The sequence below is a fragment of the Erythrolamprus reginae genome, chromosome 2, assembly GCF_031021105.1.
Source record: "Erythrolamprus reginae isolate rEryReg1 chromosome 2, rEryReg1.hap1, whole genome shotgun sequence".
Taxonomy (NCBI): Eukaryota; Metazoa; Chordata; class Lepidosauria; order Squamata; family Dipsadidae; genus Erythrolamprus; species Erythrolamprus reginae.
The window spans coordinates 335,763,630-335,816,564 of record NC_091951.1 but is presented as its reverse complement, the minus strand read 5'-3'; the positions used below and the strand labels follow the sequence as shown (position 1 = coordinate 335,816,564).

The window sequence follows — 52,935 nt, the reverse complement described above, 5'->3', positions numbered from 1 at the left end:
TGTAATTCTTTCTGTTGAAGCTCTAGCAAAAACCTTCCATCAACCTCGGACTATCTCTTCTGTTTCTGCTGGTATTAACCACACTTGGCCATTTGAATATATAGAATAGAATAGAATAGAATAGAATTCTTTATTGTCAAAGTGCGATTGGACACACAAGGAATTTGTCTTGGTGCATATGCTCTTAGTAGATAAAAGAAAATATAGATTTGTCAAGAATCATGATTGTCATAGGGGTCAAATAAGTAATGAAGAAACAATATTAATAAAAATCTTAGGATACAAGCAACAAGTTACAGTCATATAGTCCTATGACTGTGGGAGGAAAAGGGTGATAGGAATGATGAGAAAAAAACTAGTAGAAATAGAAGGGCAGACTTAGTAAAAAGTCTGACAGTGTTGAGGGAATTATTTGTTTAGCAGAGTGATGGCGTTCAGGAAAAAAACTGTTCTTGTGTCGAGTTGTCTTGGTGTGCAGTGCTCTGTAGCGACGTTTTGTAGGGTAGGAGTTGAAACAATTTGTGTCCAGGATGCGAGGGGTCAGTAAATATTTTTACAGCCCTCTTTTTGACTCGTGCAGTATACAGGTCCTCAATGGAAGGCAGGTTGGCAGCAATTGTTTTTTCTGCAGTTCTGATCATCCTCTGAAGTCTGTGTCGGTCTTGTTGGGTTGCAGAACCAAACCAGACAGTTCTAGAGGTTCAAGTGACAGACTTTAATTTAAGCTCAAAAGAACTCAGTTGCACACAACTATCCAAGAATATCCTGATAGAACAACATTTTCCATAAATTGACTCTCAGAGGGAACACATGTACACAAAGCTGTGATGGAAACACCATCAAAAGGGCAAACAACAAGCGACTTGATCTCTGGAACGAATGGCAGCAGGTGGCTCAAGAAAAAATGGAGCAAACAAGTCAATCCCGGCGCAGAAATAGGTTTTTCATGCTGGTACAATTTCCATTGTGCTGCTTGTGTATCCAAAAAGCACTGAGCGTTTCTAATTATCTTGTGGAGATTAGGTTGTCTTGCTACTCCCAAAGTGAGTGGTTACAATGCGGTCCTTAAGTACCATTTGCCACACATCCAAAAGGCAGAAGGACCTAGAGGTAAACATGAAGAGTGGACAAATGGTGACCCACCTCCTCAAACTTCTCCTGTTTTCTTTTCTGATTTCAACTTCTCTTGCAATAAATATATCTCATGAATGTTGGGAAGACGTCACTGAATTCCTGTCTGACCTGAATGCAGAAAAACCCAAACCATATGCCATCAAAAGTAAGTAAAACTGATAATAGGTTTACATTGTTTATCCACTACCTAGAGAACAAAAGTGTTTCAGTACCTTGCAATTAATTTTAAGGTTGGAGTAGTTTAGAGTCAGGGTCCTCAAACTTGGCAACTTTAAGACTTGTGGACTTCAACTCCCAGAATTCTCCAGCCAACAGTGAGTTTGTCCTACTTTTGCCCTATTTTAGTTCAAAATATTTATTTATTTATTTGATTTGATTTGATTTGATTTCATTTGATTTGATTTGTATGCCGCCCCTCTCCAAAGACTCGGGGCGGCTAACAACAATGAAAAGACAATGAAAACAAATCTAATATTAAAAATAATTTAAAAAAACCCAATTTAAAGAACTACTCATACATACAAGCATACCATGTATAAATTCTATTTCCCCCATGCCTGACAACAGAGGTGGGTTTTAGGGAGCTTGCGAAAGGCAAGGAGGGTGGGGGCAACTCTGATATCTGGGGGGAGCTGGTTCCAGAGGGTCGGGGCTGCTACAGAGAAGGCTCTTCTCCAGGGTCCCACCAAACCACATTGCTTAGTCGATGGGACCCGGAAAAGGCCAACTCTGTGGGACCTAACCGGTTGCTGGGATTCGTGCGGCAGAAGGCGGCCCCGGAGATATTCTGGTCCAATGCCATGAAGGGCTTTATAGGTCATAACCAACACTTTGAATTGTGACCGGAAATTGATCGGCACCCAATGCAGACTGCGGAGTCTTGGTGTAACATGGGAATATCTTGGGAAGCCCATGATTGCTTGTTAATATGGTGTTAGAAACATCAATATGGCTGAACAATGCACTTTTTGAATTTTTATTCCAAAAGGTGGAAACATATCCCTAAATTAAGACTTAGGCATTTATGAAGCACCAAACTTCAAACCATGTTTACTGTTCAAAGTTGAAAAGGTAGCGCAATCAAAGATTTAGTCATTTGATTGTAAATTTGTACATATTTGCTGAACGTTTATGAGAGGGTCCAATTGAAAGGTGCTTTTTCAAAAGGCAACTGGACTTTGGTTTCTTTGAAGATGTTTTGCTTTTCATCCAAGAAGCTTCTTCAGTTCAGAACTTCTTTTGAAAAGAGGACTGTGAAAATATTTACTGACCCATCGCATCCTGGACATAAACTGTTTCAACTCCTACCCTCAAAACGTCGCTACAGAGCACTGCACACCAAGACAACTCGACATAAGAACAGTTTTTTCCTCAATGCCATCACTCTACTAAACAAATAATTCCCTCAACACTGTCAAACCTTTTACTAAGTCTGCACTTTTATTTCTACTAGTTTTTTCTCGTCATTCCTATCACCCATTTCCTCCCACTTAGGACTGTATGACTGTAACCTGTTGCTTGTACCCTAAGATTTGTATTAATATTGATTGTTTCTTCATTGCTTATTTGACCCTATGACAGTCATCAAGTGTTGTACCACATGATGCTTGACAAATCTATATTTTCTTTTATGTACACTGAGAGCATATGCACCAAGACACTGAGAGCATATGCACCAAGACAAATTCACACTTGGCCAATAAAGAATTCTATTCTATTCTATTCTATTCTATTCTAGTTGGCCTTCTCCGGGTCCCGTCAACTAAACAATGTCGTTTGGCAGGACCCAGGGGAAGAGCCTTCTCTGTGGCGGCCCCAACCCTTTGGAACCAACTCCCCCCAGATATCAGAGTTGCCCCCACCCTCCTTGCCTTTCATAAGCTCCTTAAAACCCACCTCTGTCATCAGGCATGGGGGAATTGAGACTTTTCCTTCCCCCTAGGCTTATAAAATTTATGCAAGGTATGTCAGTATGGATGATTGGTTTCTTAAATTGGGGTTTTTAAAAATTAACTTAAATATTAGATTTGTTCACATTGTATTATTATTGTTGTTAGCCGCCCCGAGTCTATGGAGAGGGGCAGCATACAAATCTGATTAATAAATAAATAATAAAATAAATATTCTATTCTATTCTATGGAAAACAAAGTCCAGTTGCCATTTGAAAAAAGCGCCTTTTTTAATGCAAAACTGAAGAAGCTTTTGGATTAGAAGTGAAACATCTTCAAGGAAAAACAAAGTTCAAGATGTTGAAAAAGCATGTTGGGACAACCATGACCTGGATAACTGAGAATCTCCGTAGAGAAGAGGGCCCCAGTATTCCCCTATTTCTGCTTGGTAATGGCCTTCTATTTCAGTTTATTTGGAAGAACAAGGAACCACTGAACCTTTTCTGCTCAAGTCAGTTTGAGGGTGGAGATGTCCTATAATTCAGCCTCTTTGCTTTGATATCACAGTGTATGACTCAGTTGGGAAATACAGCAGCAACATCCTAAATGGAAATGTGGACAGGTTGGGATCTTACACTGAATGCATTTCTGTGGAGGCTTCTTCCGGGAAATTCCGTGGACAATATTGCAAGCTCCAATTGCAACAAGTGAGTCTGGGCTGAATATATAATCAAAATGATGCTACATTGATGATGCTAGTGCAAACCCTCCACCATTCTGGAAACACAGAGACCAGTTCATTGTTTACAGGGCGATGTGCTGGATCTAAGTACCCGGTTGGCCATATCTGGCCACCAGCCCTTGAGTTTGCTCCAGGTGTGTGTGTGTGTGTTTGACACTCCCACTATTACCGGTCTGCTGCGCGCATAGAATAGAATAGATTTATTGGATTTATATGCCGCCCCTCTCCGCAGACTCGGGGCGGCTCACAACAATGGTAAACAATACATAGTAACAAATCTAATATTTAGCAATCTAAATTACAGTTTTAAGTTAAAAAATGCAAAAGAAACCCCAATACAGTGGTACCTCATCTTACGAACGCCTCTTCTAATGAACCTTTCGAGATACGAACCTGGTGTTTAAGATTTTTTTGCCTCTTCTTCCGAACTATTTTCACCTTACGAACCCAAGCTGCTGCTGCTGGTATGAAGGGATTTATTTTTTTCCCCTTTTTTGAAGAAAGAAAAGGGAGGGGCGGCTTGGAGGGGGAAAGACTGCATTTAAAAAAGTAGGAGAACAGCGTGCTTGCAGGCACTGAAAGGGTGTCTTTTGAAGAAAGAAAGGGGAGGGGCGCCCCCTTGCCTTTCTTCCTACCCACTCACCCTTTAGCCTAGCCTTGCTTCTTCCAACCACCCCCTTTAGCTGCTCCTCCCTGCCCTCTGTTCGCCTCTCTTCTAAAGTTTGGGATTTTCCTGAAGGATTTGCACGCATTATTTGCTTTTACATTGATTCCTATGGGAAACATTGTTTCGTCTTACGAACTTTTCACCTTACGAACCTCCTCCTGGAACCAATTAAGTTCGTATCATGAGATACCACTGTATATATATAAAAAACAAGCAAATAGAATAGAATGGAATAGAATAGAATAGAATTTTATTGGCCAAGTGTGATTGGACACACAAGGAATTTGTCTTGGTGCAAATGCTCTCAACATACATAAAAGAAAAAGATACATTTGTCAAGAATCATCTGGTACAACACTTAATGATTGTCAGAGCTCTATGGCTTTGGCGAGCATACGCACCTGAGTGAGATTTTACACAGGAAGCAAAATCTCGCAAGGGGACGCGCGTGCGATAGATTTCCATGATTTTTTTTGCTTCTGTGCATGCAGAAAAGCAAAAAATCGCTGAACTCTCTCACACATGTGCGTTCCCTCACAAAATTTTGGAACGGAGACATGGAGCTATGCCCACAGGTGAATTTTCGCTACAGGTATAATGGCATCAACCATAGGAACCGCTACTGCTTTGCTCTAACTAGAGCCATTTTTAATCTCCAAAATGTATTTATTTATTTATTTGTTTATTAAGCAGATTTGTATGGCGCCCCTCTCCGCAGACTCGGGGCGGCTCACAGTAATAATAGTACAATGTAAACAAATCTAATATTTAAGTTTAAGTTAATTTAAAACCCCAATTTAGAAACCAATCATACATACTAGCATACCATACATAAATTTTATAAGCCTAGGAGGAGGGAAAGTATCAATTCCCCCATGCCTGACGACAGAGGTGGGTTTTAAGGAGCTTACGAAAGGCTAGGAGGGTGGGGGCAACTCTGATATCTGGGGGGAGTTGGTTCCAAAGGGTCGGGGCCGCAACAGAGAAGGCTCTTCCCCTGGGTCCCGCCAAATGACATCGTTTAGTTGACGGGACCCGGAGAAGGCCAACTCTGTGGCTCCTTTGACAGACCTATAAACATTGGATTTCTCATTGGGCCCCGTTGAAGTCAACACATTTTGAGTAGATTTAGAGATAGATTTAATTGGATTTGTATGCCGCCCCTCTCCGAGGACTCGGGGCGGCTCACAGCATGTACAGAAAACAGGAAACAATAATAACAATCCAATTTATACCTTAAAAAACAATATTAAAATTCTAATTAAAAACTATCCATATCATTCATTCAATAGTCAAACTAAAGCATTAATCGGTCATGGGGGAAGATCTAAGGAACCCCAGGCCTATCGGCAAAGATGAGCTTTTAAACTTTTTCGGAAGATGAGGAGGGTGGGGGCAGTACGAATCTCCAGGGGGAGCTGATTCCAGAGGGCCGGGCCCCCCAAAGAGAAGGCTCTTCCGCTAGGTCCCGCCAGCCGACATTGTTTGGTCGATGGGACCCTAAGGAGACCAACTCTGTGGGACTTCACCGGTCGCTGGGATTCGTGTGGCAGAAGGCGGTCTCGGAGATAGAGTATCCAATTAATTTGCCTGTTTTTGCCAGATCATTCAATAACAGTGTCAAAACTATTATTCTCCTAGGGCAGAATTGACTACTATAATGGAATCTGTGTTCCTGATTCCTGCCATGAAGAAGAAATTACAGCATTAGCCATGTTAGGTAAATGGATTATTTTTATTTTGGTCCTTAGTTTATATAAATCTTTCAGTTGAGAAAATAATTCTTGAAGGACTATTCTGTTCTCATTTTCTACACATACATGGATGGTAGCCTACTACAGGTAGTCCTCGACTTACAACAGTTCACTTAGTGACCGATCGTAGTTGCAACGGCACTGAAAAAAGTGACTTGTGATCATTTTTCACACTTATGACCATTGCAGTATCCCAGTGGTCATGTGATTTACATTGGGATGTTTGACAACTGATTCACATTTATGACAGCTGTAGTGTCCTGGGGTCATGTGATCATCTTTTTTACAAATTCTTTTAACAAATGTATCAAGAAAAGTCGTAAAATGGGGCAAAATTCACTTAACAAATTTCTCATTTAGCAACATAGATTTTGGTCATAAGTTGAGGACTACTATACTAACCTACTACTATTAACTGTTCTTGCAAGCGTGCAAAGCTTCAGTTCTAGGTATATTTACTAAATAAAAAATTAAATTAATCCATTCAATCTCTAATTCTCTCCTCCTTTCCTAACTTTTGAATCGTATTTATTATTGCTGAAAAAAGACCAGCAAAAACGATAGTAAGTCATTGGAAAAAATACGAATTTCTTTATTTGCTCTTACTGCAGATTTTATTTATTCTGAAATATATACCCTATCATTTTATTACTAACTGATAGATTATTTACAATTAAGAGACTTTTCACATTTGGCATTGTGTAATAAACGCTGTGCCCTATACAAACACAGTACAGCACATTAAACATTGCAGATTAAATCAATTATACGTCCCAGGAAAACTTGCTAACTTGTTGAAAAAATAAAAATAAAATATTACATCAACGGCTTTTCATTTTGATCCTTCCATTCTCCCAATATAGCATTACCTCTTTTATCCAAGCCCCTATCTTTTCACCAACTGATTATAGTTCATCTCTAAACACTTAATAATTTATTAAAACACAGAATGTTCATTACTGTGGTGTATCATGTTAACCATGTTTAATTCATTAATGAAATGTAAATGTAAATTCAATGCTGTGCCTTACTTCACTAATTTGTTTCTCTGGGCCTTACCAGAATACGGTAGTTGGGATATTTACCACAGGAAAGGCAAATGTAGTTCTCTTAAAGAGTTTAGTGTAGGAATTGAACTTATTGATAACCCTCAATCTGTCAAAGACCTTGGAGTACTTATATCCAATGACCTAAGTCCTAGAGCCCACTGCAACAACATTGCCAAAAAGGCTTTAAGAGTTGTTAACCTAATCCTTCGCAGCTTCTTCTCTGGTAATTTTGAACTGCTAACAAGAGCTTACAAAACATTTGTCAGACCAATCCTAGAATACAGCTCGCCTGTATGGAACCCACATTGCATATCTGACATCAACACAATTGAGAGAGTCCAGAAATATTTCACAAGAAGAGTCCTTCATTCCTCTTCTCACAACAAAATACCTTACTCCACCAGACTTGAAATTCTTTGGTTAGACAACTTACAACTCCGCCGTCTCTGTTCTGACTTAATTATAGTTCATAAAATTATATACCAAAATGTCCTACCTGTTAACGACTACTTTACCTTCAACGAGTCTACGGAAAGGGGCGGCATACAAATCTAATAAAACAAATAAATAAATAACCACAACACACGAGCACGAAATTGATTTAAACTAAATGTCAACCGCTCCAAACTTGACTGCAAAAAATACGACTTCAGCAACAGAGTAATCAACGCCTGGAATGCACTACCCGATTCTGTGGTTTCTACCCCTAACCCCAAAACCTTTAACCTTAGACTATCTACAATTGACCTCTCCCCCTTTCTAAGAGGTCTGTAAGGGGCGTGCATAAGCGCACCATTGTGCCTACCGTCCCTGTCCTATTGTCTACTTTTTATCATTACTTATCTAATGTTTTATATGTACAAATTATCACCCTATAATTGTTTGACAAATAAATAAATAAAAATAAAATAAAGTAATTCCCCCCTCCCCGGCCAAACCTCTGGAACTTGGGAGAAATAAATTAGATCTTCTTCTGCCAAAACTTATAAGAGTGCCAAAGCAATTCTGAATATTTTTCATTTTTAAGGGAAGAGCTGCATACCTGCTGCAATAAAGCTTTTTAAATGACCTGGGGGGCAGAGAATAGATGGGAGGCGGGGGCGGTCAGACGTAGTATTTACCGGTTTTCCCAACTACTCAAAATTTCCGCTAACAATTCTCTGAACTACTCAAAATTTCCACTACCAGTTCTCTGAAGTACTCAAAATTTCTACTATCGGTTCTCCCAGCTACTCAAACCTTCCGCTAACGATTCTGAGGACTACTCAAAATTTCCACTACCGGTTCTCTGAACTACTCAAAATTTCTGCTAGCAATTCTCTGAACTACTCAAAATTTCCACTACCAGTTCTCTGAACTACTCAAAATTTCCACTAACAATTCTCTGAACTACTCAAAATTTCTGCTAGCAATTCTCTGAATTATTCAAAATTTCTACTACCGGTTCTCCCAACTACTCAAACTTTCCGCTAACGATTCTGAGGACTACTCAAAATTTCCACTACCAGTTCTCTGAACTACAGTACTCAAAATTTCCACTACCGGTTCTCTGAACTACTCAAAATTTCCACTACCGGTTCTCTGAACTACTCAAAATTTCCACTAACAATTCTCTGAACTACTCAAAATTTCCACTAACAATTCTCTGAACTACCCAAAATTTCCACTACCGGTTCTCTGAACTACTCAAAATTTCCACTACCGGTTCTCTGAACTACTCAAAATTTCCACTACCGGTTCTCTGAACTACTCAAAATTTCCACTACCGGTTCTCTGAACTACTCAAAATTTCCACTACCGGTTCTCTGACCTACTCAAAATTTCCACTACCAGTTCTCTGAACTACTCAAAATTTCCTCTACCAGTTCTCTGAACTACCCAAAATTTCCACTACCAGTTCTCTGAACTACCCAAAATTTCCACTACCAGTTCTCTGAACTACCCAAAATTTCCACTATCAGTTCTCTGAACTACTCAAAATTTCTGCTAGCAATTCTCTGAACTACTCAAAATTTCTACTATCGGTTCTCCCAACTACTCAAACTTTCCGCTAACTGTTCTGAGGACTATTCAAAATTTCCACTACCGGTTCTCTGAACTACTCAAAATTTCCACTACGGGTTCTCCCAACTACTCAAAATTTCCATTACCAGTTCACCAAACTACTCAAAATTTCCACTATAGGTTCTCCAGAACTGGTCAGAACCTACTGAAACCCATCTCTGATCCACATATAAGGAAGGGGTGGGTCGAATAATTGCCATCTGGATTATTTTTTTTAACATACACACATATACTCAATAGATGCTCCTAGGTTGGGAGTTTGTGAGAACTGAAGCACAACAGACCTAGAGGGCACCAGGCTATCTCTCTTTTTCCTTTCCCTGAAACAAATAATTAAAAACAGGAGAAAAAAGTGAGTGGGTTTAAAAAAAAAAAAAAGACACATGAGTTTTCCACTTTTCAAATAGAAATGCAATAAAAACTCTCTCTAGGAGACACAAGTACTCTTTGTACCCCAAGAAAGCAAATGTTTCTATGTCTGTCCTTTCAGAAGCAATGAAAATGTTTAAGTACAACATGCTCTCCTCTCCTGATCTGACATTATTACTGTTGTTCTTTCTTGACAGATGTATTTAAATTCAAGTCCACCTCCTTCCTTTTGCCTCTCCCGTCCCTTTTTGCTCTCAACGCAACCATTTCATTTAACACGGTGGCCAGATGTGCCAAAGACCTTTCTACCATTGATGCATTCACAGGCGTCTGCTTGTAAGTACTGGGCATCCAGATGTAAATACAGTGGTACCTGTACTTACGAACTTAATTCCTTCCGTGACCAGGTTCTTAAGTAGAAAAGTTCATAAGAAGAAGAAAAAATTCCCATAGGAATCAATGTAAAAGTAATGTGTGCGATTGGGGAAACCTCAGGGAGGATGGAAGCCCAGTTTCCTCCCAGAAGATTCCTAGAGAGGCCGCACGAAGGCTTCTCTTTGCTTTTTCCGACCCTGTTTTCTCCCTGAGAAAGGGGGGGGGGGAGAGACGCTCTAGCCCCTCCTTCCTTTTCTCCTCCAGGAGCGGTTACAGTTTCGGAGGCTGAGGTTCGTAAGTGGAAAATGGTTCGTTGAGAAGAGGTAAAAAAATCTTTAACACCCGGTTCATATCTAGAAAAGTTCGTAAGTGTTCTGGTTTCTGGTAGAAGTTTAGTAATTACAAATAACTCTCATTAAATGCATCATTTAATGAATAAAGCAACTCCGTTTATTTCTCTGCTCTCCTGTATTTTCAACACATTCCAGACATCACTCGGTCCGTTATCTCTCTCTTAGCCGCATTTCTCACATTCCTTTTCCTGCTTCACTGAGACAATATTTATTTCCTAGCTACATAGCTTTAAAAAGGACAGCAGCACTGACTAAATACAGTACAAAATACTTGGCTTACTTTAGCGTGGCGAAAACACCTCCATATTTCTTTTAATCAACGTTGAAACTCCACCCTTCTTCTCCACTAGCCTCCTGATGTGCCAAATACCTCGCTACAATATTTAACCCATTCCTCTCCTTAATATCTTCTTCCAGACCTTTGCTCTCTATGTTTCTGAATTCTTCTGAATTTAGGATTAACCCAGCGCGCGTCTGATTCTCCCTCGCTAGATCCTGAATTCATAGCCCCATCCTGTGGCTGGCCTCCCACCTGTTCTACTACCTGTAACCCCGTCCCCCCCCCCACTACTTCATAAACACTATCTGAATCTGAGTCCTCAATATCTTCATCATCCTCCAACTGATCAAGAGTATGTACAACAGTAAGTAGAGGTGTTCTTAGGTAGAGGTACCACTGTATATATCAAAAAGGATATTTCAAGCATTGTCTCAAAGCATCAAGACTTAATGCAGTAATGAACCTCTGTTTTCCCTAGATTTATTAGTGTTTTATTCATCATTCTGCCGGTTGCTGGAACGATTTACAGTGCTGATCTCTGGAGGAAAGCTGAGAACAACAAACAGCCTTCCGATGCAAATTATGGCAGCACATCTTCCATGCAAAAACTTACTAGTATATCAGAAACAGACAAGACACAGACTGACGAATCCGTATCAGGGATATCGCCAGTGGTAGATGGTTCCAAACAAAGTAAGTGTCTTAATATGTTGTTAAAAATTATGTATATTCAGGAACCAGGTGCATAAAACATTTTATGTAAATTCCAAAAAGGTAGTCCTAGGGGTCTGCCTGATAAGCTGGCCACGCAACAAGGTATGACTTGCGGACATAACCGAACCTGAAATTTTTCTTGCTAAAATTGTTTCTATGCAAGGAGGCAAATTGCTGGGAGAGACACACAGATTTTTATTTTCTGCTAAACTGGATACAAGGAGTTAAGTAAATAACTATAAATGTCTGTAGAATGTTCAAATTATTAGACCTATTTTTTAAAGACTGCTTTATTATTGCTCCAGACAATTTAACAAAATGAAGAAGCTTTTTTCAAATAAATGGGTGATCTCGAGAGGCCCAGTGCTATTGTATCTTCTTTTAAATAATTGAGAATAATGTAATGTATACTGTACTTCCAGAAAGCCACATCCATTTTAACAGCTCTGTACATAGTCTGAAATGTAACCGGTTTTTTGTTTTAGTATTAAGATAAAACAGCCGAGTTAAATCCTGACTTAGTCATGTTTGAGGTTGATCTATTTAAATAATTGGGAGGAGTTAGTGTGACTACATTTGAGATAACTTTCTGGCATTAATATACTGACTGCCATAATGTACATTTTCTTCCAATGCTTTGCTATTTCTGTGGGTCAGGCACACATGCACAGAAATACACAGCAAACTCTGTATATCATCTGCACTGTTTGCTGTTTGGCATATTGCTGGGAGGCAGAAGCCTTTCTTCCTTGTTTTCCTCCTCCAAAACTAAGGTGCATCTTATACTCCCAAAAATATAGTAAGCGTAGTATATAAGATTATCTGCCACAATGTCCTACCTGTCAATGACTACTTCAACTTCAACCCCAACAATTCATGAGCACACCATAGATACAAACTTAAGATAAACCGCTCCAAACTCAATGGCAGGAAATACGACTTCAGCAACAGAGAGGTCAATGCCTGGAATCCACTACTCTGTGGTTTCTTCCCTGAACCCCCAAAACTTAACCCTTAGACTGTCTACTGTCGGCCTCACCCCATTCCTAAGAAGTCTCTAAGGGGTGTGAATAAGTGCCCCACTGTGCCTACCATCCCTGTCCTAATGTTCCCATTTATTAGTATCCATTTCATGTATCCATAAACATGTTTATACTTATACCGGTATCTATTATCCATGTATAACATATGCTTGACAAAAGATAGATAGGTAGGTAGGTAGGTAGGTAGGTAGGTAGATAGATAGATAGATAGATAGATAGATAGATAGATAGATAGATAAGCTAATTGTCTCCATGTCATGAGTAGCTGCCTTTTTTATACTTTGAAATAAAAATGATAAAATGTCCAGTATAATTTAAGGCCATAAATCTTCCAACTTTATGGATTGTGCCCTCCGAGTTGATTCTCTATCTTGTTTCCTACTTCCCTACTCAAGGTCATTGACCTTCAAGCCTTAAGCTTTAGGACATAATACAGTATATGACAATAGTACCGGTAGTAGTAGTAATAGTAGTAGTAGTCTGGCCATATACTCCATATGTTGATAATTTCCTAGCTGGATTACTGCAGCATGTTACACATATTATTGCCCTTAGAGACAATGCTGTAGTTTCAGTTGATGCAAGATTCGGTTGTCAAAATTTTTCTGGAATAGCTGTCTTTCTTATTCCAACTTCAGTAAAATAATGTTGATTGCATATTTGTGTCTAGGATCAATTTAAGATGTATTTATTGATCTTACTCCCTTACAATCAAACTTATCTTTAAAGGTCTTAGTGGGATGGGAACATCATATTTGAAAGACCCAGTCTGCAAAATAGCTTTTTGTGTGTGTGCCTAAAAGTTACTTTTCCTTAAGGAAAGTTCATTGTTAGGGATTTGGGGGAATTGAAATTCACCCCCTTTAAAGTTGTCAAGGTTGAAAAACATTGATCTATTTGAAGCACCTGAGGACGTTCTCCCAAAGTATAATTTTGTTCTGAATTTTGATACTTTTTTGATATTTGCACTGGCATGTTTTAAGTTTACCCATGTTTTCATTTATTGCTGAGGAATGAATATAACCTGTGCTACAATTAATATTTTGTGTTTTGGTATTTTAGATACCTTGGATTGCATTATGAAGTGTTTTTCCCTGCAAAAAAATCTTCCAGCTATTTGGATGACCCAATCTTCTCAAGATGTCTCTTTGGCTCTAAATGGTCTTAGATCATTAAGTCTTTTGTGGATAATTTCTGGACATACAAGCCAAATGACAGCATGGCAGAATTTAGGTACGAACTGGAACACCAAAACAAATCTAATTCTCATTTAAAGGAAATTCCCAATGAGTCCCAGTGACCGACTAGGTCACACAGAGTTGGCCTCCTCCGGGTCCTGTCGACTAAACAATACCGTCTGGTGGGACCCAGGGGAAGAGCCTTCTCTGTGGCGGCCCCGGCATTCTGGAATTAACTCCCGCCGGAGATTCGAATTGCCCCCACCCTCCCCGTCTTCCGCAAGATGTTAAAGACCCACTTATGTTGCTAGACACGGGGGACTGATTCCCCACCCCCCCTTTTGCTGATTATACCACTTGAGAATGGTATGATTGTGTAGTATTGACTGTTTTTTAATATTAAGGGATTTTAACTTCAGTTTTACTAATATTTATTTATTTATTTATTATTTAGATTTGTATGCCCGCCCCTCTCCGCAGACTCGTACCACTGTTTATTGTATTTTATTATTGTTGTGAGCCTCCCCGAGTCCTTGAAGAGGGGCAGCATACAAATCTAATAAATATAATATATAAATATAAATATAATATATAAAATTCGGTCTCCCTGTAGTAATAAGCAAATTTTTAATAGCCGAGGGCCATTCATAAATATTCAAGGAAGATGAGGGCTATGAAGTGCCTGTGATACATCACGTACAGGTGAAGCTGGGCTTGGGACCAGCAATGGGTTGCTCCCGATTCGGCCTGGTTCTGCAAACTGGTAGCGGTAGAGGCAGGAGGCTCCATCCACACCAGTGAAGGGCTGCAAAAAATTTTACTACTACATTGTGAGCGAGGCTTATTTTGTGGGTGTGGCTCGCTGGCCATGTGACCAGTTGGGAGTGGTTTAATGACTATGTGCCGGGAGGGGTGGCTTAAAGATCATGTGACTGGCTTTAAAGGTGGTCAACTTGACGTCAGTCACGTCAAGGATTAGGGTTAGGGTGCCTGGCCTCTCCTCGCCTCAAAGAGATACAATTTCCCTATCTATTTACTATTACTGAACATCCAAAATATACTATTTAATTCTATGTATGTATGCCATATGGGCCCATACATACATACATACCTATTTATTTATTTGTTTGTTTGTTTGTTTAATTTGACTTCTGGATACATACATACCTATTTATTTATTTAATTTGACTTCTATTGGTACATACATACATGCATACATACTTGTTTGTTTGTTTGTTTGTTTGTTTGTTCGTTCCTTCATTCATTCATTCTTCTATGCCGCCCAATCCCCGAAGGAATCAGGGCGGCTTACAACAATATAAAATTACAATATAGAATTACAAATAACAATGATAAAGAAGTCAAGAAATGTAAAACCTTAATTAAAACTCATAACAGCGACTCAACAACACACATTCATATCATTCACGCAGAGTCATATTACACACAGGCACACAAAAATATACATTATGTACTATATAAACTATAAACACACACACACATTCACATGCGCAGCTCTTCTAAAATTATATACATTCAATCTGATTTACTGTGATAGGAAAAACATACCAGAGCCCAAAAGGGGGGAAAAGGACAGGGAAAAAAAATAAAAAATTTCTACCAGTTCTGCATACCTGACCAAACTTTTTCTACTGGTTTTGCGTACCTGGCCGTACCCGAAAGAGCCCATCGCTGGCCCACACACTCGACATGCTTCTGTGTATGCACAATAGTGTTGCATTCAAACACGAGTGCAAACCAGGTTTTAGAACCCATTACTGCTTGGGACATTGCTGCTTTAAGACCTATAGTGTGGTTTCCATCTGATTCTCAGCTAAAATGGCAGAAAATGTCCAAAGATACTTCACCAGAAGAGCCCTTCACTCCTCCACTCGAAATAGAATACCCTATGAGACTAGACTTTCAATCCTGGGCCTAGAAAGTTTAGAACTAAGACGCCTTAAACAAGATCTAAGTATTGCCCACAAGATCATATGCTGCAACGTCCTGCCTGTGGGCGACTACTTCAGCTTCAGCCACAACAACACAAGAGCACACAACAGATTAAAACTTAATATTAACCGCTCCAAACTTGACTGCAAAAAATATGACTTCAGTAACCGAGTTGTCGAAGCGTGGAACTAATTACCGGACTCCATAGTGTCATCCCCAAACCCCCAACACTTTACCCTTAGATTATCTACAGTTGACCTATCCAGATTCCTAAGAGGTCAGTAAGGGGCGAGTGCAAGTGCACAAGAGTGCCTTCCGTCCCCTGTCCTATTGCTCTCCTATATCTCCTATACCTTTCTTCTATTCCTATATCTCTTCTTCTATTCTTTCATTGATATGTTCTATTAATATACTTTCTTTTCTATTATTTCTTAGATATATTTTACTATGAGTATCTCTTCTATAACCTTCATCATGTATTTTACTATGTCTATATAGATATATACCCACTAAAACCCTAATTGTGTATTGGACAAAATAAATAAATAAAATAAAAATAAATAAAACCCATGTCCCTGGTATCTAACACTCTTGACCACAAAAAGAGATTTGCAGACTACATGGGTCTTGGAATTACAGTTTGCTCAGCTGTGTTTATATACTTACATTAAACCAATTGCTGTTTTGAGGAGTGCTAGGTATTTTCTGAACTTGGTGGCTTTCTTACATACGTTTCATTATCAAAATTAAGTAACATCATCAGTGCTAGTGATGAGAGCACTAAGTACCCCTCACCAGCAGTGGGTTGTCTCGCAATTCAGCCTGGTTCTGCAAACTGGTAGCGGCAGTGCCAGGAGGCCACACTTGGAATACTGCATTCAGTTTTGGTCACCACAATGCAAAAAGGATGTTGAAACTGTAAAAAAACTGCAGAAAAGAGTGACAAAGATGATTATGGGAATAGAGGCTAAAACATATGAAGAACAATTGGTTAGGTTGCACAGAGTTGGCCTTCTCCATGTCCCGTCGGCCAAGCAATGCCAGCTGGCAGAACCCAGGGGAAGAGCCTTCTCTGTAGTGGCCCCGGTCCTCTGGAATCAATCTCACCAGAGATTCGTACTGCCCCCCACCCTCCTCAACTTCCGAAAGGCATTGAAAATACACCTATACCAGCAGGCCTGGGGCCGTTGAGCGATAGTTCTCCGCTCCAGCCACTAGTATGAATGAGTGATGACTTTATGATGTTTATACTGGGCCTTAATTTTTTTAGTTTAGTTTAGTTTAATTGGATTTGTATGCCGCCCCTCTCCGAGGACTCAGGATGGTTCACAGCATATATAAAAGACATAATAATACAATTGATCCAATTAATATAATTAAAAATCTTTTTAAAATTCTAACTTTAAAACATTCGTTAACATTCACTCAATAAATCACACAAACACTCGTTGGTCAGGCCTCGTGTCAAAGATTAGTTTTAAACTCTTTCGGAAGGCAAGGAGGGTGGGGGCAATGAGAATCTCCAGGGGGAGCTGATTCCAGAGGGCCGGGGCCCCCACAGAGAAGGCTCTTTCCTTAGGCTCTGCCAGCCGGCATTGTTTGGTTGATGGGACCCCGAGGAGACCAACTCTGTGGGACCTCACCGGACGCTGGGATTTATTTGTTTTTATTCTATGTATTGGGGTATTTTAACTTTGCAATTGTTTTTATTGTTGTAAGCCCGAGTCTGATAGGAGAAAGGCGGCCTATAAATTCGAAAAATAAAATAAAATAAATAAAGTAAAATAAATTAAAATACAGTAATACCTCATGATACGAACTTAATTGGTGCAAGGAGGAGGTTCGTAAGACGAAAGGTTCGTAAGACGAAACGTTGTTTCCCATAGGAAACAATGTAAAGTCAATTAATCCGTGCAACCAAAAACCCCCCCCGCAAAAAAACAGCTTTCGGCGACTGCTGGGAAGTCGCGCGGCTGTTTTAAAAGGTGACAGCCGGCCTGGGGGGCTTCCCAGCACCCCCCCGAACCCGGGTTCGGGGTTCGGGGGGGTGCTGGCAAGCCCCCCAGGCCGGCTGCGACCTTTTAAAACACCCGCGCCGCTTCCCAGCTGTCTCCTGAAGCCGAACGCTAAAGCCGAACTTCCGCGTTCGGCTTCGGGAGACAGCTGCGAAGCGGCGCGGGTGTTTTAAAAGGTCGCAGCCGGCCTGGGGGGCTTCCCAGCAACCTCCCGAATCGAACCCGGGGTTCAGCAAAATTTTGCCTCTTCTTACGAACTTTGTTCGAGTTACGAACCGGCGTTCGGGAGGCTTCTGGGAAGCCCCGCCGCCCGGCTGTCACCTTTTAAAACAGCCGCGCGGCTTCCCAGCAGTCTCCGAACGCCGGTTCGTAACTCGAAAAAAGTTCGTAAGAAGAGGCAAAATTTTTCTGAACCCCGGGTTCGTATCACGAGTTGTTCGTAAGACGAGGGGTTTGTATCTTGAGGTACCACTGTATATCTTTTTTAAATATATTCCTAAAAAGAGTTATATCAGAATTTCTTAATACAGCTGAACCACACCTCTGTCTTTTTAGAAAAGGGCAGAATCCAATGATTTATTTGGCTATGTGGAAGGAGTTATTCCAGAAGTAGGCCAAGTTGGCTCTTCTATGACATGTGGACTTCAACTCCCAGAATTCCTGAGCTAGCATGATTGGCTCAGGAATTCTGGGAGTTGAAGTCCACACATCATAGAAGAGCCAGCTTGGCCTACCCCTGGCCTATTCTAATGCAGCCACCATTTCCATGTCCTCTTAAAACCTGCTCCAGGCAAAAGAAAAAAAGAAAGAAAGGACAAGAAGAAGAACAAAATGTTCTAAAGTGGTATTATATGAGACAATTTCAGCTCAGGTGACAGGGATGACAATTTGTGCTTGGGATTTTATAAACAGCAATAAACAGGCGGTTCTGGAATTTCTCTCTTTAAGCGGTTCATTGGATTTATAACTAAAATATAAATCTTTTATGAACAGACATGCCTATGAAAAAGAGGAACGGCTTGCCTCCAAAAGTTGCAGGTGCTCCATCACTGGACGTTTTTAAGAAGAGGTTGTACAATTTGTCTGAAATGGTGTTAGGGCAGAGGTAGGCAAAGTTGGCTCTTCTATGACATGTGGACTTCAACTCCCAGAATTCCTGAGCCAATCATGCTAGCTTAGGAATTCTGGGAGTTGAAGTCCACATGTCATAGAAGAGCCAACTTTGCCTACCCCTGGTGTAAGGGCAGTGATGGTGGAGATTTTTTGGCTCAGGTGCCAAAAGGAAGCTACAGAGACAGAATCCATCCATCAATGAGCCGGGGTGGCGCAGCAGGTAGAGTGCTGTACTGCAGGCCACTGAAGCTGACTGTAGATCTGTAGGTCAGTGGTTCAAATCTCATCACCGGCTCAAGGTTGACTCAGCCTTCCATCCTTCCGAGGTGGGTAAAACGAGGACCCAGATTGTGGGGACAATAGGCTGGCTCTGTTAAAAAGTGCTATTGCTAACATGTTGTGAGCCGCCCTGAGTCTGAGGAGAAGGGTGGCATAAAAATCGAACAAATAAATAAATAAAATAATAAATTTGGACTCTTTTCCAAACAGGCATAGCTGCTTTAAAGATAGATAACATTTGAGATTTTAAAAAATGCTTAAAATAAATAGTATTTTTTTTTAAAAAAAAATGATTACACCTGATGTTGTGAAGATTGTTATGATTAGATCTATAGGTCCCTGTATGTTTAAAAATAAAACGGTTTGATAAACATCTCTCCCCAAATCCTTACCTGTACTGTATTTTTATGTGTTGCTACAGATAATACACTGGAGTGGAAGGCTAAAGTACTAAAAAACCCTATCTACATATATTCTCGAAGCGGTCCATTTTATTTAGGTGTTGACACATTTTTCATCCTTAGGTAAGTCAAATATTAGGAGCAATTTCCACTGTTTCACATACTTACGCCTACCTATTTATGACACATTTCAGTTTCCTATATAAATGTGTGTGTTTCAGTATCCTAGTAACTCATCACAAGATAACTTGCATTGTCTACAAAGAATGACATATCAGTACCAATGGTTCCACTGATTAAATACAGATTAATTATGAATTTGTAGAATGGGGGTGGGGGGATTTCTTTATCAAATTTCCAAAAGGGCTATTTATTTATTTATTTTTATTTATTTAAACACCTATACTTACAAACTTTTCTAGATAAGAAGTGGGTGTTCAAGATTTTTTTGCCTCTTCTCAAGAACCATTTTCCACTTACAAACCCGAGCCTCCCAAACTGTAACCGGAAAAGGCAGGGAGAAGCCTCCGTGGGGCCTCTCTAGGAATCTCCCGGGAGGAAACAGGGCCAGAAAAGGCAGGGAGAAGCCTCTGTAGGGCCTCTCTAGGAATCTCCTGGGAGGAAACAGGGCTTGAAAAGGTGGGGAGAAGCCTCCATGGGGCCTCTCTAGGAATCTCCTGGGAGGAAACAGGGCCGGAAAAGGCGGGGAGAAGCCTCCATGGGGCCTCTCTAGGAATCTCCTGGGAGGAAACAGGGCTGGAAAAGGTGGGGAGAAGCCTCCATGGGGCCTCTCTAGGAATCTCCTGGGAGGAAACAGGGTCGGAAAAGGCAGGGAGAAGCCTCCATGGGGCCTCTCTAGGAATCTCCCAGGAGGAAACAGGGCTGGAAAAGGCGGGGAGAAGCCTCCATGGGACCTCTCTAGGAATCTCCTGGGAGAAAACAGGGCCTCTATCCTCCCTGTGGTTTCCCCAATCGCACGCATTATTTGCTTTTACATTGATTCCTATGGGAAAAATTGCTTCTTCTTACAAATTTTTCTACTTAAGAACCTGGTCACAGAATGAATTAAGTTCGTAAGTAGAGGTACCATTGTATATGAATGACTTAAATTGTCCATCTATTTAATCTGCTTATGCAGTTTCATTATTTAAAATATCAGTTCATTAACTACTGAAATCAGTTAAGTCTCTGCATATCATTTGACCAGGAGTATCCAAAGGATGTTTTTTTTTTTAAAAAAATATCTAAATGTCAGATACAATGATACAAATGAATACTTATAATGTGCATTGCATAACGTTCACACAAATTTGCCATCAACTGCACTATAAGGGCCACCATTTTTACATTTCAATTAGACTGTGTACTGTCTAATTTCAACAAAGATCTGTTTTAAGATTGCCAGTAATATTTATCAGAGGGATATCAAATAATATTAAAAGAAAATCTTCTAAACCTACTCTTATTTATTGGCATTGAATAAATTTGGGAGAAATAAAAATGTGAGGACGCTCATGCAAAACTACGTCCATTTTCGTCGATTTCTTTGCTTCCACAGAAGCAAAAAAATTGCCAAAAATGGGCAAAATCTCTCGCCCGCCAGCATCTTCACATGAGATTTAGCTTCCTGCACATGCGTGTTTTTCCAACTGGGACTGCACACTGCACCACCATGCAGCAGCCCACTACTGGTCTGCCCCCACATTGAGAGTGTATGAATTGAAGGTAGGATTGGGGAGATGTTTAAGCAATGCAAAGTCATACGGTAAACGAGATTGTCAATCATCTATGTCCCAAAGGTGCTTTTTAAGAACATAAGAACATAAGAAGAGCCATGCTGAATTGAGTCCAGCATTCTGTGTTACACAGTGTCCCACCAATTGTCCATGGGGATCTTGAGCAGAAAGAGAAGGCAAAACTCTCCCTTTCCCTTGACCCCCAACAAATGGCACACAAGGGAATCCTGCCTGCCTCAACCAACATAGAGGCAGCACATAGACATCCGTTTCAATAACCACCAATACATTTGGCATCCATGAAACATAGAAACATAGAAGTCTGACGGCAGAAAAAGACCTCATGATCCATCTAGTCTGCCCTTATACTATTTTCTGTATTTTATCTTAGGATGGATATATGTTTATCCCAGGCATGTTTAAATTCAGTTACTGTGGATTTATCTACCACGTCTGCTGGAAGTTTGTTCCAAGAATCTACTACTCTTTCAGTAAAATAATATTTTCTCATGTTGCTTTTGATCTTTCCCCCAACTAACTTCAGATTGTGTACCCTTGTTCTTGTGTTCACTTTCCTATTAAAAACACTTCCCTCCTGGACCTTATTTAACCCTTTAACATATTTAAATGTTTCGATCATGTCCCCCTTTTTCCTTCTGTCCTCCAGACTGTACAGATTGAGTTCATTGAGTTCATTCATGAATCTGTCTAATCCTGCCTTGAAGCTATCACGGCTGACAGTTGTCACAACCTCTTCTGGAAGTGAATTCCATAAACCAATGACCCTCTGGGTGAAGAAATATTTCCCTTTATTTGTCCTCGCTTTCTTACCTATGAGCTTTAGGGAGGGGCCCCTTGTCCTAATATTGTGTGATAGACAAAAGAATTTTTCTCTATCCACCTTTTCTATCCCATGCATGATTTTATACACTTCGATCAAGCCACCCCTTAAATGCCATCTTTCAAGGCTGAAGAGACCAAACCGTTGCAACCTGGTTTCATAAGGGAGATGCTCCATTCCCTTGATCATTCTTTTCTAAAAGACAACTGAACTTTCTTGGGTTTTTTTTCCTTTGAAAACAAATTGCTTCTCACCCAAGAAATGTCTTCAGTTCTACCAAAGCTTCTTAAATGTGAAGTGAAATGTTTTCAAAGGAAAAACCAAGGAAGTCCAGTTGTCTTTTGGAAAAAGCAACTTTGGGACAAACCATAGTAGCATGACATCATTTCCCAATTATTAGGCAGCAAATGTTCTTGATATAGGACAGAGAACATCACCTTTTAATGAAGTTAGAAACTGGCATTATGAAGTTAGAATATTTGTTTTTTAGCAAAGTGGTTTTTTCTGATAGCACATAATTAATTTTTTGTTGTTTTCATCAACTATACAGCTATTCCGAAAATAAGACCCTGTCTTATATTTTTTTGAACCCTGAAATAGGTGCTTGGCCTTATTGTCATGTACTCAAAAGCCCAATTGGGCTTATTATTAAGGGATTTTCTTATTTTTTGGGAGTTGGGTGGGAAACAAGGTATATAAAAAAGTATTAGGAAAAAACAAGCTTTGAAAAATAAAGTGGTAAATTTAATATGATTTCCTTTCCTTCTAGTGGTTTATTAAGCTCCTGGTCATTTCTGAAGATGGTAAATTGCTCAGGAAAAGAGATTGGCTTTTCCATCGCTTTGAAGTACTTATGGAATCGATTTCTCCGGTACAAGCTACAAATTTTTTCTTTTGCAATGGTTTGATAAAGAGGGTGTTTTTTGCCTAGCAAAGTGGACTTGGAGTCATTTTTTTTTCATTTGCATGTTGTGCTGACACACAGCACACACGATTTGGGGATGTTATAAAAGGAAGCACAATCAATCAATCAATATATAAATATTGCTATTGCTAAAGGGTCAGGAAGAGTATTGAAAAAGTTGAAAGAGTGGTTGGAAAAAAAGTCAAAATAACAATCACAGTGGTGCAATTTGAAGTTTATCTGGTTTTATGTGCTTCACAGTTCCCATAAACCCCAGGCTTCTTGACTTTTCTCAACCACAACCCACAGGCAGCTCTCTAAAGAGTGCTGGCTGGGGAATTCTGGGAGTTGAAGTCCAGATATCTTCAAGTTGCCAAGGATGGGAAACACTGCGCTAGAAAGCTCACAGTGCTTGATAAATTGACTCTTTTTACTGTCATTGCATTTGTAGACTTCAGCCACTCCATATATATTCTGTGTGTCTTTTGGTTGGGTTGTATTCGGTTACTCCGTGGGGAGCACTGTGGGAGTTCTTGAAACTTGAAGTGGAGAATTGTAGAAGAAGGTGGTGGACCAACTTATTGTTGATAAACAACTTCATCGCTGGACCCGAGTCGGTAAGTTTTCAACAATGGAATGCTGACAGTTTGGTTTCCATTCACTTCTTCTCCAGTCCTCTTGATTGTGGTTCTAGGCAAAAAAGAGAAGATATTGTGAGTGGTGCATCAGGCACAACACTCATACATATAGGGTGGTCAACAGCTGAGCAGATGACTACATCCTTTATATCAGTGATTTTCAACCTTTTTTGAGTCACGGCACATTTTTTACATTTACAACACCCCTGGGGCACATTGAGCGGGGGAGGGGTGGCTAAAAAAAGGTTGGACAAAAAAATTCTCTCTCTCTTCCTCCCTTTTGCTTTATTTCTCTCTCCCTCCCTCCTTCTCTCCCTTCCTCTTTCTTTCTCTCTCAATCCCTCTTTCTCTTCCTTCCCTCCTCTTTTTTGCTCTCTTTCTCTCTCCCTCCCTATCTCCCTCTGTCTTTCTCTCTCTCTCCTTCCCTCCCTCTCTTTCTCTCTCTCTCTTGCTCTCTCTTTCTCTCTCTTGTTTTCTTTTTCTTGTTCTCTTTCTCTCTCTCTTGCTTTCTCTCTCTCTCTTGCTCTCTTTCTCTCTCGTTGCTCTTTCTTTCTCTTTCTTTCTCTCTCTCTCTCTTGCTTTCTTTCTCTTTCTCTCTCTCTCTGAGCTTCCCGGCACACCTGAACATGTCTCGCGGCACATTAGTGTGCCCTGGCACACTGGTTGAAAAACACTGCTTTATATAATGTAAAGTCTAGTTCAGTGAGGGTGAACCTATGGCAGGGAAGTCTTTGGAACCTGGGGAGAGTGAAACATGAGCCTACTGTTAGCCGCCCCAAGTCCTTGGAGAGGGTCAGCATAGAAATCCAGTTAATAAATAAACAATAAATAAACCCGGATAAGACGGAGTGGCTGTGGGTCTGCTACTTGGGTGTCCTCCTCGATCCACAGCTTACATTAGAGAAACATCTTTCAGCTGTGGCGAGGGGGGCGTTTGCCCAGGTTCACCTGGTGCACCAGTTGCGGCCCTATCTGGACCGGGAGTCACTGCTCACAGTCACTCATGCCCTCATCACCTCGAGGCTCGACTACTGTAATCCTCTCTACATGGGGCTACCTTTGAAGAATGTTCGGAAACTTCAGATCGTGCACAATGCAGCTGCGAGAGCAATCATGGGCTTCTCTAAGTATGCCCATGTTACTCCAACACTCCGCAGTCTGCACTGGTTGCCGATCAGTTTCCGGTCACAATTCAAAGTGTTGGTTATGACCTATAAAGACCTACATGGCATCGGACCAGAATATCTCCGGGACCGCTTTCTGCCACATGAATCCCAGCGACCAGTTCGGTCCCACAGAGTGGGTCTTCTCCGGATCCCGTCAACTAAACAATGCCGCTTGGCAGGACCCAGGGGAAGAGCCTTCTCTATGGCGGCCCCGGCCCTCTGGAACCAACTCCCCCCAGAGATTAGAATTGCCTCCCTCCTCCTTGCCTTTCGTAAGCTACTTAAAACCCACCTCTCCCGCCAGGCATGGGGGAATTGAGATTCCCTTTCCCCCTAGGCCTTTACAATTTTATGCATGGTATGTCTGTATGTATGTTTGGTTTTTATTATAATGGGGTTTTAATTGTTTTTAATATTGGATTATTATTATATGCTGTCTTATTATTGCTGTTAGCCGCCCCGAGTCTCCGGAGAGGGGCGGCATACAAATCCAATAAATAAGTAAGTAAGTAAGTAAGTAAAGTAAAGTAAAGTAAAGTAAAGTAAAGTAAAGTAAAGTAAAGTAAAGTAAAGTAAAGTAAAGTAAAGTAAAGTAAAGTAAAGTAAAGTAAAGTAAAGTAAAGTAAAGTAAAGTAAAGTAAAGTAAAGTAAAGTAAAGTAAAGTAAAGTCTAGGTCAGTGAGGGCGAACCTATGGCAGGGAAGTCTTTGGAGCCTGGGGAGGGTGAAACACGAGCCTACTATTAGCCTCCCCGAGTCCTTGGAGAGGGGCAGCATAGAAATCCAGTTAATAAATAAACAATAAATAAATAAATACTGGGCCCACCAAAAGTTGGGAAACAGGCCTTTTCCGGCCTCCAGAGAGCCTCCATGGAGTGGAGGAAGCTGTTTTCATATGCTCCAGGCATTGAATTATGGGTGTGGGCATTTGCGCATACATGATAGTGCACGCACATGCTCTTTCAACACTCGAGGGAAAAAAAGGTTCACTATCACTGGTCTAGGTCATAGAACTAGCCTTGAATGTGTCCATCATGTCTAATGCCTTAAGACGCGTAGTGAAACATGCTTTAGAAATTAACTGTGGTGATGTTTCTTAATAATAATAATAATAATAATAATAATAATAATAATAATAATTTATTAGATTTGTACGCCGCCCCTCTCCGAAGACTCGGGGCAGCTCACAACAATAATAAAACAGTGTGACAATGTAAACAAATCTAATATTAAAAAGCATCTAAAAACCCATCATTTAAAAACCATGTGTTCTGCCAGGCTCTATGGTATGAATCTCCAGAAAATTCAAGGGTACAAATTTCAGACACACACACACTTGAAAGTTCAAAAACAATGTTCTTTATCACAAAAATTCAAAAGAAACAAAGCACCCTTTTTGTATTGCAAAGAGCACTCGCCCCAAAACAACCTGGTAGTCTGTACAATCCCCTTAATCAGTCCTTAAGTACTTAGCTGGCAGCTGTGAAGGAACGTTGCAGCCCTCCTTCTTCCATGAAGTGAGACACACACACTTTGCTCTGCTTTGGTTTCAAAGTTGTGAAAAATCAACAAAGTCCGGAAACAGCAAGGCACGGTCCTGAAGAAACAACGATCAGATAATCTTCCACAATGGCCAAGCCAACACGCTGCTATTTATATCAGCAGCTCTAATTACTGGAGCCCCACCAAAACACAGGTGGCCTCTCTTATCTCTTGTAATATTTCTTCAATTGGTCTCTTCGATGCATAATTCTGCGCATGCGTGGGTCTAACACTTCCTCATCCGAATCGACTGAAGATAATGGAGATTGGCTTCCTGGGCTGTGTGCCAAGCCTTCCAAGTCTCCCCCACCTCCTTCTTCGTCCGAGGAAACTGCACTACCTGACTGTCGGCAATAAAACGGGCCTATGACATGTTGATGTTTCTCCTGCATCCACCTCCACATTCCTTGGGGCAGGAGCTGGGCTAGAGCCAACCACAACACCATGCAACAATAGCAATAAATCTATTGAATGTTGATTGTGTTCACAGAGAAAAGTTTTTTATGAATTCAGGCTGAAGAAAAAATGGGTGGATCAGTCTGTACTTTAAATTACAATATTAAGAAATATTGCTTACCATTTGCAAGAAAAGTTTAAACAAATAATGAGATCATCTGTTGAGGCAGAGATGTCCAACCTTGGCAACTTTAAGACTTGTGGCCTTCAGCTCCCAGAATTCCCCATGCTGGCTGGAGAATTCTGGGAATTGAAGTCTATACATCTTAACAAGGTTGGACATCCCACAAGGTTGTACATCCCTATATGCCGCCCCGAGTCCTTGGAGAAGGGCAGTATACAAATCAATCAATCAATCAATCAATCAATCAATCAAACATTAAAGGAAAGGGCTGCCAAATAATAAGCTATCCTTTTTTCGGACCTAGCAACCTGCCTTTTAAAAATTAAAAAACAGAATAGCTACAGTATAAAGATATTTTTTTATTTTTTTATTTATTCAATTTTTATGCCGCCCTTCTCCTTAGACTCAGGGCAGCTTACAACATGTTAGGAATAGCACTTTTTAACAGAGCCAGCCTATTGCCCCCATAATCCGGGTCCTCATTTTACCCACTGGCTGAGTCAACCTTGAGCTGGTGATGAGATTTGAACCGCTGACCTGCAGATCTACAGTCAGCTTTAGTGGCCTACAGTACTGCACTCTACCTGCTGTGCCATCCCGGCTCTTGTGCCATCCCGGCTCTATCTCTTGATTCTTACCATAATCCTGGGAAATCAACAACTGTACCACAGAGCAATTTAAAACATAGAAACAAAAATGTCCTTTGTGCCTATAATGTAGTCTATATTTGTGTAGCTGCCTATTTTTAAAATATATATTTTCTTTGTGCTTTTCAGTGCAATGGATGGACATGGTATCTTGCAAATGATTTCCAGTTTTATTTCATAACACCCTTGCTAGTCTTTCTTTCCAGCAGGTGAGTATCATGTGAGGACCTGCCACTGTCCATAATACTGAAATAAATGCTAAATATAAACATATAAATATCTGGGGAGAAATGGCAGCCCCTCAAAGTAACAATACCCCAATCAAGCTAAACAAGCTAACAGCCCAATCAACCTCCAAAATCATTCCCGCCAACAGGGCAAACTACTAGAATATAAAGTGAGAGAAAACCCCATTTCTTACTAGTACTGATGGTGTTACTAGCAATGTTCCCTCTAATTTTTTTTCGGTGTGGGTGGAAAAGTATAGTGTCTGAGCGACAGTCCCTTTGGGACTGGGCGGCATAGAAGAATAAATAAATAAATAAATAAATAAAGAAAGAAAGAAAGAAAGAAAGAAAGAAAAAATTCCCTTCTTTTTTATTAAAAGAAATTAATAATAAAACAAAACCAAAATCTATTACTATTATTATCTTCTCTTTTTCCATCCCTGTCTCCTCCCCTCTTGTGTGAGTGTGTGTGTGTGTGAACTCTTGAACCATTTCCAATTAGAGGTGAGCTATTGGAAATGGTTCAAGAGTTCACACACACACACACAAACGGCTGGGGTTTTTTTTCTCTGTTATTATTTGGGTGCTTTTTACCATATGCTTTAAATCAAGAGTCATTTCTCTCTCTTTCTCTCTCCCCTCTTGCTCTCTCTCTGTCTTTCTCTCTCATTTTCTTTCTCTCTCTCTATTGCTTTCTTTCTCTCTCACTCTTTCTTTCTATCTCTCTTGCTTTCTTTCTCTTCTCTCTCTTGCTATCTCTCTCTCCCCCCTTTCATCTCTCTCTCTCTCTTTCTCTCTTGTTTTCTTTCTCTCTCTCTATTGCTATCTCTCTTCCCCCCTTTCTCTCTTTCTCTCAGCAGCGGCACTGGGCAGTAGCCGTGGGGCGGCGGCAGGGTGATCAGCTGTGAGGCGGAACTCCGGAACGGAGGCACCGATGGCGAGGGGGCTGCGAGAGCGCTTTCTCCGAGCGCTTCGGGAACGCCTGCCCTGCCTCTACTGCAGCCCCCTTGCTGGAAGTCTGGGACGAAAGTGCTCCCAGCGAAGGGGCTGCGAGAGGGGCGGGGCGGGCATTCCCGAAGCCCACAGAGAAAGCCCTCTCTCGCAGCCCCCTGGCTGGCAGCGCTTTCGTCCCGCAGCCGCCACCGCCGTGGGAGAAGTCGCGCCCCAAGGCAGGAGGCGGCGGAGGAGGAGAGGGGGTGGATTGGGTGGGTGGGGGGCAGGGCCGAGAGGCCAGGGGCCCGAGGGGGCCGGAGGCACCATGGGGAGGCAGGGGCGGCCGCGGCTCCCTTTCCTCCTACTGCCACGCCTTCCCCCCCCTGCGGGCTGGCAGGGGGATGGGGAGCGCGCGCCCATGGAAAAGGGTGTGCGGGGGGGTATTTTGGGGGGGCGCGCACGCACGCAGCTTACAGTGAACGCTGGTTACTAGTACTGATGGTGTTTGGTAAACCCCATTTCTTACTAGTACTGATTTCTTACTAGTACTGATGGTGTTTGGTAATGAAACATCTGCAAGAAAACAACCAAGTTCAGAGACCCCTAAGGATACTTCAAGGTAACTCTGTTGGTGGGTAGGAAATCCCCACCTTATTTACGACAAATGGTTATGAGTGAAGGTCCTATGTGATTTTCTATGCATTTATCTTAGAACAAATGCACATTTCGTCTGTGGAGGTTCTCAATCATCCAGGTCATGGTTGTCCCAAAGGTGGGTTTTTTTAAAAGGCAACTGGATTTTCTTTAGTAGAGACCAAGAAAGTTGTTGTGGTTCGCTCACATCCTGCACAAATAGTCACGGACTCAGAGCACAGAGATTGTGGCGGTTCAGTACAGGCATCCTGTGTTTCTGGCACTTGAGATTGACAGTGAAGAAGAAGATGTGGGGTTTGAACAACAATCAGGGCCTTCTGCCCTTCCTGGGTGTTCTGCCGGACTCTATGGTATGAGTCTCCCGAAAATTCAAGGGTACAAATTTCAGACACACACACACTTGAAAGTTCAAAAACAATGTTCTTTATCACAAAATTCAAAAGAAACAAAGCACCCTTTTTGTATTGCAAAGAGCACTCGACCCAAAACAACCTGGTAGGCTGTACAATCCCCTTAATCAGTCCTTAAGTACTTAGCTAGCAGCTGGGAAGAAACGTTACAGCCCTCCTTCTTCCATGAAGTGAGACACACAAACTTTGCTCTGCTTTGGTTTCAAAGTTGTGAAAAATCAACAAAGTCCGGAAACAGCAAGGCACGGTCCTGAAGAAACAACGATCAGATAATCTTCCACAATGGCCAAGCTAGCACACTGCTATTTATATCAGCAGCTCTAATTACTGGAGCACCACCCAAACACAGGTGGCCTCTCTTATCTCCTGTAATATTTCTTCAATTGCTCTCTTCGATTCATAATTCTGCGCATGCGTGGGTGTAACACTTCCTCATCCGAATCGACCGGAGATAATGGAGATTGGCTTCCTGGGTTGTGTGCCAAGCCCCCCTCCTCCAAGTCACCCCCACCTTCTTCCTTGTCTGAGGAAACTGCACTACCTGACTCTGTCGGCAATAAAACAGGCCTATGACATGTTGATGTTTTCCCTGCATCCACCTCCACATTTCTTGGTGCAGGAGCTGGGCCAGAGCCAACCACAACACTGGGATGAGTGACTCAGGAGAAGAGGAGGAGCCTCTTCTGGATGCAAGAGTGTGCAGGGCATCTAGGAGGCATGAGTGGTTTGCTAGGAGGACATCTGCACGAGAGTAGTACTGCTGGCTATTGGGCTACGCTCTCACACTATTGTGATGTAAAGCGTGCCCCGCCTCATTACAGAGAACAAAACAGTTCATATTGGATATTGGATTAAGCTTGTGTTTTAAAAGAACACGTTGTTGTCTTTGCTAATGAGCTTCAGCTGTCTAGTTAGCTTCTGACTTTGAGGATTCTGAAATCTTGCTTCACCGGGTAATTAGAGCTGTGTTTATCATCTGTCTGGGATTCTAGACAACTAATAAAACTTTGCTAGAATTGAATTTGCTTTTTGAGAATACTCTTAAAAGATTGAGACAGTTGTACATATTAAATCCTTTTATTATTTGTTATTTGTGATGTGCACCTGATTACAGGGGCTCAGGAGGACTAAGACAGAACAATGGTCCAGTTACCTTTTGGAAAGCCACCTTTGGGACAAATGAACATTTCATTAACCAGCCTTTATTTGGGTCCATATTCTCTGCAGTGTAAAACAAATGCATTGTAAAACAGCAGAAAAATGAATAATTTAATTCAATTTAATTTAATTTATTAGATTTGTATGCCGCCCCTCTCCAAAGACTCAGGGTGGCTCACAACAACAATAAACACAGTAAACAATAATACAAATCCAATTAATAAAAGTATAATTAAAACCCCTTAATATTAAAAACAATCAATGCGACACAGTCATATCATTCTCAAGTGCTATAGTCAGAAGAGAGGGGGGAGTTAATCTCCCCATGCCTGGCGGCATAGGTGAGTCTTTAACATCTTGCAGAAGATGGGGAGGGGGGGCAATTCAAATCTCCGGGGAGAGGGCCGGGGCCGCCACAGAGAAGGCTCTTCCCCTAGGTACCCCCAAACGACATTGTTTAGTCAACAGGACCTGGAGAAGGCCAACTCTGTGGGACCTAATCGGCCGCTGGGGTACGGGCGGCAGAATGTGGTCCCGTAGGATCCGGTTTCTCTGGATTCAAAAAGAATTAAAGTAGGCCTCTGGGTCCATAGTTGAAATATTTCTTTCAGTTGTATCTGTTTCTTTTTATTTTGGCAGAAGGAAATGCTGGCTTGTCATTTCAGGAGCCTTTCTCTTCCTGGTAACGTTTACAGCTACAGCGTTGCTTTCATTCTTCTACCGGCTTCCGGTAGCAAACCCACACGATATGAGGTAAAGAGCTTTAAAATGGTTTCCGTCACAGTTGCTCACTTGCTGACAGGCTGAGAAGAATCCCAAATTTGTTTGTGAACTTGAATGTTTCCTAGAATAGGAAAAAGGAGAAAGTTGGTAGGAAGAAATAGGGGCACAGAGAATAAAAAAAAAACTGCTGCGGTTAAAAGACATTCTTGAACTGGGGGGAAAAATTAAGATTATAAAAAGTCAGAGGTTTGGTTAGGACTGAATATCCTTAGACCAAAAATTTGCCATGTGAGTTAAGATCAATAATATTAATTAGATTTGTTTATTGTTATTTAGTTTCAAACAATTTTAACAGTCATCGGCCAAACAAGTTTCGATTCCTAATGGGGTTTTTTTGTCCATTCAAGTTTCACCAAAATAATTTTTATTCTGCTTTCAGGCAAATGTCCACTGTGATGTATTTCCAAGAGTATTACTCAAAACCTTACTGCCGATATGGTCCATTTCTAGTTGGTGTGTTTCTTGGACTGTTCATGAATCACCACCAACCACCAATCCTAAGAACCAAGGTAAATGAAAGATCTGCTCAACAAAACAATTAAAAATGTATTTATACTGATTTCACTGGCATGGCTGAAGGGCTGCAAAAAATTTTACTACCATGCTGTGGGCGTGGCTTTTTGAAACCAGACTCAATAATGTTATTATTTTATTATTATTATTATTATTTATTATTTATTAGATTTGTATGCCGCCCCTCTCCGCAGACTCGGGGCGGCTCACAGCAGTGACAAAAACAATATACAATAACAAATCTAATATTAAAATCTAAAATAACCATTTTACATTAAAAAACCTAAAAAAAACCTTATATAAAAGCATATACACAAACATTCCAAACATAAAATTACATAGGCAAAGGGAGATGTCTCAGTTCCCCCATGCCTGATGGCAGAGATGGGTTTTAAGAAGTTTAGGAAAGGCAAGGAGGGTGGGGGCAGTCCTGATCTCCTAGGGTCGGGGCCACCACAGAGAAGGCTCTTCCCCTGGGTCCCGTCAGACGACATTGTTTAGTCGATGGGACCCGGAGAAGGCCAACTCTGTGGGACCTAACCGGTCGCTGGGATTCGTGCAGCAGAAGGCGGTCTCGCAATAGCAATGACTATGAGAGGGATCTTGGAGTCTTAGTAGACAACCAGCTAAATATAAACCAGAAGTGTGCAGCGGCAGCCAAAAAAGCCAATGCAAACCTAAGGTGCATCAATAGAAGGATACAATCTAGATCTAGGGAGGTACTAATACCATTCTATAAAGCCTTAGTACTGCATCCAGTTTTGGTCACCACACTACAAAAAACATTGAAAATTTAGAGCAGTGATGGTGAACCTATGGCAAGGGTGCCACAGGTGGCACACGGAGCCATATCTGCTGGCACGCAAGCTTTTGCCCTAGCTCAGGTCCAACATGCATGTGTGTGCCAGCCAGGTGATTTTTGGCTCGCAGAGAGGCTCTGAGAGGGTGTTTTTGGCTTCCAGAGAGCCTCCAAGCGTTTTTATCCTTCCTCGGCTCCAGGGAAGCTTTTGGAGCCTGGAGAGGGCAAAACATGAGCCTACTGGGCCCACCAGAAGTTGGAAAACAGGCCATTTTCAGCCTCCAGAGGGTCTCCAGGAAGCTGTTTTCAGTCTGCCCAGGCATTGAATTATGGGTATGGGCACTCGTGAATGCACGATAGCACACATGCATGCTCTTTCGGCATCCGAGGGAAAAAAGGTTTGCCATCACTGCTCTAGAGAAAGTGTAGAGGAGAGCAACCAGGGTGATTAGGGGATTGGAGACTAAAACATATGAAGAGCAGTTGCAGGAATTGGGCATGGAAAAGAAAAGGACAAAGGGAGACATGATAGCAGTGTTCCAATACTTGAGGGGCTCCCACAGAGAGGAGGAGGGGTCAAGCTATTATCCAAGGCACCAGAAGGCCAGACAAGGAATAACGGATGGAAACTGACCAAGGAAAGATTTGACCTGGAAATAAAGAAAAAAATTCTGACAGTGAGAGCAATCAACCAGTGGAACAGAAGTTGTCTTCAGAGGTTGTGAAAGAAAAGAAAAGATTAGACTAGATGACCTACAAGGTCCCTTCCATCTCTGTTGCTCTCTGTAAATATTGTAGATCAGGGTATCAAACTCAAAGCCCATGGGCTGAATCCGGCCCGCAGGGTGCTTAGATCTGGCCTGCAGGCCCACCCTGGAAATAGAGAAGGACCAGCTTGAGGGCTGCAGGAAGCCCTCATTACTGAAAATGAAGCCTCGGTGAATGATGTGGAGTTGGCCCTGACACCCCCTCCCCCCCAAGGTCAAGCACAAATCTGATGCAGCCCTCAATGAACTAAAATTTGACACCCCTGTTGTAGATCATGGCTTCCTTCTACTTTACTGTTCAGTCTGGGGCAAAGAGAAATTCTCCAACTTTCATATTATTATTATTATTATTATTATTATTATTATTATTATTATTATTAATTAGATTTGTATGCCGCCCCTCTCCGAAGACTCGGGGTGGCTCACAACAGTAATACAAAAACAATATAACAGTGAGACAAATCTAATATTAAAATAAAACATATTTAAAACCCCAACAATTTAAAACCATACAACATATACATACCAAACATAAAATATAAAAGCCTGGGGGAGGATGTCTCAGTTCCCCCATGCCTGGTGATAAAGGTGGGTCATGAGTAATTTGCAAAAGACAAGGAGGGTGGGGGCCGTTCTAATCTCTGGGGGGAGTTGGTTCCAGAGGGCCGGGGCCGCCACAGAGAAGGCTCTTCCCCTGGGGCCCGCCTAACGACATTGTTTGGTCGATGGGACCCGGAGAAGCCAACTCTGGGACCTTATCAGCCGCTGGGATTCGTGCGGTAGCAGGCGGTTCCGGATGTATTCTGGTCCAATGCCATGTAGGGCTTTAAAGGTCATTACCAAAACTTTGAATTGTGACCGGAAACCGATCGGCAGCCAGTGCAGGCCACGGAGTGTTGCAGAAACGTGGGCGAATCTAGGGAGCTCCACGATGGCTCTCGCGGCCGCGTTATGCACGATCTGAAGTTTCCGAACACTTTTCAAGGGTAGCCCCATGTAACTTCCTTCCCATATGGCAAACCTAAGAACAAGAAGTAATAAAATATACGGAATATTTTCCTACAAGGTGTCTTCTAAGCTATTCCTTTCAACTGTCTTGTCTCGTCTTTCTATTATTCCACCATGCAATGCTCAAACAGCATTCCTTGCCCTCTAAGCATTGACTGGTCTCATGGAATCGTTTCCAATTATTTTTCTTTCCCTAGAAAGTTCCTTGTATTTCTACAAGCTGTGCAGTTCTCTTGGGTCTTTCTCACTTTGTTGCAAAACAAAGGAAGGATGAGTCAGGTGTATAGACGTTCACTGGCATGAACTACTAATTAAAGGTGCCTGGAGGACTCTGTTTTGGGCTAGTCAGAGACTACCTTTGATTCCTGGTATTGGAGTCATTTAAAACGTTATGTGGATGGTTACCTTGGGCAAAGTATTCTGGATCTCATAAATGTGTTGAAGACTTGTTATGAATTAGGACGAATTTGAAAAGAAAACTAGCCTAGATCAATATGGGGAGTGGAGAGGTCAGGAGAAAAGGATGGCAATAAAAACGCAGATCTAAGAAGTATACTGCTCAAAAAAATAAAGGGAACACTCAAAAAACACATCCTAGATCTGAATGAATGAAATATTCTCATTGAATGCTTTGTTCTGTACAAAGTTGAATGTGCACAAGAGCTTGTGAAATTGATTGTCAATCAGTGTTGCTTCCTAAGTGGACAGTTTGGGTTCACAGAAGTTGTATTGTGTTGTATAAGTGTTCCCTTTATTTTTTTGAGCAGTGTATTTGAGCAGGAAGCTGTAGCTTTTCTCCAATACAGTGGTACCTCTACCTACAAACGCCTCTACTTATGAACTTTTCTAGATGTTCAGGAAGCAAAGCCTTGCAAGGGGATGCATACGCGCGTACACGGTTTTGGTGGTTTTTTGCTTCTGTGCATGAGTGGAAGCAAAAAATCACTGAAATCTCTCTTGCGTGCGCATCACCTTACAAGATTTTGCTTCCCGCTGCAGCAATACACAAGCACGTAATAGATTCAAACCCAATGTAAACCGCTACAAACCCGACTGCAGAAAATACAACTTCAGCAATAGACTCATCAACGCCTGGAATGCACTACCTGATTTTGTGTTTCTCCCCCAAACCTCCCAAAAATTAACCTTAGATTGTCTACAGTTGACCTTGCCCCGTTTCTAAGAGGTGTGTAAGGGACTTGCATAAGCACATCACTGTGCCTCCCATCTCTGTCCTACTGTCCTATTGTCCTCTTTTATTGTTACTTTTTAACTTATGTTTATACAAACTACAACTATCCTTCTACAGGTAGTTCCCGGGTTACGTTGTCCCCGACCTACGACGTTTCACGCCGCCTCCATTCGGACAAAGGGATCTCCGTGGTGGGCGGCAGCTTCGGAGACCCCACGGAGACCCCCTCACCTGAACGGAGGCGGCGACGGCTTCAAGGGACCAACAGCCGGTCCTTCTCGGTGCTGCGTTGCTGCAGCCTCCGAGGCTGCCACCGCCACCTCCGTTCAGGCAAGGGGATCTCTGTGGTGGGCGACCTCGGAGCCACCGCCACCACCCACTGCGGAGATTCCTTCACGCGAATGGCGGTGGTGGTGGCCGCGGCGGCAGCTTCAAGGGACCAACAGCTGGTCCTTCTCGTCGCTGCATTGCTGCCTCCGTTCGGGCAAGGGTATCTCCGCAGTGGGCGGCCTCGGAGGCTGCAGCAACGCAGCACCGAGAAGGACCAGCTGTTGGTCCCTTGAAACCGCAGCCGCCGCCTCCGTTCGTGTAAATCGGAATACAGTATTCCGACTTACATGGAAATTCGCCTTATGACGCCCCGTAGGAACGGATCGACGTCATAAGTTGGGGGCTACCTGTACATGTTTGACTAATAAATAAATGAAATAAATTAAAGTTAACAAAGAAACAAAGTGAGCACAAATGTACATCCTTCTCATCTTCCTGCAGGTTCAGGCTTGTATTGGTTGGCTTTGTGCCCTGATCTCCATGTCGATGGTGATTGCTTTGGCCTACACATTAGAAGATCCCCACAGCTTCTATTCACCTGCTCTTGCCATTTATCAAGCTGTTCATCGGACCCTTTGGGCGATTGCTGTAGGATGGATCATTTTCGCATGTGAGGAAGGCTATGGAGGTATGCTATCCGAGCAAAAATATAGGCGAAAATAGCTGGAATCTCATGCGGGGTGCACACATGCACATGTTGGGATCATGCATGCCTGCACCGGCCGCCGAGGACTGTTTGGGTAGTGAGGTTAGTGGTTGGCCGCAGCTGGGAGGGGCGGAGCCTACTGGTGAATGCCCTGTTTGAAGTTTCAAATATTGCTGGGGAGGAATGTTCTCATCAATGTCCACCTGGTACAGCTAGGCATCATGGACTTGTTTAATAATCAATAATAATAATTTATTAGATTTGTATGCTGCCCTTCTCCAAGGATTCAGAGCGGTTCACAACCGAATACAATGTCACAAATCCAATATATTAAAAACGCACATAAAAAATATATTAAAAAAGGCACATTAAAAATATATTTAAAAAGGCACATAAAAAACCCATTATTAAAACCATATAATATCAGCCATACCATACACAAATCTACCATAGTCTAGGGGTAACTCAGTTCCCCCATGCCTGGCGACATAGGTGGGTTTTGAGTAGCTTATGAAAGGCAAGGAGGGTGGGGGCAGTTCTAATCTCCAGGGGGAGTTGATTCCAGAGGGCTGGGGCCGCCACAGAGAAGGCTCTTCCCCTGGGTCCCGCCAGACGACATTGTTTTGTCGATGGGAGCCAGAGAAGGCCGACTCTGTGGGACCTAATCGGTCGCTGGGATTCGTGCGGCAGAAGGCGGTCCCGAAGGTATTCTAACCTGATGCCATGTAGGGCTTTATAGGTCATAACCAACACTTTGAATTGTGTCTGGAAACTGATTGGCAGCCAGGATACAAAGCACCAGAGGCAGGCTGAAATGCATTTGGTTCACTCGTGCCTATCGGTCGTTGGAGAGCCAGTCGTGAAGGGAGCACAAGGCTCCACCCACATGCTCAAACACTGCCATTTGAGTTATTTTATCCTCTGCGCATGCGCAAAGCATTCTATGTATGCACAGAGGTTAAAAAACCCCGAAATGGTGGCATCTGGATGGGTGGACTAAGGGAAGGCAAAAACACCCCCATTTTTTGCAAACATTTGGGTGTTTTTGCCTTCCCCCTGCCCCCAGAAGCATTCCCCCCAAACCCTCTGAAAACCCCATTTTGGGGAAAAAGGGCCAATTTTCACAAATATGGGATGCGGAAGTGGGGTTTTAGGAGGACAAAAATGGCTGTATTCGGTATATAAGACGCACCAACATTTCCACCTTCTTTTAGGGAGGGAAGGTGCGTCTTATACTCTGAAAAATACGGTATTTTACTCTTTTGAAGAAAACAACTAAAGCTTGTTGCTTACTGATTTGTGTTGCTTTCCCCTGGCAGGATTCATCAACACAATACTTTCATGGAGCGTTTGGACGGTGGTCGCAAGAATTAGCTACGCTTGCTATTTGGTGCATCCAGTGATGATCCTATTATACAATGGGCTTCAAGAAACTTTGATACACTACTCAGACATCAATATGGTGAGTGTACAAGAAAAGCGTGTGAAGGAAAGCACCGGCTTCCAGCATCATATTGATCTGCCCCAAAGCTTTGATGCTCCCCAGAGGTCTCATTGGAGGCTAAAGAACATACTTTTGAGATAGTTTGCCTACTGATAAATTGAGGTTTTGGGATTGGCTGTGCCTATCCTGAACAAACATATTTCCCATTGTAGCCTTTTTGGTACAGGTAGTCCTCACCTTAAGATTGTTTGTTAAGCAATAGTTTGAAATTATGATATAAAAAAAATGGACTTATGATCTGTGGCTGAATTTACAGCTTTTGTAGAACTCCTGGGGTCAAGCGATCAACATTCGAGCACTTGGCAGCCTGCATACACTTTCGGCCATAGGGACTTCAATTCCCATCTATATTTATTCTGTGAGCTGCCCCGAGTTTTCGGAGAAGGGCAGCATACATTCTAATAAATAAATAAATAAATAAATAAATAAAATAAGTAGAGAATGAAAAAATATATATCAAAGACAGGGTTTGGAAAACATTCTTGGCAGAGAGTTAACAATGAAAAAGTTGGAAGGCGGTAAGAGTTGGGAACATTGTTAGCACCTGGTTAGGGCTGGAAAGAAACTTATTTGGAGCAAGTTAGAGCAATGAAAAAAACCCTGCAAAGACTTAGGGCTTGGAAAACATTCTTCAAAGAGAGTAACAATGAAAGAGCCTGCAAGGTAAGAGCTGGGAAGATCGTTAGGGCTGGAAAAAAGGGGAAAAAAACCTACATTCAGAGTATAAGACGCACCCAAATTATCAATGTGTCTTATACACTGAAAAATACGGTATATATGTAGGTGAGTGTGCACATAACAATGTCATCTGGCGGGACCCAGGGGAAGAGCCTTCTCTGTGGTGGCCCCGGCCCTCTGGAAGATTAGAATTGCCCCCACCCTCCTTGTCTTTCTTAAAACCCACCTCTGCCGCCAGACATGGGGGAACTGAGACATCTCCCCCGGGCCTATACAGTTTATGCATGGTATGCTTGTGTGTATGTTTTCTTTTTAATAAGGGGTTTTTAAATGACTTTTAATTATTAGATTTGTTATATATTGTGTTATTATTGTTGTGAGCCACCCCGAGTCTATGGAGAGGGGCGGCATACAAATCTAATAAATTGAATTGAATATGTACAGTATTTCAAGAATGAAATGTGCATATTGGAAAAAGGTCTCCTTTTCCCTGTTCTTATCCTCTTGTTGTTATTGAGCACTGCCTATAGCTATGTTTCCCTGATCATAACTTATTTCTTTAAAAGTTTTATAAGCTGCCCATCTTACCTCAACGTAACTTTAGTTATTTAATTAAATAAATTAATAATAATAATTTAATAATAATAATTTATTAGATTTGTATGCCGCCCCTCTTCGAAGACTCGGGGTGGCTCACAACAATGATAAAAACAATATTATAGTGGCACAAATCTAATATTAAAAGAAATAACTAAAACCCTATCATATTAAAACCAGACAGCACATACATACCAAACATAAATTATAAGAAGCCTGGGGGAAAGATGTCTCAAATCCCCCATGCCTGGCGGTATAGTTGGGAGCAGTTCTAATCTCTGGGGGGGAGTTGATTCCAGAGGGCTGGGGCCGCTACAAAGAAGGCTCTTCCCCTGGGGCCTGCCAGACGAAATAACTTTAGGTATTTAATTAAAGATGGCTGAATGTTCAGAATCGCTTGTATCTTGCTGTACCAAACAGTTTTCATTTTGTTTGTGCTTGTCCGTTTAGTTCTACTTGTTCCTTGGACATTGCCTGATGACATTCATGGTAGGACTAGCATTAACAGTGATGGTTGAGACTCCTCTTCAAAAATTAAAGACGTCTTTGGATTCCATGCACCAACATGGATCAAGGCCTTAAAAAAGCAAAATAGAAAGATTGGGTATCATGCAGGCCTCCTCTGGAATTTCTGAACCAAACCAAATTTGGGAGGCGGGTTGTGGGGAGTGATTGTGCCTCCAAATGTTATATTTCAACACCCTGGATTCCCCTATCCACATGGATAAAAGCTAGAAACTGTAATATTCTGTACACATTAATAACTGTAGTAGGTCTGTACATTCATCAGTCCTATTCTAGAATACAGCTCACCTGTATGGAATCCACACTGCATATCAGACATTAATACAATTGAAGGAATCCAGAAATACTTCTCAAGAAGAGTCCTTCGCTCCTCCTCATGTAACAAATTACCCTACTCCTCCAGGCTTCAAATACTACGTCTAGAAAATTTACAACTACGTCGTCTCCGAACTTATTTAACTGTTGTTCATAAAATCATACTTCATAATGTACTCCCTGTCAGTGACTACTTCACCTTTAACAACAACAACACAAGAGCACGTAATAGATACAAACTAAATGTAAATCACTCCAAACTAGACTGCAGAAAATACGATTTCAGCAATAGAGTGGTCAACGCCTGGAACTCATTACCTGACTCTGTTGTTGCTTTCCCCAACCTCAAAATCTTCAACCTTATATTATCTACAATTGACCTCTCCCCCTTTTCTAAGAGGTCTGTAAGGGGCGTGCATAAGTGCACTTTTGTGCCTAATGTCCCTGTCCTTCTGTCTTATTATCCTTTCTATTACTACGTTCTACTTATGTTATGTTATGTTAATACATGCTATAATACTGTACCTGTTTGACAAGTAAAGAAATAAATAAAAATAAATAAAATATTCATATGTAAGCATGCATTATTTTGGAGTAAATAAAATTAAGACAGATGCATAACATTATTACAAGATGTGTTCCATATACTGTACAGTAAAAGGTGATATAGTCCCTTTACCACATATCAAGCATGATTAGATTCCAGCAAATGTATTCGTTTAACTAGAAATGGTCATCTCCTTTTCCAGTTGTTGAATATATTTATTTTATTTTATTTTATTTTAATTTAATTTAATTTAATTTTATTTTTTTCTTTATTGGATTTGTATGCCGCCCCTCTCCATAGACTCAGGGCGGCTAACAACAGTAATAAAAGCAGCATATAAACAATCCAATATAAAACAGTTAAAAACCCTTATTATAAAACCCAACATACATACAGACATACCATGCATAAAATTGTAAAGGTCTAGGGGGAAAGAATATCTCAGTTCCCCCATGCCTGGCGGCAGAGGTGGGTTTTAAGAAGCTTACGAAAGGCAAGGAGGGTGGGGGCAATTCTAATCTCTGGGCAGAGTTGGTTCCAGAGGGCCGGGGCCGCCACAGAGAAGGCTTTGGAGATACAGATAAGTATGGTCACTGTAGACGTGAACTGTCAAAGATCTAAAAAGAAATACTCGAAAGTATTGCGGAAAGACTTTAAAAATGGAGTCGCAACCTCATCCGTTGATTGAGTCTTTTATATGATGATGAGGCAGCAACAGTTAGAATGGAATATAGAGCAAATAAATGGTTCAAAAACAGGACAAAAAGAAGATGATGATGACTAACAAGATTTTTAAGGTCACCCAGCATGACTCTGGGTCAGGGGTGAAATCCAGCAGGTTCTGGAGAACCGGTAGCAGAAATTTTGAGTGGTTCGGAGAACAAGTAGTGGAAAATTTGAGTATTTCAGAGAACCTGCTAATACCATACTGGCTGGGCCCAGAGTGGGGTGGAAATGGAGATTTTGCAATATCTTTCCCCCACACCAGGGGAAGGAATGGGGATTTTGCAGTATCCTTCCCCTGCCACGCCCACCAAGTCACGCCTACCACGCCACGCCCATCATACCATGCCACACCAACACGCTATAGCCACAGAACTGGTAGTAAAAAAAATTGAATTTACACCGCATTAAAAAAAAACCAGACCAATCAACCAAAAACCCCAGAACAATCAAGGGACCATCTACTGCAACTACATTATTAAAATAATGTCTTGAAGCAGTGAAGGGCTGCTCATTTTACCTCCTACTTGTGCACTTTTTGAGGCTGTTGCGGGCACGCCGATGCGAGATTTGGCTTTTGCGCATGTGTAGTGTTCTGTCGGGCTCTCTGGTAGACTCCTCCAAAAAATTCACAGGTACAAATTTCAGACACACACACGTTTGAAAATTCAAAACAATATTCTTTACAATGAAAATTCACTTAAACTAAGCCCTCTTTTGGTATAGCAAAGAGCACTGGTTTCCAAACAAACTGGTAATTTGTACAAGTCCCTTATCAGTTCTGTGATACTTAGCTTGCAGCTGTGAGGCAATTCACAACCCTTCTTTTTTCACAAAGTGAAACACACTTTGCTCTGGTTTAGTTTCAAAGCGGGGGAAAATCAGCACACAAAAGGTCAAAGTCAGTAAAGCAGTCACGAAACACAACGATCCGATAATCCTCCACAATGGCCAAACCCACAGGCTACTATTTATAGCAGCCTCACTAATTACCATGGCCCCACCCAACCACAGGTGGCCTCATTTTCTTTGACAATAATCTCTCAGTTGTTGCTGCCTATGCATCCCTGTCCGCATGCGTGGCTGTATCATTAACTCTTGTTCTGAATCCAAATGAGGAGCTAGATAATTGATCTCCTTCTGAGCTGTCTGCCACACTCTCCTCCTCCCTGTCACTCATGTCTTCTTGGTCAGAGGAGCCTTCATCAGCAGATTCCACCGGGGGCAAAACAGGCCTGCAGCATGTGGATGTCTCCCCCACATCCACAGTCCTTGGGGCAGGAGCTGGGCCAGAGCTAACCACAACACGTAGTATGTGAAATCTCGCATGAGGATGCGCACAAGAGATTTTGGGGATTTTCACTGATATTTTATTTATTATTTATTTTATTTATTGGATTTGTATGCCGCCCCTGTCCGAGGACTCCTGTGCATTTCATGCATGCACAGAAGCAAGAAAATTGCCGAAAATTGCCGAAATATCACTCGTGGAGCATCCTCATGTGGATTTTGCTTGCTGCGCACACAGCCCGGAAATTCCCACCGGGACAGAGCACTTGAGCGCACCGGCTGCTGCCCACCCCGTCTTGAAGTATATTAGCACATTATGGATAGTTCTCGAGTTATGACCATAATGGAGCTTTTCTGAACTTCTTTCTCCTTTGCACTGAATCCGTTTTGTTGCAGTTCTGTACACAATTAGCACTCCTCCACTCGAAACAGAATACCCTACGAGACTAGACTTTCAACCCTGGGTCTAGAAAGCTTAGAACTAAGACGCCTTAAACATGATCTAAGTATTGCCCACAAAATTATATGCTGCAACGTCCTGCCTGTCGGCAACTACTACAACATCCTGCCTGTCGGCGACTACTTCAACCACAACAACACAAGAGCTCACAACAGATTTAAACTTAATATTAACCGCTCCAAACTTGACTGTAATAAATACGACTTCAGTAACCAAGTTGTCGAAGTGTGGAACTCATTGCCAGGCTCTGTAGTGTCATCCCCAAACCCCCAACACTTTACCCTTAGACTATCCACAGTTGACCTCTCCAGATTCCTAAGAGGTCAGTAAGGGGTGTTCATAAGTGCACCAGAGTGCCTTCCGTCCCCTGTCCTATTGCTCTCCTATATCTCCTATACCATTCTTCTTTCCTATATTTATTCTATTCTTTCACTGATATATTTTATTCCTATTTCTTCTCTTCTTTCTTAGATATATATTTACTATGAGTATATCCTCTATAACCTTCATTATATATTTACTATATGTATACCCAATATAACTCTCATTGTGCAATGGACAAAATCAATCAATCAATCAATAAATAAATGTTGTGTGCATACACACATGTATCTCTCCCATGATCGCCAAGTAGCATATATTTTCATTTGCACAGTAATTGAAAAGTAGGCTTAATCTAGACACCCCAAATTTCTCATCCAGAAAACCTGTAGCACCCTTTGATATTCTTTGGCACATAATTCTGTCCCTGAAAACTCCAAATTTTAATGACATCTCCGGAGGTCTGCTTCCAACTTTAATGAAGTCCCATGGATCAAAGTTTCGATCACTTTTCCACATAGCAAAGTAGAGAATAACTGTGTAGCCAAGTATGCCCTTGGGGGCAAAGAAATGACACTTTCAAAGAATTCTCCTTTGTAATTCAGATGTGCAATCTGTTACTTTCCTCTTGTTATCTGTATATTTCTGTGGTGGCCATGTTCCCCCGAAAATAAAACCCTGTCTTATATTTTTTTTTTGAACCCTGAAATAAGCACTTGGCCTTATTGCCAAGCATTCAAAAACCTGACTGGGCTTATTATCAGGGGATGTCTTATTTTAGGCGAAATAGGGTAAATTTAGATAGGAGAGATAGATAGATAGATAGATAGATAGATAGATAGATAGATAGATAGATAGATAGATAGATAGATAGATGATAGATAGATAGATAGATAGATTACATAGATAGATAGATAGATAGATAGATGATAGATATATAGATAGATAGATTAGATAGATAGATAGATAGATAGATAGATGATAGATAGATAGATAGATAGATTAGATAGATAGATAGATAGATAGATAGATAGATAGATAGATGATAGATAGATAGATAGATAGATAGATAGATAGATAGATAGATAGATAGATAGATAGATAGTTCCAGACAGACATTCAGACAGATGTTAGGCAGTTGATAAGTTGATAAATACATGGATGTGAATGGAGAGAAAGAGAGAGAGAGAGATTGTGTTTTCCCCAAAATAAGGCCCTGTTTGCAACATATAATATTCTGAACATAGTATGCAATAACCATAGTACACAATATGTATGGTAACAATTGTGTACAGAACTCAAGTTGGATAAGGAAAGTAATAAACTATGAAAGATGATAGGGAGACCTTCTAATGCCTTTCTTAAACTTATTTCTACCTAGAATTTTCCATATCACATGGTTTAGAAGAGAGGAAGAAGATTTAGCAGGAAAAAGTTATTTCAGGATCTATGTTAAAACATTTTTTTAATTGACATCATCCCTACTTTAAAAAAAATGGTGAAACTCTTTATCTGAGATTCTTAAGTCATTTTTGAGATATGTTTGTAGTATATATTGGGCACATATGTTAGAAAAGTTGAAATATACAATAAAAACGATTTTAAACAAGAAAATAAAAGTGGAAAAGTTCAGGACCATGGACAGCTATTTAAATGAACTACAGTAGTCCCTCACCTATCGCTGGTGTTACGTTCCAGACCTGGCCGCGATAGGTGAAATCCGCGATGGGGAATTTATCGACTGATAGTACTTATTTAAGTATTTATATTGTAATTGTTTGGTAAGTTTTCATTGTTTTAAGTGTTTATAAACCCTTCCCACACAGTATTTATTTTAGATACAGTATTTAAATACAGTGTATTTACAATTTTAGATATATTTTTTTTGGTGATAAACCTGCCGATCGAGTTCGGTGGGCTGTTTAAATCTGCCAATCGGCTTCCTCAGAAACCCGCAATGAAGTGAAGCCGCAGTAGGTGAAGCGCGGTATAGCGAGGGACTACTGTATACTGCAATCTGCAACTTTAATAAAGTGTGCAGGGCCTTATATTTATGGGATTCCGTTCTCTACTTTCTGTCACAGAAAATGTCTCAAAGTCTTAAAGGACCTATTGCTGATTCTGTGGGCGTATGGACCTATGTTGCTATGCGGAAGAAAAATAACATGTAGAGAAAATGATGGGAATTAGTTTAGATGCCAAGGATTGTCCTCTGAATAGGATAGCCCAGTGACCATCTGTATTAGTTAGATTTGTATCATCCAGATGGATTCCTCTGATATTCTTAGCAGATGCCTCTGCTGGAATTTCTGTGATTTGATTGATTGGAGATGTAGATCAAAAGAAGCAGAGCCAGATGAGAAAGAAAACGGAGATTACTGAAAGGCAAAAACCAAATGAAATTTCCACAACGTCATGTAAAGGATATTGGGTCTTTTTTTAAAGTCAAATTTTAATCCTTTGTGGCATATTGAAGGTGTTTAGAAAATATTGTTAGTCTGTTTATGAATTAATCAAATACAAATACAAATCTGATTAATAAATAAAATAAATAAATAATCAACATTGTGATTTTGCATAATACATTGAACCATAAACCAATTGGATTGCATTCACAAAGCATATTGAACCCAGGCATATTCCAAAACCCATATTCACAGTAAACAAATTTAGCATACTAGATCTTTCACTGACCTTCTTAAGCGTATTGTCTGAATCTGGTAAGTTGGTTACTTCATGGTTAACTTACTTATACTGTGGTACCTCTACTTACAAAGTTAATTCCCTCCGTGACCAGGTAGAAAAGTTTGTAAGAAGCAATTTTTCCCATAGGAATCAATGTAAAAGCAAATAATGCGATTGGGAAAACCAGAGGGAGGGTAGAGGCCCTGTTTCCTCCCAGTAGATTCCTAGAGAGGCCCCACAGAGGCTTCTCCCCACCGTTTCTGGCCCTGTTTCCTCTCAGGAGATTCCTAGAGAGGCCCCACAGAAGCTTCTCGACACCTTTTCCAGTCTTGTTTCCTCCCAGGAGATTCCTAGAGAAGTGTCACAGAAGCTTCTTCCTGCCTTTTCCAGTCTTGTTTCCTCCCAGGAGATTCCTAGAGAGGCCTCACAGAAGCTTCTCCCCACCTTTTCCAGTTAGTTTCGGAGGCTCGGGTTTGTAAGTGGAAAATGGTTGTTGAGAAGAGGCAAAAAAAATCTTGAACACCCAGTTCTTATCTAGAACAGTTTGTAAGTAGAGGCGTTTGTAAGTAGTTTGTTTCACTGTATTGTGAAAAGTACAAAATCTACTTTTACTATTTGTAATGAGTCTAGTTGAAGAGTCAAAGTATTAATTTATATCCTGATCCATAGAGATATGGTTTTGGGTTTTTTTAAGGACATTTACTCACACAGAGTTCAACTTCTCCAGCTCCATTTTGCCAGTTTTAAAACTATGGGCATGGTGTCAGCTGGGAATCTGATTTGCTGGGGCATATTTAGTTTTGGAAAAGGTATTTCTTATAATTTTCTGACCTTTTCGTTCTGTTAATATTATTTCCCTATGAGCACTCAAATACACACACTTAGATTCCAGACCAATAAAACGGGGTGTTTTAAAAGCTGGTTTGTTTTTTTAAAAAAAATCTTTCACAAATATTGCGATGCGCACGGAGTGGATTTTACTCTATTTGAATTTCAGATTACTATTAAAAGGTTATCTGTCTCCGCTCCCTTAAGAAAAGAGGAAGAGAAGCGCCGAAAGATTAAAAAGAAACTGTTCTCGCAAACTTTCCATGCCAATCAAACTCAGTACCTCTGCTTTTCGATGGTATCACCAGATACAGACAACTGTTAAACAGTCTTCCCTTAATGGCTAGCCTCTTTCTCAAACAGAAGCCAAGATTTATGGTCACAATATAGGAGTCACACATGTGATATGAAACCATACCAGATTACCTCCGGAACCGCCTGCTACCGCACGAATCCCAGCGACCGATAAGGTCCCACAGGGTTGGCCTTCTCCGGGTCCCGTCGACTAAACAATGTCGTTTGGCGGGCCCCAGGGGAAGAGCCTTCTCTGTGGCGACCCCGGCCCTCTGGAACCAACTCCCCCCCGGAGATTAGAACTGCCCCCACCCTCCCTGTCTTTCGTAAAGTACTCAAGACTCATTTATACCGCCAGACATGGGGGAGTTGAGATATTCCTTCCCCCTAGGCCATTACAAGTTATGCATGGTATGTTTGTGTGTGTATGTTTGGTTTTATAATAAGGGTTTTTAGTTATTTTTATTATTGGATTGTTACATGTTGTTTTTATCATTGTTGTTAGCCGCCCCAAGTCTACGGAGAGGGGCGGCATACAAATCCAATAAATAATAATAATAATAATAATAATAATAATTATTATTATTATTATTATTATTATTATTATTATTATTATTATTATTATTATTATTATTATTATTATTATTATTATTATACAATCTGTCTGGGGTTGGCTTGCTGTGCTGTAAATATCCAGTTTTTATTTGACCTGGAGCTACATGTACAGAATTGATTCATTAGTGCAGGTGTGTTAATGTCATATTTAATTATTGTTTTGTTGACTTTGGCTAAATTCATACAACACATTTAACCAATTACAGGTAGTCCTCAACTTACAACCATTTGTTATGAGACTACTGGAAGTTACAGCAGCATTGAAAAAAAGTGACTTGTCACCGATTTTCACACTTACGACTAATTTCACACATCCCCAACGAAGCTCATGTGAACAAAATTAGGATGCTTGACTATTGGCATGGCATTTATGATGTAGGATGCTTGGCTGCATAGCTAGAGGTATAACAAGCAGGAAGAGGGAGATTATGATCCCCTTATATAGAGCGCTGGTGAGACCACATTTGGAATACTGTGTTCAGTTCTGGAGACCTCACCTACAAAAACATATTGACAAAATTGAACAGGTCCAAAGACGGGCTATAAGAATGGTGGAAGGTCTTAAGCATAAAACGTATCAGGAAAGACTTAATGAACTCAATCTGTATAGTCTGGAGGACAGAAGGAAAAGGGGGGACCTGATCGAAATATTTAAATATGTTAAAGGGGTAAATAAGGTTCAGGAGGGAAGTGTTTGTAATAGGAAAGTGAACACAAGAACAAGGGGACACAATCTGAAGTTAGTTGGGGGAAAGATCAAAAGCAGCATGAGAAAATATTATTTTACTGAAAGAGTAGTAGATCCTTGGAACAAACTTCCAGCAGACGTGGTAGATAAATCCACAGTAACTGAATTTAAACATGCCTGGGATAAACATATATCCATCCTAAGATAAAATACAGAAAATAGTATAAGGGCAGACTAGATGGAACATGAGGTCTTTTTCTGCTGTCAGACTTCTATGTTTCTATGATTCTATGTTACATTCTTAGGATCATGGGGTCACCATTTGTAACCTTCTCAGCCAATTTCTGTTGTAAGTGGTCCATGTCTGGCTCAGCTGATCCCGGATTTTGAGGACCAGGAAATGGATGCATATTAGTATCCTAAGCCCGTGTTCTTGGCACACCAAGAGGGGGAGTTGTTGTTGTTGTTATTATTATTATTATTATTATTATTATTATTATTATTATTATTATTGATTTGTATGCCGCCCCTCTCCGCAGACTTGTTAGAGACTGGGGACCTACCAGACACTGTAGCACCCCCAGTTATGGTATTGAGTGAGTCAGAGGAGGACAATGGGGAATCAGAGGAGGAGCCCCCCCCCCCCGTGATATGCCTAGAGTTAGGAGGACGGTGTCTAATCATGAGTATCTGAAAAGAAGGGGTTCTTGACATTAGTAGCTCTATAGGACACTTGGCCACACCTTGTCCGTATATAAGGGACTGTCTGAGGGAAAGTGGGCATGGTGAACAACATTTGTATCATGGCGGTTGGAGAACCGAAGTTGAGAGGACTTTCTGCTTCCAGATCTTTGTCATCCTTGTCAGTTTCATGTTTTGTTAAGCTTTACTGAATTATAGGTTTTAGTCAAACTGCCAGAAACATTTCAAGGACTGAAATTAATGACTCTCTGGCTCGCAGCCCAGACTTTGCTTATCTCTCGCTCATTAGCCAGGCATGCTACCAGCATGGGATTCTTTAGAGTTAACCAGTTTATTTCATGAACTTGTTTTACCAATAGACTTTTGCTATGATCAACTTTTGCAAGCGTGTGTGGCTTTTTTTATTCCTGATCATTGACCAATCCGGACAGAACAACTTCCAATAAGCAAAGTCATTCGGGAATCCAGATTCATTTAATGATTGAAAGATTCACTTAACAACTATGGCAAGTAACATCATAAAGGATGTCAAACTCATCTAACATTTGTCTTGCTTAGCAATGGAAATGTTGGTTGTATGTCAAGGATCACCTGCAGTTAAGAATCAGCAGCATTGGGTGAATCGGCTAATGCGGGCCCAACTGAAATAAAAGACAAGCTAAGTTTAATTAAGAAGGGTACAGAAGCAATTGTGAGCCAAATTATTATCTCCAAGATCAGGCAACTAAAAACCCTTTGAGCAGTGGCTAAGCCCAATTCTTAGTAAATTGAGATGGAGATATAGCCCAGCTGAAAATTCAAGGCTCACAAATACCATCAAGAATTACTATCCGAAAGCAGTTCTCAACACCGATTGGCTGCCCCATCCTAGCTTACCCAATGCTGATTGGTTAAACCAGTGCTTTTCAACCTTTTTTCTTCAGGGGAACCCCTTGGTGTCATCAGATTTCTGGCAGAACCTGTACTGTGTACTGGTACTGATAAAGCCCTTCATGGCATCGGACTAGAATATCTCCGGGACCGCCTTCTGATGCACAAATCCCAGTGACCAGTTAGATCCCAGAGAGTTGGCCTTCTCCGGGTCCCGTCGACTAAACAATGTCGTCTGGCGGGACCCAGGGGAAGAGCCTTCTCTGTGGTGGCCCCGACCCTCTGGAACCAGCTCCCCCCAGAGATTAGTAGATGCTTGGAACAAACTTCCAGCAGACGTGGTTGGCAAATTCTCAGTAACTGAATTTAAACATGCCTGGGATAAACATATTTATTTATTGATGGATTGATTGATTGATTGATTGATTGGATTTGTATGCCGCCCCTTTCTGGAGACTCGGAGCGGCTAACAGCAACAATAAAACAGTGTACAATAGTAATCTGATACTAAAAACGATTAAAAACCCATTAATATAAAAACCAAACATACATACATACATACCATGCATAGAATTGTAAAGACCTAGGGGGAAAGAGGATCTCAATTCCCCATGCCTGACGGCAGAGGTGGGTTTTAAGTAGGTTACGAAAGGCAAGGAGGGTGGGGGCAATTCTAATCTCTGGGGGGAGTTGGTTCCAGAGGGCTGGGGCCACCACAGAGAAGTCTATTCCCCTGGGTCCCGCCAAGCAACATTGTTTAGTTGAGGGGACCCAGAGAAGATCCACTCTGTGGGACCTAACTGGTGGCTGGGATTCGTGCCGCAGAAGGCGGTCCCTGAGATAATCTGGTCCGGTGCCATGAAGGGCTTTATAGGTCATAACCAACACTTTGAATTGTGACCGGAAACTGATCGGCAACCAATGCAGACTGCGGAGTATTGGTGTAACATGGGCATATTTGGGAAAGCCCATGATAGCTCTCGCAGCTGCATTCTGCACGATCTGAAGTTTCCGAACATTTTTCAAAGGTAGCCCCATGTAGAGAGCATTACAGTAGTCGAATCTCGAGGTGATGAGGGCATGAGTGACTGTGAGCAGTGAGTCCCGGTCCAGATAGGGCCGCAACTGGTGCACAAGGCGAACCTGGGCAAACACCCCCCTCGCCACAGTTGAAAGATGTTTCTCTAATGTGAGCTGTGGATCGAGGAGGACGCCCAAGTTGCGAACCTTATATATATATATATATATCCATGCTAACATAAAATACAGGAAATAGTATAAGGGCAAACTAGATTGACCATGCGATCTTTTTCTGCCGTCAATCTTTTATGTTTCTATGTTCAATGTAACAATCTAAAATTTGCCACTTTGTTGAGACATAAATCCTGCTTAAGTTTAGGGCAGTCAATTTCCAGAGAAATGCGCCTGCCATCTTAGGGGAGTTTATAAAGGACCAGTCAGTGAAATTGTTGTGAATCACCTAATTTCTTAGTGTTCTCTTGATGCTATTTTCCTAATATAAATGATTTTGAGTAATCACACACTTGACTAACTTGAATTTTGTGTCCGTAAATGGGTTTCCTTAATGTAATTTTACAGAAGCTTTCACCCAGTTTGCCGTGATTATATCTCCCAGCCTGCTTACTTTGTATTTATTGACTCTGGCATTATTTAGCTGATAAAGAAGCTGTTAACATATTAGCTGCAGATTTGGGCTGGAACTTCTGCTGAATTACTTGTAAGCCAAGCAGGCCATAGAAGTATTTCAGGTCAAACAACAAAAGTTATAATATATAATATAATAACCAAGTTGGAAGGGACCTTGGAGGTCTTCTAGTCCAACCCCCTGCTTAAGCAGGAAATCTTACACCACTTCAGAGAAACGGTTGTCCAAACTCTTCTTTAAAACTTCCAGTGTTGGAGCATTCACAACTTTTGGAAGCAAGTTGTTCCATGGATTAATTGTTCTAACTATCAGGAAATTCCTCCTTAGTTCTAAGTTGCTTCTCTCCTTGATTAGTTTCCACCCATTGCTTCTTATACTACCTTCAGATGCTTTGGAGAATACTGTATTTTTGGAGTATAAGACACACCTTAGTTTTTGAGGAGTAAAATAGGGGTGGGGGAATTGCCTACCAGATATTCATCTGACTAGCGTCCTTAGTGTGGTCAGCTTCAACACATTATTTTATTCCCTGGTTAGGGCTTTAAAAAAAACTTATTTGAAGAGAGTAACAGTGAAAGAGCTTGCAAACTGGTAAGAGTTGGGAACATTGTTAGCACCTTGTTAGGGCTGGAAAGAAGCATATTTGGAGCAAGTAGAGCAATGAAAAAAAATACTTAGGACTGGAAAAACATTCTTTGCAGAGAGTAACAATGAAAGAGCTTGCAAGCCGGTAAGAGCTGTGAACATTGTTAGCACCTTATTAGGGCTGGAAAGAAGCATAT

General features: G+C 41.2%; 1 protein-coding gene across 1 annotated transcript; it reads left to right on the top strand.

Annotated features, from left to right (window-relative positions):
• Positions 1-1,116: 1,116 nt before the first annotated feature.
• Positions 1,117-40,206, top strand: LOC139159614 (O-acyltransferase like protein-like). Its single transcript, XM_070736914.1, has 14 exons — positions 1,117-1,279; positions 3,592-3,731; positions 6,075-6,153; positions 9,867-10,005; positions 11,156-11,292; positions 19,394-19,496; positions 22,720-22,821; positions 23,306-23,471; positions 27,555-27,634; positions 31,447-31,560; positions 31,970-32,099; positions 36,641-36,827; positions 38,165-38,307; positions 40,075-40,206. Exons 1-14 carry the CDS (start codon positions 1,117-1,119, stop codon positions 40,204-40,206), a joined length of 1,815 nt encoding a protein of 604 aa, XP_070593015.1.
• The last annotated feature ends 12,729 nt before the right edge of the window (positions 40,207-52,935 follow it).

Bases quoted from the DNA above. Each gene is read 5' to 3' on its own strand.
- LOC139159614 (XM_070736914.1), top strand. From the start codon at position 1,117: ATGAAGAGTGGACAAATGGTGACCCACCTCCTCAAACTTCTCCTGTTT. The intron at 11,293-19,393 runs GTATATCAGAAA...GTGTTGCTACAG, and splicing joins TTCCATGCAAAAACTTACTA to ATAATACACTGGAGTGGAAG. The intron at 22,822-23,305 runs GTACAAGCTACA...TTGCATTTGTAG, and splicing joins TTATGGAATCGATTTCTCCG to ACTTCAGCCACTCCATATAT.